Source organism: Aythya ferina, assembly GCF_964211825.1.
Source record: "Aythya ferina genome assembly, contig: HAP1_SCAFFOLD_62, whole genome shotgun sequence".
Taxonomy (NCBI): Eukaryota; Metazoa; Chordata; class Aves; order Anseriformes; family Anatidae; genus Aythya; species Aythya ferina.
This window is the reverse complement of record NW_028181446.1, coordinates 685,784-757,872: the sequence shown is the minus strand read 5'-3', so window position 1 is coordinate 757,872 and position 72,089 is coordinate 685,784. Positions and strand designations below refer to the sequence as shown.

The 72,089-nt window shown below is 45.5% G+C and overlaps 2 long non-coding RNA genes across 2 annotated transcripts; both read right to left on the bottom strand.

Annotated features, from left to right (window-relative positions):
- Window positions 1-7,314: 7,314 nt before the first annotated feature.
- LOC311428369 lies at window positions 7,315-8,135 on the bottom strand. Its single transcript, XR_014687665.1, has 2 exons — window positions 7,889-8,135; window positions 7,315-7,761 (listed from the first exon to the last, which is right to left on the bottom strand). It is a non-coding gene; the product is annotated as an uncharacterized lncRNA (long non-coding RNA).
- Window positions 8,136-32,046: 23,911 nt separating this feature from the next.
- LOC311428372 lies at window positions 32,047-34,471 on the bottom strand. Its single transcript, XR_014687668.1, has 2 exons — window positions 34,353-34,471; window positions 32,047-32,554 (listed from the first exon to the last, which is right to left on the bottom strand). It is a non-coding gene; the product is annotated as an uncharacterized lncRNA (long non-coding RNA).
- Window positions 34,472-72,089: the final 37,618 nt, after the last annotated feature.

Genomic DNA, 72,089 nt, shown 5'->3' with positions numbered 1-72,089 from the left:
AGCATGCCGGGAGATGTAGTTCTCGGGACTCCGGACTTCCGGGAGGCCATGTTGCGTACCCATGGTATGCCGGGAAATGTAGTTTTCGGATTCGGGACTTCCGGGAGGCCATGTTGAATGCCCAGAGCATACCGGGAGATGTAGTTCTCGGGAACTAGGGTTAGGGGCTAGGGCTGGGGCTAGAGTTAGGGTTTCGGGTGAGGGTTGGGGTTGGGGGTTATTGTTAGGCTTAGAGGGTTAGGGTTAGGCTTAGAGGGTTAGGGTTAGGGATAGGTTAGGGGTAGGTTTAGAGGGTTAGGGTGAGGGTTAGGGGTTAGGGGTTGGGGTTGTGGTTAGGGTTAGGGTAAGGGTTAGGGTGAGAGTATTAGGGTTAGGGTTTGGGTTCAGATTAGGGTACGGGTAAGGGTTAGGGCAAGGGTAAGTGTTAGGGTAAGGCTAAGGGTAAGGCTTACGGTGAGGATAAGGTTTAGGGAAAGGGTTAGGTTTAGGGTAAGGATTAGGGTAAGGGTAAGGATTAGGGTTAGGTTTGGGGTAAGAATAAGGGTAAGCTAATGGTTAGGATAAGGGTAAGGGTTAGGGTAAAGGTTTTCATTTGTTAAAGCTGAAACGCAGTATGCAATCTGGGACGTCACAGCCAGAGCTGCCTATGGCAAGGTGAAAGAGGAAAAGATGGAGCAGATGTTCTACTCCTAGTTTTTTCTTTATACGTAAATAAAAGTTTGAGCTAATTCCAGTTGGAAGAGTTCCAATTACTTGCTTGGTCATAATGTCTTTTAATATTGAAAGCTGCAGCAAAAGCATGGGGATTTTTGCTTCTAGAAACACCCTAGTTCTCTTGTCTGCACTATGCATGCTTTTGAGCTAAAACTGATTAAAAAATAAAAAGAAAAATCACACACACACACAAAAAAAAAAAAAATAAACACCACAGCTGCTGCTGCTGCTCTCTTCCTACTTCCTTGTGCTTTGCCCCTTCCCTTCCCAGGTGATTGGATTTGGGTGCTAGTCGGGGCCAAATGGTATGTGAGTCCCAGGCATCCCCTCAGAGAGCTCATTCTGCTTGGGCTGCTCTTTGGGGTGTTTGTTTTTCCTTCGGTCAGTTGCAGGCTTCTTCAGGTGGATGAGAGTTTATGGACTGATGCGTTTCCAAGTAGCGAGGGGTACGCACATCTTTTTGAGGTAACAGCTAGTAGGATCTGTTAGAATAATGTAGTACTTGGTGCCTTTATTGCATGCAGTTCTTTATCAGGTGAGTAACTGTTGCGAGTAACTGAAGTCAATGTTACTTGGTGTGTTTGCTATGCAGTGCCTGTGCGGACTATTGCACGAGACACAGCCTTCTGACATCTGGCCCAGCAACTACTAAAGAAGGGGAGGGGAGAAGCTGAAGAACGACCAAAGGACAAAGCCTGGGAGGAAGACTACGAGCCTTCAGTACGAGCGGCCCCCAGAGGGACCACCGGAGACTGATAACGCCTGCACCAGTGGGAGGGTTTGGATTCTGGGAACTAATTAGAATAACCCTGCCTTTTGTAGAAGTAGTAATGAATATGTATTAGCCTAGCAGCATAAAAACCAGCCGCCTGATGTAACTTGTGTGCGTCTTGGTGGAGCAGAGACTCCTGGCGCACCCAGCGCTGCTTGCTTACCTCTATTCCTTTAATAAATCATAAACATTAATTGTAAGCCTATTTGGGACTCGGTCATTTATTACAAGTGGGACCTCCCGATGGGTGGAAGCTGTCGGGATAGCTCGGGATGCTGAGGCGTGGTGCTGCAAGGAGGTTGGTGGTCGGTGGCGCCCTGGGGCAGGCCGAATTGGGAGGGGGCGAGGCGGCGGGTGGTCGGTGGCTTCTGTGGAAAAGGCGCTTGTATGGGGGGGCTGCGCATTCAGAGGAACCTTGACAGGCTGCAGATAGGGGCAGGCAGGAACCTTTTGAAGTTCAGGAGAGGGAAATGCCAAGCCCTACCCCTAGGGAGAAACACCTCTGTTTACCAGCACTGGCTAGCTCGATACTGAATAAGCATTTCTTCATGGAAGGGGTGCTTTGCTATTAGAACAGGCTGCCCGGGGAAGTGGTAAGAGACCCGATCCTTAAAAGTATTGAAGAGACATGTGGACATAGCCCGGGAGTCCGGCCTCCGGCAGGGCGGGAGCTGGCTCTTCCGAGCCCCTGTGCTCCGGTCTTGTGCGACGCGTTTGCAAGCAGCACCGGGTGCCGGGTCCGACATCGGACGGTTCGGGGACGGCGATTCCGGGGCCGTCGGCTAGCGGGGGCCGGCTATGTCGTGTCCCGGGGATCCGACTTCAGGGGGCGTGGGGGCCGGCCGTGCAGTGAAGCGGGGGGCTGGCGTCCGCCGGCTTCCCAGAGAGCGGGCTTTCGGTCCCGTGCGGTTCGGTGGCCGGCCGTCCCGAAACCCTGGGCACCGGTCTTGTGCTAGACTCCGCGGGCTCCGGGGCCGAACTCGGCTTCTCGGGGCCGGCGGTCGCGGTGTCCAGGTGTCCCGCCTCGGGCGGCGCGGGGCCGGCTGTCCCTAGCAGCTGGGTTCCCAAGAGCTTCTGGGCTCCCAAGCGTCGCCCAAGACCGGATCCCAGAGAATCGGGACGGCCGGCCGCACCGCTGCGACTAGCACAAGCGTCTCCCGACAACGGAGCCCAGGAGCTTGCGAGGGTCAGATTCCGCGCCCCGGGATAGAGAAACGGGGAGCGCGGGTCGGCCGGCCGCAGCTTCGCACGGGACCGAACCCCCTGTCTCCGGCACGGCCAGACCCCGAGCCGGCAGACAGCAGCCTCCCGCTTCACGGCACAGTCGGCCCCCAACCCGCCCGAGTTCTGATCGCCGGGACACGGGACAGCCGGCCGCGCCGCCCGAGGCCGGACACCTGGAGCCCGGGACCGCCGTCCCTGACAAAGCCAAAGTCGGACCCGGCCCCCGCTGCGGCTAGCACACGCGTCGCCCAGGACCGCAGCCTACGACCTCGGGACGGTCGCATCCCGCGCCTCCGGCAGGAGCTACCCGGGAGGGCAGGACGGCCTGCCGCAGCTCCGCAAGAGACCGAACCTGCTGGATTCCGGGACGGCCAGAGCCCGAGCCAGTGGGCAGCAGCCTCCCGCTTCACGGCTCGGCAGGCAGCCACGTCGCCCGACTTCGGACCCACGGGACAGCCGGCACCCGCGCCGCCGGAGGCCGGACACACGGGCCTCGGCATCGCCGTCCCCGAACCGCACGAAGTCACACACGGTCTCCGGTGCGTCCAGCACACGCATCGCAAAGACCGGAGCCCAGATTATAGGATCAGCCAGCCCCGCGCCGCCCGAGGTCGGACCGGGAACCCGGTGCGCTTGGCACATGCGTCGCCCAAGAACGGCGCCCAGAGCCGCGGGATGGTCGTGCGTCACTCAGCCCGAGTTCGGACCCCCGGAACACGGGACAGCCGGCACTCGTGCCTGGCTCTTAGGGACTTGGAAAGAGTCCTGATGCTGTGCCAGCACTATGCAGCAATAGGCACAACACTGGAGTGATTTCAGTGTTGTTCCAGCTACGAGTGCAGAGTACAGCACTGTGCGGGCTGCTGCAGGGAAACGGTGACTCCAGCTCAGACAGACGCAACACAAATTCCACCCCTTATTCCATAACATTTGTGTCACAGTCAGGTACAGTTTAGTATATAGATGGTCTCATCACCATAGTTTTCTGTCCATTGAAGCATTTTTATGTCTGTACTTCTCTTTATTCTATAGGTATTTTCCCAAAATGCTCATAAAAAACTGTTGATGGTTTCACCATCATCTGTCAAAGTGGTCACTCAGGGCAGGCGAAGTTGGTTTTCTTGACACCAGCACCAGCTTAGCTCACATCACTGTTGCACTTGCCTGGTTCCTTGCAAATTTGACCTTTCATTGGTTCTGTAGTGTCCTCCTACAACACATAACTTGGATGATAGATTAATTTTCTCCCAGTGTTAAATCTCCTTGAGGCACACACTTGATATCCCCATCTTTCTGCATCACCCACCAGGTATACCCTGGACCTTGGGCAAAGACAATCCCACGAGTGGGTTTGCCTTTTCCCATGGCAGGGGCAACCCACGCCGCCTTCCCCATCCACTTCCCCAAATGCACTACAGTGACTTTAGCTTCTCCCACAGTGTGTAGTGGTTTTGTTTCAGCAGGACCAGCACGGCTTTCAGACCCCCTGTTGTTAACTAAGCAAGTGGCCTCTGGTAGGTTTATATCCTAATGTTTCCATGTCGCAGCACCCAATGCTCGCAGCATAGTTTTTAACAGTCCATTGTACCTCTCAATCTTCCCAGAGGCTTGTGGGATCCCAGCTGCTTGGCTTCGTTGCCTTCTAGCTGTTGGGTATTGGCCCCACTATCCCAGCGTCGAAGCAGCCAAGTGAGGATGTGCTCACCTGGACGGCGACTGAAGGCTTTTCGTATTTCTCGCCGCTCACTCAAGGATAGAGACCGAGTAGTTTCTGATTCATCTATGATTTCAGTCTCCGTGATGTTGCCGTGATAACGCTGCTTTAGAGCCGCTTGCCTTTTCCTCTTCTCCCTCATCCATAGGAGGCGCTCCTTCCCTTACTAAACGACCTGATCTCCGTTTCCACTGTTTTGTCTTTACTACAGGGGCGACTGATACCAAAGGTGGTCGGTCCTCTGGGGTGGTCACAGTGTGTGCTGTCTCATCATCAAATTCAAGAACCTCCCTATCCCCTTGAGGGTGCTGGGCAATGTTAATTGACATCTGATAGGCGTAAGCCAGACCCCAGCAGAGTGCAGCCAGCTGGTGGAGTTCTCTAGTATTGCCAGGGTCAGGGCATACATCTTTCAAACATTCTACCAACTTTCTTGGATTTTGTACTTGTTCAGGGGTGAAATTTAGAACCATTGGAGGAGAAAACCGTGATAGGTACCTGCCCAAATCCCCCCACACACCTTGCCACCCACAACTTTGTCTGGGGACAGGTCCCTGGATAATATTCTTAATAAACTGCTTTGCCTTGGGGAAGAAGACAAACACTACACCTAGTAAGAGGAGGATAATATCTCACCGGGGTATCCAAGATACTGAAAGGCTGCTGTAATTAGCCCACAGGGAGAAAAGTAGAAGACACCACACCCGATATTATTCACTGATTGACTGCTGGGGGCAAAAAAGAAGGCACTGTAATTCTTAATATTGTCAATAATATAATCTCCAGGAGACCAGGAGGATAACAATGCCGGGCTTGAATACCAAACCAAACTGAAGGCCAGTATGTTACAGCACAACATGTTAAAAAAACAAGCACAGACTTCAACATTTTCTCCGATCGGATGTAAAGGAAAAAAGAAAACAGAGTGGGCTACATACAACATATCCACACAGAAAAGTATTACCAGAAAACCGAGCATTATGACAACCAATATGTTAGTTGTAAATACTTCAATCAATACTACTGTTATCTCAACCCTCGAGCCCCACGTTGGGCGCCAAAAAGGACAGTGGTGGTTTTACTCAGGTGGGCAGCCGAGCTCCACCACAAGCGCTCCCTCACTCCCCCTCTCGTCAAAGAGGGAGGGGGAGAAAATACAACACAATCCCGGGGCACGGGATTCTGTCCTCCGGTGGCGCGGGTGCCAGTTGTCCTGTGTTCCGGGGGTCCGAACTCGGGCTGAGTGACGCACGACCATCCCGCGGCTCTGGGCGCCGTTCTTGGGCGACGCATGTTCCAAGCGCACCGAGTTCCCGGTCCGACCTCGGGCGGCGCGGGGCTGGCTGATCCTATAATCTGGGCTCCGGTCTTTGCGATGCGTGTGCTGGACGCACCGGAGACCGTGTGTGACTTCGTGCGGTTCGGGGACGGCGATGCCGAGGCCCGTGTGTCCGGCCTCCGGCGGCGCGGGTGCCGGCTGTCCCGTGGGTCCGAAGTCGGGCGACGTGGCTGCCTGCCGAGCCGTGAAGCGGGAGGCTGCTGCCCACTGGCTCGGGCTCTGGCCGTCCCGGAATCCAGCAGGTTCGGTCTCTTGCGGAGCTGCGGCAGGCCGTCCTGCCCTCCCGGGTAGCTCCTGCCGGAGGCGCGGGATGCGACCGTCCCGAGGTCCTAGGCTGCGGTCCTGGGCGACGCGTGTGCTAGCCGCAGCGGGGGCCGGGTCCGACTTTGGCTTTGTCAGGGACGGCGGTCCCGGGCTCCAGGTGTCCGGCCTCGGGCGGCGCGGCCGGCTGTCCCGTGTCCCGGCGATCAGAACTCGGGCGGGTTGGGGGCCGACTGTGCCGTGAAGCGGGAGGCTGCTGTCTGCCGGCTCGGGGTCTGGCCGTGCCGGAGACAGGGGGTTCGGTCCCGTGCGAAGCTGCGGCCGGCCGACCCGCGCTCCCCGTTTCTCTATCCCGGGGCGCGGAATCTGACCCTCGCAAGCTCCTGGGCTCCGTTGTCGGGAGACGCTTGTGCTAGTCGCAGCGGTGCGGCCGGCCGTCCCGATTCTCTGGGATCCGGTCTTGGGCGACGCTTGGGAGCCCAGAAGCTCTTGGGAACCCAGCTGCTAGGGACAGCCGGCCCCGCGCCGCCCGAGGCGGGACACCTGGACACCGCGACCGCCGGCCCCGAGAAGCCGAGTTCGGCCCCGGAGCCCGCGGAGTCTAGCACAAGACCGGTGCCCAGGGTTTCGGGACGGCCGGCCACCGAACCGCACGGGACCGAAAGCCCGCTCTCTGGGAAGCCGGCGGACGCCAGCCCCCCGCTTCACTGCACGGCCGGCCCCCACGCCCCCTGAAGTCGGATCCCCGGGACACGACATAGCCGGCCCCCGCTAGCCGACGGCCCCGGAATCGCCGTCCCCGAACCGTCCGATGTCGGACCCGGCACCCGGTGCTGCTTGCAAACGCGTCGCACAAGACCGGAGCACAGGGGCTCGGAAGAGCCAGCTCCCGCCCTGCCGGAGGCCGGACTCCCGGGCTATGTCCACATGTCTCTTCAATACTTTTAAGGATCGGGTCTCTTACCACTTCCCCGGGCAGCCTGTTCTAATAGCAAAGCACCCCTTCCATGAAGAAATGCTTATTCAGTATCGAGCTAGCCAGTGCTGGTAAACAGAGGTGTTTCTCCCTAGGGGTAGGGCTTGGCATTTCCCTCTCCTGAACTTCAAAAGGTTCCTGCCTGCCCCTATCTGCAGCCTGTCAAGGTTCCTCTGAATGCGCAGCCCCCCCATACAAGCGCCTTTTCCACAGAAGCCACCGACCACCCGCCGCCTCGCCCCCTCCCAATTCGGCCTGCCCCAGGGCGCCACCGACCACCAACCTCCTTGCAGCACCACGCCTCAGCATCCCGAGCTATCCCGACAGCTTCCACCCATCGGGAGGTCCCACTTGTAATAAATGACCGAGTCCCAAATAGGCTTACAATTAATGTTTATGATTTATTAAAGGAATAGAGGTAAGCAAGCAGCGCTGGGTGCGCCAGGAGTCTCTGCTCCACCAAGACGCACACAAGTTACATCAGGCGGCTGGTTTTTATGCTGCTAGGCTAATACATATTCATTACTACTTCTACAAAAGGCAGGGTTATTCTAATTAGTTCCCAGAATCCAAACCCTCCCACTGGTGCAGGCGTTATCAGTCTCCGGTGGTCCCTCTGGGGGCCGCTCGTACTGAAGGCTCGTAGTCTTCCTCCCAGGCTTTGTCCTTTGGTCGTTCTTCAGCTTCTCCCCTCCCCTTCTTTAGTAGTTGCTGGGCCAGATGTCAGAAAGCTGTGTCTCGTGCAATAGTCCGCACAGGCACTGCATAGCAAACACACCAAGTAACATTGACTTCAGTTACTCGCAACAGTTACTCACCTGATAAAGAACTGCATGCAATAAAGGCACCAAGTACTACATTATTCTAACAGATCCTACTAGCTGTTACCTCAAAAAGATGTGCGTACCCCTCGCTACTTGGAAACGCATCAGTCCATAAACTCTCATCCACCTGAAGAAGCCTGCAACTGACCGAAGGAAAAACAAACACCCCAAAGAGCAGCCCAAGCAGAATGAGCTCTCTGAGGGGATGCCTGGGACTCACATACCATTTGGCCCCGACTAGCACCCAAATCCAATCACCTGGGAAGGGAAGGGGCAAAGCACAAGGAAGTAGGAAGAGAGCAGCAGCAGCAGCTGTGGTGTTTGTTTTTTTTTTTTTTTTTTTGTGTGTGTGTGTGATTTTTCTTTTTATTTTTTAATCAGTTTTAGCTCAAAAGCATGCATAGTGCAGACAAGAGAACTAGGGTGTTTCTAGAAGCAAAAATCCCCATGCTTTTGCTGCAGCTTTCAATATTAAAAGACATTATGACCAAGCAAGTAATTGGAACTCTTCCAACTGGAATTAGCTCAAACTTTTATTTACGTATAAAGAAAAAACTAGGAGTAGAACATCTGCTCCATCTTTTCCTCTTTCACCTTGCCATAGGCAGCTCTGGCTGTGACGTCCCAGATTGCATACTGCGTTTCAGCTTTAACAAATGAAAACCTTTACCCTAACCCTTACCCTTATCCTAACCATTAGCTTACCCTTATTCTTACCCCAAACCTAACCCTAATCCTTACCCTTACCCTAATCCTTACCCTAAACCTAACCCTTTCCCTAAACCTTATCCTCACCCTAAGCCTTACCCTTAGCCTTACCCTAACACTTACCCTTGCCCTAACCCTTACCCGTACCCTAATCTGAACCCAAACCCTAACCCTAATACTCTCACCCTAACCCTTACTCTAACCCTAACCACAACCCCAACCCCTAACCCCTAACCCTCACCCTAACCCTCTAAACCTACCCCTAACCTATCCCTAACCCTAACCCTCTAAGCCTAACCCTAACCCTCTAAGCCTAACAATAACCCCCAACCCCAACCCTCACCCGAAACCCTAACTCTAGCCCCAGCCCTAGCCCCTAACCCTAGTTCCCGAGAACTACATCTCCCGGTATGCTCTGGGCATTCAACATGGCCTTCCGGAAGTCCCGAATCCGAAAACTACATTTCCCGGCATACTCTGGGTACGCAACATGGCCTCCCGGAAGTCCGGAGTCCCGAGAACTACATCTCCCGGCATGCTCTGGGCACACAACATGGCCTCCCACTGCCGGAAAACTACACCTACCAGCATTCCCCGCACAGCCAGCATGGCCAATCACAGGCCGAGTGCTCGAGAACTGCATTTACCAGCACTCACTGGAACCCTCACCGCCCTTACAAAAAAAGCCTCAAGCCCTAACATCCAAAAAAACCTCGAAACCCCTACAGACCTAACCCAAACTATTTACCACACTAAACCCCTGAAGACCTATGCCTAAAACCCCCAACCCAAAATCTTAGGATGCTCAAAACCCAAACCCAACCCAAAACGTTAGGAATGCTCAAAGCCCTAGCCCAAAAACTTAGGGCGCTCCAAACCCTAACCCCAAAACATTAAGACGCAAAAAACCCTAACCCAAAAACTTAGGGTAATACACCATAAATGTTTGTTCATTGTCTTATCTGTAGCAAATAGCATAGGCTGAGTCGAGGATCTCAGTACAGTAGCATTATTATTCGAGATTAAAATGGTGGGTGTCCCACAAGCAGGAGGGTGCCTACTAATTCCATACACAGTTTATACACTTTTTTTTTTCTGCCGAGGACCGGGACCCTCCCCTGTTTCCCCTTTAACTGTGCTATTCAAGGTTCATAATCTAGCTGGTGCTTCACAGAAAATACACAGCTGCTGGCCTGTTACAAGTCACATTTCTTTTGAGGTTTTTACTCTTTGAGGTGGTAATGTTTCTTACGCCATGATTTCCACCTAATTGCTGTAAGGATTCTGGTTGTCTGCGTTTTACAAGGTTGTCTGTTATAATAAATAAAAGTCCCAAATAGGATTACAATCAAAGTTTACAATTCACTGAATGAATAGAGGTAAGCAAACAGTGCTGGGTACGCCAGGAGTCTCTGCTCCACCAAGACGCGCACCAGTTATACACCAGTTACCTCCCTTAAGGGATATAGAGAAGCCCTCTCAGATACATCCGTCCTGCTTCTCCTGCATGCGGCCGGAGGTCGGTCTAATTCTGGTGCTGTTGGTGGTGGAAGCTGGGGCAACGGTGGTACTGGTGGCGATACCACAGCCACCGGAGGGGGAGCCGCCGGGGGTGGATTGTTAGGATATGGAGGTGGTAGCTTATCCAACGGCTCACGTTTATCTTCTTTTTCTTTTTCATGTTCTTCTTGTTCTTCAAATTTCTTACCTGCTTTTAGTGTAAATATTGAGGCTGGAAAAGGACGTGAAGTCCTCCTGATCCATAATCCTGCATAATCACTTTCTTCCTGGCTAAAAGCTTCCTTTGAATTAACATGGATATTTAAGGCCTGGCAAATCCAGTCTTCGAAGGATCCAAAAACAGGCCAAAAGACATGTAGTCTTAAAGGCTCCTTTGGCCATTCTGTCACACAATACTGGACCATTTTTAATTTACTTTTTCCTTTTCTGGGGTCCCTATCATTCCAATTTCGAATCGTTATTCCTAATGGACTTTCTGGTGGTATGACTGGTAATTTGCTCCCTTTCTTCTGGTCTCTGGTCTTTGATTTTGTCTGACCCATCTAGGAATTTTACTCTGGCAATTCCCACAGCCCTTGGTTACCTTAGTAAGAGTGTCTTGCAGGGGGTTGAGGACCTATCACACACCCACAAACCCTATAGGAATCCCTTCGGTCCTTCACCGGCCAAGTCCCTCACGGGAGATTGGAACCGCGGTTAGAAGACCTCCACAATCGCTTCAGAACTAAGTTCCATCTCAGTCACACTCTTACACACACAGGCAACCGAACCCCACCCAACCGAACGGTATACGCTTTAAATGCTTACGACTCCGTCATCTTCGTTCGGATCTTCACACACACAATTATGGGCAAAATATAGTGCTGCAGCTGGCAAGGGAGCTGAAAAAAAGAATCAGAAACTTTGCTTACCTTTATTCAGGTTTAAGATGCCATTAGTTCCGACCTGACTCAAACAGCAGCCACCAAATGGTGGGGGTGCCTCTCCTAGATCAAACCAGAAATCAGGAACCAAAGCCCTCCCGGACGAGAGCCCACTTGTAATAAATGACTGGGTCCCAAATAGGATTGCAATTGAAATTTACAATTTATTAAATGAATAGAGGTAAGCAAGCAGCGCTGGGTGCGCCAGGAGTCTCTGCTCCACCAAGACGCACACAAGTTACATTAGGCGGCTGGTTTTTATGCTGCTAGGCTAATACATATTCATTACTACTTCTACAAAAGGCAGGGTTATTCTAATTAGTTCCCAGAATCCAAACCCTCCCACTGGTGCAGGCGTTATCAGTCTCCGGTGGTCCCTCTGGGGGCCGCTCGTACTGAAGGCTCGTAGTCTTCCTCCCAGGCTTTTCTCTTGTCCATCTCCTTTGTCCATCTTGGCTGGATGGCAGACACTTGCATAGTGTCCCATGCAACAGTTGTAATAGTTAGCAGTTATTCTGAAACCCCTTTGTTCTCTTATCCCCTATTGACCCGAATTGCTGGACCATTCCTTTGCAAGATTCAAGAACTATATATATTAACCACTCTGGTTTTCTCAGACTTTTCATCATATCATGCGGCCCTAGCATTGTTCCATATTGACACGAATCAGATGAACTCATTTCACACTGTTAAGCTGTCTTATCACTGCAAGCATATCTCAATACCACCTTCCTTCCCTCTACAGGATGTAACTGCGCAAAAACAACATTTTTATTCCCACAACCTTGATCCCCTTACCCTGAAATCCTTATTCCCCTTAAACCTAACAACTCTAACCACAACCCTAACCCTTATTATCAACCCCCTAACGCTAATGACACTGACCTTAATCCAAACCCCAACCTGCCCCTAACCCCAGACAACCAACAACGAAACACACACACACAAAGATGGAAACTACAAAAAAGGCAAAACCCACGATACAGGCCCCAAATCACAAATACGCAACCAAAATGCTACAGAAAAGCCCCAGATGCAGGCCCCAAATGCTACTGCTAGGCCTCAAAAGCTCAAGATGCATCCCAAAGCAAAAATGCAGGCCCCAAACGTTACAGAAAAGCCCCCAAACCCAGGCTGCACAAGTCTACAAGCAGGCCCCAAACTGCCAACAGAAGCAGGCACCAACCACACCCAGATGCAGACCCCAACTGCCCACAAGCAGCTCCTACCCCACCACCCCCTCCCAAGAACTGGACTCCACCCAGACACTGGCCCAAGACCCGGACCCGACCCCCGCCAACCCCCCTACCCTCCCCCCGACACAGGTGTACAAGCAGCTCACAACCCGCCCCTTCAGAGACCGGTCCCACTCCCCCCACCCCCCCCAAGACACGGGATGCGGAGGTGTACAACCAACTCCCAACTCCCTCCCCCTCAAAGGGAGGCCCCAAAGACCCCCAAATGGAGGCTCCTAGAGTGAACAAACAGCTCCCAACTTCCCCAGGCACAGGCCCACCCCCCCAAACACAGGCCACAAAGGTGTATAAACAGCCCAGACCCCCCTCCAAGACCATGGCCCCTATAGTGTACAAGCAGCTCCCAACCACCCACAGATGCAGGCCCCAACCCTTCTCAAAAGGGAGGCACCTAGAATGCATGAGCAACTCCCAACCAGCCTAAACATAGGTCCAAAAGTGCACAAGCAGCTCCCAACCCCCCTCAAATACAGACCCCAAAAGTGTACAAGTAGCTCCCCCCCTGAGACAGGACCCAAAGGTGTACAACCAGTTCCCAACACCCCTGAGACACAGGCCCCAACCGCCCCCCCAGACACAGCGACCCAAATTCTACAAGCAGCTCCTAACCCCTGCCAGGCAGGCCCCCTACCCTATACAAGCAGTTCCCAACCCTCCTCCCCCCCCCCCCGAGGGAGGCCCCCAAGGCCCCCACAAACACAGGCCCCTACAGTGTACAGGCAGCTCCCAGCCACCCCCAGATGCTGGCCCCAAAGTTGTACAAACAGCTCCCAGCTACCCTGCAGAAACAGATTCCTACATTGTACAAGCAGTTCCCAGCCCGCTAGACACAGGCCCTGACCCCCCACACATGCAGGCCCCAGAGGTGTACAAGCAGCTCCCACCCCTCCCCCAGACGCAGGTCCCAAGCCCCCCCCCCCAAACACAGGCCCCTACAACCAGCACCCAACCCCCTACCCCCGATGCCAGGCCCAAAGGTGTAGAAGCAGCTCCAAACCTCCTCCCTCAACTCAGGCTCCAACAGTGTACAAGCACCTCCCAACCAACCCTCCCCTTCCCCCCCCCCCCCCCCCCCGCCCCCCGACACAGGCTCCAAAGGAATACAAAGAGCTCCCACCCCTCCCCCAGATGCTGGTCTCAACCCCCCCCCCGCCCCCAGAAGCAGGCCCCAAAGGTGTAGAGTCAGCTCCCAACCCCCTCAATGCCGGCCCCAAGGGTCTACAAGCAGCTCCCCCCTTGCCCCCAGATACCGGCCCCCAGACACAGACCCCAAAAGCCTAATCACAGGCCCTGAACTCTAGAGGCAGGCTCCAAAACCCAGGACAAAGCCCCAGTGGTTCGAGACAGGGCCCAAATCCCAGACACAGGCCCCAAACGCTAAACATATGCCAAAAAAAGTATTAGTGCTGGTGCCAAATGTTACAGACAGGCCCAAAAGCCCGAGATGCTCAAGGCTGAGACGTAACTTGGCTTTCTGAATTACTGGAAAGCAGCTTTCATTCTCAGATAATTGTGTGCAGGCTAGATAGGATGGGGCTTCAGGCACCTCTTCACCTGAGGAAACACACTGCCATCAGGCACCGCTGTGCCAGACAAGCTTGTTCTGCTAGAACACCCTACTCAGATGCACTGTGGCATTCAAGTGAACTGCTTTCATGCAAATATAACGACTGATGTTACAACCCACCTTGCCTGTGGCACCTGATGAACAGAAGAGTAAGCCACCGCAGCGCTTCAAAACCATCCCTGCACGTGCCGCTCCTTGTCGCTCTCTGGCCTTATCTCATATCCTTATCCACTTCTGTGGAGAGCCTGCCACGGCACCTGCAAAGCAAGACGGACACCTTTCATAGTCACCTTGTGCTACTTGGTCGTTCTGCTCCAACCCAGCTCATGACCAGCCCCTCTTCTTACACAGCTCTTCAGAGTGCAGTTTGCTCCTTTGAGCCTGTGCGAGACACCTGTGAAAGAAAAAGAAACGCATAGGCCGATGCAGCATCCAAAGACACAGCACAACTAGGTAAGTTACTCTCATCTGCTCCCTTACCTCTGCCGCTTACCAGCCCCCGAGGCAGATGCTTCAATCTACCCTCTTCAAACAGCTACAACACCTCTAAAAGACAGAGGGGATGCTTAGAGGAACAGTGAGACCTACAACACAACAACTGCTACATCTGTTCCTCACTCACCTTGCCAGAGGCAGCTCTGCGTGTGACGTCCCAGGTTGTACACTGCGTTACCTAACCCTTACCGTAACCCTTACCCTAACCCTTCTCACCCTTACCATTACCCAAATCCTTACCTTTACTTTTTCCTTACCCTTACTCTTTCCTTTAACCATAACCTTACCCTTACCCTATACCTTACTCCAACCCTTCCCCTTACCTTCCCCTTCCCCTTACACTTAACCTAACCCTTACCCTTCTGCTTTCCCTAAAACATATCCTAACACTTTCCCTTACCCTTAAACTTACCCTAACCCTTTCTATTACCCTTACACTTACTCTTGCCCTAATCCTTGCTTGCACCCTTACACTTATCCTAACCCTTACCCTTACCCTTACTCTAACCCTTACCCTGACCCGTACCCTTACCCTTACCCGTACCCTTAACCTAACCCTAAACCTTAAACCTTACCGTAAACCTTACCCTTTCTGCTACACTTACCCTTAGCCTAAATCTAAACCTTACACTTACTCTTAGCATAACCCTCACCCTTACCATTACCCATACCCTTATCCTTACCCTAACCCTTACCTTTACACTTACGGTTACCATTAACCTTACACTTACCCTAACACTTATCCTGAACCTAACCCTTACCCTAAACCTTACCCCAACCCTTACCCTGACCCTTACATTAACCCTAACCCTTACCCTAAACCTTACACTTACTCTTAACATTAACCTTACCCTTAACCTTAAGCTAATACTTAACCTTACGTTTTTCTCACCCTAACCCTATAATTAACCATAACCATTACGCTAACACTTAACCTTACCCTTAAAATAAGCCATACAACAACACTTAAATGTACACTTACGCTTAAACTTACCCTAACAATTACTCGTACAATTAAAATATTAATTAATTAAATTAAAAAAATTTAATTTAAAATTAATTGAATTAAAAAATTAAAATACTCTTATCCTTATACCTTATCCTTAACCCTCACCCTTATCATTACCAATACCCTTACTCTCACACTTATTCTTATACATACAACTTACCCTTTTCCTAACACTTAACCCTAACCTAACTCTAACGTAAACCTTACCTGAACCCTTTCCAGGACGCTTACATTAACCCTTACCCTTAACCTAAACCTTACACTTGCTCTTAACCTTAACCTAATACTTACCTTTTCGTTTTCCTCACACTAACCCTAAAATTAACCCTAACCATTACCCTAACAGTTACCCCTAACATAACCCTTACTCTAACACTTACAGTGACCCGTACACTTACACATACCCTTACACTTACTCTTACCCTAACCCTTACCCTTACCCTTACCATAACCCCTACTCTAACACATACTTCTACCTGTACCCTTACCCTTACTGTTACCCTAACCCTTACCCTTACCTTACCCTATCCCTATCCCTTACCCTATCCCTTACCCTATCCCTTACCCTTAACCTAACCCTAAACCTTACCCTTATCCTAACACTTACCCTTACCGTAAACCTTACCCTTTCTGCTACACTTACCCTTAGCCTAAATCTAAACCTTACACTTACCCTTAGCCTAACCCTCACCCTTACCATTACCCATACCCTTATTCTTACCCTTACCCTAACCCTTACCTTTACACTTACGGTTACCATTAACCTTACTCTTACCCTAACACTTACCCTTAACCTAACCCTTACCCTAAACCTTACCCCAACCCTTACCCTGACCCTTAAATTAACCCTAACCCTTACCCTAAACCTTACACTTACTCTTAACCTTAACCTTAGCTGTAACCTAATACTTACCCTTACGTTTCCCTCACCCTAACCCTAAAATTAACCCTAAACATTACCCTAACACTTGACCTTACCCTAACCCTAAAATTACTCGTACAATTACCCTTACCCTTACCCTTACCCTTAACCTAAGCCGAAACCTTACAGTAAACCTTACCCTTTCTGCTACACTTACCCTTAGCCGAAATCTAAACCTTGCATTTACCCCTACTGTAACCCTCACCCTTATCATTACCAATACTCTTACCCTTACCCTTACCCTAACCCTTCTCCTTACACTTACTGTTACCTTTAACATTACCCTTACCCTAACACTTACACTTATCCTTATCCATGCCCTTACCCTTGCCCTAATCTTTACCCTTAACCTAACCCTAACCCTAAACCTTACCCCAACCCTTACCCTGAACCTTACATTAACCCTAACCCTTACCCTAAAACTTACACTTACTCTTAACCTTACCCTTAACCATTACACTAACACTTACCCTTACGTTTCCCTCACCCTAACCCTAAAATTAACCCTAACCATTACCCCAACACTTACCCTTACCCTAACCCTAACCGTAACTCTAACCCTTACTCTAACCCTTACCCTGACCCGTACCCTTACACTTACCCTTACCCTAACCCTTACCCTTACCATAACCCATACCCTAACACGTACTTGTAGCCTTAACCTTACCGTTCCCCTTACCCTTACCTTTACTGTCTCCGTTACCCTTACACTTACACTTAACATAAACCTTAACCTTAACCTAAACCTTATCATAAGCCATACAACAACACTTACATGTACACTTACGCTTGCACATACCCTAGCAATTACTCGTACAATTACTCTTAACCTTACTATTAAGCTAACCCTAAACCTTACCCTTATCCTAACACTTACCCTTATCCTAAACCTTACCCTTTCTGCTACACTTACCCTTTGCCTAATTCTAAACCTTACCCTAACCCTCACCCTTACCTAAATCTAACCATTACCCTAACCTTCACTCTTACCCTTACCATTATACTTACTTTTACCCTTAAACTAAACCTTACCCCAACCCTTACCCTGACCCTTACATTAACCCTTACCCTAACCCTAACCCTTACTCTAACCCTAACCCTTAACCTAAACCTTACACTTAATCTTAACTTTAACCTTACCCTTAAACTAATACATACCCTTACGTTTCCCTCACCATAACCCTAAAATTAACCGTAACCATTACCCTAACACTTATCCTTACCGAACCCTAACCCTAACCCTTACTCTAACTTTTACCCTGACCCGGACCCTTAGACTTCCCCTTCCCCTTCCCCTTACTCTTCCCCTTACCCTAACCCTTACCCTTACACTTACGGTTACCATTAACCTTACCCTTACCCTAACACTTATTCGTACCCTAACCCTTACCCTAAACCTTACCCCAACCCTTACCCTGACCCTTACATTAACCCTAACCCTTACCCTAAACCTTACACTTACTCTTAACCTTAACCTTACCCTTAACATTCACCTAATACTTACGCATACATTTTCCTGACTTTAACCCTAAAACTAACCCTAACCATTACCCTAACACTTAACCTTACCCTAACCCTAACCCTTACTCTTACCATTACCCTGACCCTTACCCTTACACTTACCCTAATTCTTACCCATACCATAACCCATACCCTAACACATATTTGTACCCTTAACCTTACCGTTACCCTTAACCTTACCCTTACCCTTACTCTATCCCTTACCCTTACGCTTACCCTTAACATAAACCTTACCCTTGACCTTACCCTTACCATAAGCCATACAACAACACTTACATGTACACTTACGCTTACACTTACCCTAGCAATTACTCGTAAAATTACCCTTAACCTTACCCTTACCAAACCATTACCCTTGTTCTTAACCTAACCATAAACATTAAGGATAAGCTAAAGGGTCACCCTTAAGGTTAACGTTATCCTAACTCTTACACTTAAGTGGGTAAGTGGAAGTGTAAGGGTACAGTTCAGGGTAAGCGTTAGAGTAAGGGTAAGTGTTAGGGTAATGGTTAGGCTAATTTTAGGTTTAGGGTGAGGGAAACATAAGGGTAAGTATTAGGTTAAGTTTAAGGATAAGGTTAAGAGTTATGGTAAGGGTTCGGTTTAATGTAAGGGTAAGGGTTTGGGAAATGTTTAGGATAAGGGTAAGAGAAGGGATAATGGTAAGGGTAAGGATGATGTTTAGTGTAAGGGTTAGATTTAGTTAAGGGTAAGGGTTAGTGTAAGTTTAAGAGTAAGGGTAAGTGTAAGGGTATGTGTAAAAGTACGGGTAATTGTAAGGGTTAGGGTAAGGGTAAGAGTAAGGGTATTGGTAATGATAAGGGTGAGGGTTACAGTAAGGGTAAGTGTAAGGTTTAGATTTAGGCTAAGGGTAAGTGTAGCAGAAAGGGTAAGGTTTACTGTAAGGTTTAAAGTTTCAGCTTAGGTTAAGGGTAAGGGTAATTGTACGAGTAAATGCTAGGGTAAGTGTAAGCGTAAGTGTACATTTAAGTGTTGTTGTATGGCTTATGGTAAGGGTAAGGTCAAGGGTAAGGTTTATGTTAAGGGAAAGCATAAGGGTAACGGATAGAATAAGGGTAAGTGTAACGGTTAAGTGTTAGGGTAATGGTTAGGGTTAATTTTAGGATTAGGGTGAGAAAAATGTAAGGTTAAGTACTAGCTTAAGGTTAAGGGTAAGGTTAAGGGTAAGGTTAAGGTTAAGAGTAAGTGTAAGGTTTAGGTTAAGGGTTAGTGTTAATGTAAGGTTCAGGGAAAGGTTTGGGGTAAGGTTTAGGGTTAGGTTCAGCTTAAGGGTAAGGGTTGGGGTAAGGTTAAGGGTATGGATAAGGAAAAGTGTAAGGGATAGGGTAAGGGTAAGGGTTAGCGTAAGGGTAAGATTAATGGTAAAGTGTTGTTGTATGGCTTATTGTAAGGGTAAGGTTAAGTGTTAGCGTAATGGTTATGGTTAATTATAGGGTTAGGGTGAGAAAAACGTAAGGTTAAGTATTAGCTAAAGGTTAAGGGTAAGGTTAATGTTAAGAGTAAGTGTAAGGTTTAGGGTAAGGGTTAGGGTTAATGTAAGGGTTGGCGTAAGGTTTAGGGTAAGGATTAGGTTCAGGATAAGTGTTAGGGTAAGTGTAAGGTTAATGGTAACCGTCAGTGTAAAGGTAAGGGTTAGGGTAAGGATAAGGGTATGGGTAATGGTAAGGGTGAGGGTTAGGCTAAGGGTAAACGTAAGGTTTAGATTTAGGCTAAGGGTAAGTGTAGCAGAAAGGGTAAGCTTTACGGTAAGGTTTGAGGTTTAGGCTTAGGTTAAGGGTAAGGGTAAGAGTAAGGTTTAGGTTTAGGAAAAGGGTAAGTGTAGCAGAAAGGTTAAGGGTGAGGGTAAGTGTTAGGGTAAGGGTAAGGTTAAGGGTAAGGGTAATGGTATGAATAAGGGTAAGGGTAAGGGAAATGGTACAGGTCAGGGTAAGGGTTAGAGTAAGGGTTTGAGTAAGGGTAAGGGTAAGGGTTAGGATAAGTGTAAGGGTGCAAGCAAGGATTAGGGCAAGAGTAAGTGTAAGGGTAATAGAAAGGGTTAGGGTAAGTTTAAGGGTAAGGGAAAGTGTTAGGATATGTTTTAGGGAAAGCAGAAGGGTAAGGGTTAGGTTAAGTGTAAGGGGAAGGGGAAGGTAAGGGGAAGGGTTGGAGTAAGGTATAGGGTAAGGGTAAGGTTATGGTTAAAGGAAAGAGTAAGGGTAAGGAAAAAGTAAAGGTAAGGATTTGGGTAATGGTAAGGGTGAGAAGGGTTAGGGTAAGGGTTACGGTAAGGGTTAGGTAACGCAGTGTACAACCTGGGACGTCACACGCAGAGCTGCCTCTGGCAAGGTGAGTGAGGAACAGATGTAGCAGTTGTGTTGTAGGTCTCACTGTTCCTCTAAGCATCCCCTCTTTGTCTTTTAGAGGTGTTGTAGCTGTTTGAAGAGGGTAGATTGAAGCATCTGCCTCGGGGGCTGGTAAGCGGCAGAGGTAAGGGAGCAGATGAGAGTAACTTACCTAGTTGTGCTGTGTCTTTGGATGCTGCATCGGCCTATGTGTTTCTTTTTCTTTCACAGGTGTCTCGCACAGGCTCAAAGGAGCAAACTGCACTCTGAAGAGCTGTGTAAGAAGAGGGGCTGGTCATGAGCTGGGTTGGAGCAGAACGACCAAGTAGCACAAGGTGACTATGAAAGGTGTCCGTCTTGCTTTGCAGGTGCCGTGGCAGGCTCTCCACAGAAGTGGATAAGGATATGAGATAAGGCCAGAGAGCGACAAGGAGCGGCACGTGCAGGGATGGTTTTGAAGCGCTGCGGTGGCTTACTCTTCTGTTCATCAGGTGCCACAGGCAAGGTGGGTTGTAACATCAGTCGTTATATTTGCATGAAAGCAGTTCACTTGAATGCCACAGTGCATCTGAGTAGGGTGTTCTAGCAGAACAAGCTTGTCTGGCACAGCGGTGCCTGATGGCAGTGTGTTTCCTCAGGTGAAGAGGTGCCTGAAGCCCCATCCTATCTAGCCTTGATTCAAAGATCGAAGCCGAAATTCCTTTAAGTGGTATATTCTTTATTGCAGCGCTGGATGCACGGGGGATCTCTCCACCTATCGTGCATACCCAAAGCAGAAAGCAGTCTTGAATTTATACAATCAATCTATCAATATTCTACAAGCACCTATACATATGCATTACCTATCCCCGCCTTCCCTCGCTTCTCATGCTAATTAGCCTTTTGGCACCTTGCTCCTGCACAGAGCCTTCCAAGAATTGTGGGCAGGGGTCTTTGGGACGTGGGCAGGGGTCTTTGGGAGGAAGACCCCGAGTCTTCCTCACAGTGTACTTTTCACCTTTGGTCAGGAATCTGCTGAATTGGCATGTTTCTTAATTGCAAGAGCTGGTTGTTGCCAATTCTCCCGTTTGTTGTATCTTTATAATGAATTCCAATGTCCAGTTTCGAGAGTTATAGTCCTTACATTCGTTTCTCTGTCCGCCTGCCGCTTCCTTATCATGAGTGCCAGTGTCTTGTTTCGAGATATACAGTCCTTGTCTGGGGATTGTCCTTGCCTCCCCAATACCTCCTTAATCAATCCCCCCTTTTCTTTTCCCATGCAAATTCTTTTGCATCAGATACTTTCTTTATTTACAGTAACACAACAAAGCAGGCATCTAAACAACATGCACACAAATATTCCTAACACTACTAATACGATTAGAGCAATGAATACTTGTTTCAACCATTGGAAATTGGGCAACCAGGAGGTTAACTTCGTCCATAGTTCACTAAAACTCCATGAAAGATCATCTTTACTGATCTCATGTAGGATCCTGGTCTGCTTCCATATTTCTTCCAGGTCGGTAGAGATCCTTCCACTCTGATCTACATACATACAACAACTTGTGTTTATTACTGTACAGACTCCCCCTTGAGTGGCCAGTAACAAGTCTAGGGCCATCCGATTTTGGAATACTACCTGTGATAAACTAGATATCTCTTCTTGTTGAGCCTTTATAGCATCCAGAATTTTGTTTTCTAACTTCTCTATAATTGCAGAAATATTAACTATTGCCTTTTCCAATTCACTCACTCCTAACCATGGGATAAACCATCGCACAAAACTATGAAAAGGGGTGTGTCTCTCTATCAATGGATTGTTAATTTTTCGTCTGATTCTCCGCATATGAGTTCTCAAGTAACCTCGAGGCACTACATCATGTACTGTCATATTGGGGACTACCGCTCCAAGAGTGCAAGTTCCCTTCCAATTCTCAGGCAAGACCTTACGGGCTGTATCATTGCATAGCCAATACCACCCTTTTCCTTCTGGAACCGTCCAGCTGGTTGAATTTGCCCAGCCGCTAGTCGTACTAATATCAATTGTTCAATTACAAGATGTCTGATTTCCCACATAAGTAGTATCCGTATTTATACAATGCTGTTTTCCTATACCCTTAGGCAGGTTACACCTTTGTACACACACATAATAGGATTCTAACGGCAAGAAGCTACTCACTTCTAGTTCCAGAACTGCTTAATATTTTCGACCCCAAGATGTGTTTTCCCACAAATTAGTCCAAGATAAGTTTGCAGGCAAGGGAATCCCAATTAACGATACACCCTTATTCCCATGCTGTGGCAGATGGGTGCATACCCAACAATTCGTCTTATTAGTTACTTGAGAAATTGTCTGTATTAAGGTCAGGTGTAAGTTCTCATCCCAAGTTGCCCACCCCAAATCCGAGAACCGCACCCCTGCAATCATTAGGATCTGGAAAACCGTAATTTTGTTGGTCCAATTGGAGTGGTGGTCCATATCCTCGCCGGGGCCTTCTTCACCCTTGAATTGTGGATCCAAGCTGCTTGCTTCTTAATCTTAATGGCGGTGTGTGTTGTCAGTAATACTTGGTATGCTCCCATCCACTTTCCTTCCATTTTTCCTGCACGGGTTGTCCTGAAAAAGTCTTTATATATATATAATCCCCGGGCTTAAAGGGGTGGATTGGTTGATCCAACCCTCTAGCCCTGGTCCCTAAAACAAATGTATGTACTTTATTTAATTGTTTCTGAAGTTCAGTTATATAAGCATATAAATATTCTGATCCTAACTGCGTTAGGTCCTCTCCACTAAATAGAAATTGCTATGGCCTTCCATATAAGATTTTGAAGGGACTCAAATTTCCTTTTATTCTAGGTTTAACTCTAATTCCAAGTAATGCTAAAGGGAGGGATTGAGGCCATGACAAATTAGCTTCTTATCCAATTTTAGCTATTTATTGTTTAATTAAATGGTTCATTTTTTCTACCTGTCCACTTGCCTGTGGTCTATAAGGAGTATGCAGTTGCCAATCTATCTTTAGAATCTTACTTATCTGTTCTACCACTTGTGCACAAAAATGTGAAACTCTATCAGAAGACATTGCTACTAGAATCCCAAAGCATGGTATTATTTCATTTAACAAGACTTTAACCACTTCTCTTGCTTTGGTTGTTCGACAGGGAAAGGCTTCAGGCCTTCCTGAAAACGTGTCAGTCAGAACCAGTAAATAATGATACCCCCCTTTTCTAGGGAGTTCTGAAAAATCAATTTGCCACTGTTGCCCCGAATAATTTCCTTTACCGATTATTCCAAATTTTATTCTATGCTTGGTATTGGGGTTATTGTGTAAGCAAATGCTACATTGTTGAGTTACTTGTTTTATCATATCGTCCCACTAATGTCTGACTCGGGCTCTTATGCAGTATGCCAGCTCCCCAGTGCGTTTTATTGTGTTCTGTAAGAACTATGGGCCATGTCAAACTAGAGGGTATTACTATGTGGTTATCTTTTAAATATACTCATCCATCTGGTTTCATTTTACCTTTCAAATCTTCAATTAATTTTAAGTCTTCTTTTGTATAATTTGGATATAGTTTGGATTTTACCGTCTGGTATCAAAGACAATGCCTTCACCTCAGTTATTTCAGCTGCCTGCTTAGCCTCTGCCAATCGATTTTCCAATTTCAAAATCGGTGTTCCCCTTTTGGTGTCCCTGACAATGCATGATAGCTACCTTTTCTGGTTGTTTTACAGCCTCTAACAATTTTAAAATTTCTTCAGCATACTTTGTGTTTTCACTGAGCGGTCAGCAATCCATGTTCTTTCCAAATTGCTCCATGAGCATGTACCACGCCAAATGTATATTTAGAATCTGTCCAAATATTTACCCTTTTTCCCGCTGCCAGTTCCAATGCTCTCGTGAGAGCAACTATCTCCGCCTTTTGAGCTGATGTTCCAGGGGGTAAAGGCTTAGACTCGATTACCTGCTGAGTAGTTGTTATAGCATATCCAGCTTTACGTTGTCTTTGCGTAACAAAACTGCTCCCATCCGTGAACCAAGTTTCTTCCGCGTCTTCCATGGGCTCCTCCTTAAGGTCTGGTCGGCTGGAATACACAGTCTCTAGAGTTTCTAAACAATCGTGAATCACAGCTTGTGCCGGAGCATCACTAAGAAAAGAGGCTAGATTCACAATATGAATTATCACAATTTCCACGTCGTCCTGTTCTACCAATATTGCTTGATATTTCAAAATCATCAATTCTTGTTTAAGTTGTTTAAAGACTTTTTGTGCTTCTCCAGTCCAGACTAACTTTGACTGGTTAATCTTTATCAATTCACATAGAGGCTTTACCAATAGTCCATAATTATAAATCCAAAGGCGACACCAACCTGTCATTCCTAAAAAGCTTTGTAGCTCCTTTACCATTTGAGGTTCTGGAGTCCGGCAAATGACTTCCTTATGTTCAGTTCCTAGTTCTCGTTGTCCTTCCGAAATGTCAAATCCCAGATAGGTCACACTTTGTTGAGCCAGCTGGACTTTCTGTCAAGAGACTTGATATCCATTTAAACCCAGAAAATTAAGACGACTTATAGTCCATTGAATCCAACTCCCTTTAGTCTCGGTAGCTATTAAGAGATCATCTACATATTGTAACAAAGCACCTTCAGTGTCCGGAGGTATCCATGTTTCGAGTTCCCTTGCTAATTGGTTTCCAAAAATAGTGGGGCTATTCTTGAATCCTTGAGGTAGTAATGTCCACGTAAGCTGCGTCTTTCTGCCTGAATCGGGATTTTCCCATTCAAAGGCGAATAGGTTTTTGCTTTCTGTGGCTAAGCCTAGGCAGAAGAAGGCATCTTTTAAATCCAGTACGGTAAACCAGACTTGACTATTCTTTAATTTAGTCAGCAAAGTATAAGGGTTTGCCACTACTGGATGTATATCTGTGGAGGAATGGTTAAGCGAAGTAGGCCATGTGAACATTGCACAGCTAGGAGGCCGCAAGTTAACAAAGTATCGAACACAGCTCAAATGAGCCTGAGAAAGTACGTAAATAAGCCTGAGAAAATACGTGAATGCGGCCTGGGAAGGAATGTAAGTTCTGGGAGGTTTTAGGGAGGTTTCAGGGAGGTTTCAGGTACAAGAACATGATATCTGTTGGTATGCTGGGAAAGTACTAACTGTGTTACTTTGGTGGGAAACTAGCTGATAGAATAGAGAAATGCACTAACCAATCATGAGCTTAGCTTTTGCAATATGTATGAGCTAATTATATTGAATTAGATAAAAGACAACTGAGCTATCCAATAAATCGAAGTTCACTGATCACTCATATTGAGCGTCTGTGTCTTCCTTCCGTCGACAACAAATGTCCTCGCAACAAATGGCGCCCGAACAGGGACCTGCAATACAGGAACAGGGACTTCGCTGGAGTTGAACCTGCGCTGGAATTGTACCTGCGAGCCACGGTTGGACGGAATACAAGGACCGGTCCTGCAACGCAGCTCAGGAGGTGAAAAGGATTACAAATTGCTGAATCCCCGTACCCGAGGCCTGAAAGGTGAATGGAAAAGAAACCTGGAATACCCACACCCGCACCCGCAGCTCGGAAAGGGAGTCCTCGCACCCGGGATGAGCCTATAGAGGGTCCCGCCGGAAAGCGTCGCCGAGGTCTTTGCAAAGGCTGCAACGGTACCGACGTATATAAAGGTATGGAGAGACAAGCGGCGTATGATTTGCTCAAATGCTTTTTAGAAAAGCGGGGCACACAGGATATATGTTGTAAAAAGGAATTACCAAAGTTATTAGCTTATGGGGTAGTTAAGGGTTGTTTTTTAGATCCTGATACTGTGTTTGAACAAGCAGAGTGGAGGAAGTTTGGGGATAAATTATTTGATGAAGTAATTAGTGATAATAAAATAGCAAAGAAATTGATGAAGCCATGGAGGGCGGTAACTAATGCATTAGCAACACATCAAGCTGAACAAAAAATAGCTGCTGCTGCAACAGAACGATTAGGATCATCCAGTCAGAAGGGGGGGGCTTCTGCTTCTTCCTCTACTCAGCAAAGAGCTGAGGAACAAGCTTACCCCTCTCCACCATCATATAGAACAATTACAATTCCAAAAGGGACTTCGGTACCCATATCAGGGGAAGAAGAACCCTCACAGTCACAGCCACCGACAGCCCCGCCTGCACCCTCGCCCGTACAATCAGAGAACAGAGAAAGGGTGGGTGAGGAGTCAGGTACAAATTCATTTTCAACAAGTCCATTTAGAATCAATGTACAGGACAGGGAGGAGACATGGAAAAAAATAGCGCATGAAGCAATGAAGGAAGGGAATCTTGAAATAGCAGCACAAATAACAACAGCCTATCCGGTGGTGTATTCACCTCCAGATGCACAGGGAAATGTACAGGTTCAGTTGACTAATTTAGATTGGAAATTATTAACACAATTACGATCTACAGTAAATGAGTCTGGATTAAAGGGAGAACCTACTCGTCAAATGTTAGACTATATTTGGGGGACAAATATTCTGCTCCCAGGAGATATTCGTAGCATAATGAAACTAATCTTGACACAGCATCAACAACTTTTGTTTAATGCATATTGGCACGGTATCTGTCAAGAAGAGGTAGCGATAATACGCGCGCCTGGGGATCCCTTGTATGGTGTTACATTAGACGAATTACTGGGTGTGGGACCATATTTTAGAACAGAGGCGCAGGCACTCTTGGGACCAGACAAAGCTAAGGTATCAATGAATCTAGCCAGAAGAGCATTAGAACAAATTAGAGAGCCGGGGGGAATGCCGTCCTACATGGGAATTAAACAGGGCAGAGAGGAACCATTCGGGTTGTTTATCGATCGGGTAGCAAATGCGATACAAGCAGCGGGAGTTCCTGATTATCTTAAAGGCACTATATTAAAGCAATGTGCACTCCAAAATTGTAACCCTTCAACTCGTAGTATATTAGCTACGTTACCGAGTACTTGGACAATAGAGGAAGGATTGGAAAGAATGTCGCAGGTACCTGTAGGTCCACAGACTATGTTAGTAGAAGCAGTAAAACAATTAGGTGATAACATGAAAGAACAGTCAAAAGTGTTTGCAGCCCTTGCTCCTTTGCAAACCCCCGGTGGACGTCCTATTAGCCGAGTATCGACACCGCAATATCGTTGTTTTCGATGTGGTGTTGCGGGACACATTAGACGGAATTGCAAAATAGAATCTGTGTGGTGCCAAAATTGTCAAACAAATACTCACAGCACTTCAGCATGCCGCCGAAATGCGTCGGGAAACGGCCGGAGCAGCGGGAGGAGCCGCCCCGCGACGACACAAAAAGTGGCTTTTACGACAACGGCAGCGACGGCAACAGCACCAGCACCAACTGCGACGAATCCTTTTTTCTCCGACCAGCCACCAGAGGGAGCCTCGGCCTGGATTTGGCAACCGCAGTCGATGTGACTTTATTGGATTCGAGACCCACCAGGGTAAAAACAAGACTTATTGGACCAGTTGTTGTTAATAAGGAACCTGTGGGAGCTTTGTTAATAGGGAGATCGTCTGCCACCATGAATGGATTACAAATATTAACTGGACTTATTGACAAGGATTACTTTGGGGAAATACAAATTATGGTTTCTGCAATGTTTCCTCCAATTCATGTGCCGAAAGGCACAAAAATGGCACAGTTAATTCCTTTGCCTCATCTTGCTGAATCATTAGCATCGGAATCTGCAAAGGATCGAGGACTGGGAGCATTTGGCTCCACGGGAAAAGTGGCTTTATTGACACTTGGTATGCGACACAGACCACGACAAAATGTCACTGTGTGTTTAAAGGATGAGAAAATACAGATTGAGGCATTGTTGGACATTGGTGCTGATGTATCTATAATCAGCACAAAGGATTGGCCCTCACATTGGCCTACATTTGAGTCTAATGCTACAGTTTCGGGAGTAGGAGGTGTGACTCTTGCTCGTCGGTCACCAGTGCTACAATGGACAATAGGTGATAAGGTGGTACAATGCAGTGTCTCCATCTTATCACTACCTGAAGGAGTACAAGCGCTGGTGGGGCGAGATATCCTTGCCCAAATGGGAGCAGTTCTCACGACAGATCATCAAAATTTTTAGGTGTGGCCATTGCTTGGACTTTCCCGATCCCACTTAAATGGAAAACTGATGAACCTGTATGGGTTGAGCAGTGGCCACTGAAACGGGAAAGTCTTTTACATGCTCATAAATTAGTACAGGAACAGTATCAACAAGGGCATTTGAGACTGTCAACAAGCCCTTGGAATACTCCGATTTTTGTGATTCCCAAAAAATCAGGGAAATACCGTTTGCTACATGACTTACGAGCAGTTAATAACCAGATGTGTGCTATGGGAGCACTGCAACCTGGATTACCTAATCCTGCTATGATACCAGAAGGGTGGAAATTACTAATTGTGGATCTCAAAGACTGCTTTTTTACAATTGCATTACATGACAATGATAAACAGAGGTTTGCTTTTACACTTCCTGCTATAAATCGTGAAGGACCATATCAGAGATTTGAATGGACTGTGTTACCTCAGGGCATGCGTAATTCACCTACCTTATGTCAGCTCTATGTTGATGCAGCACTTCAACCAATTCGCCGCACATGGCCAAAAACGATTATTTACCATTACATGGACGATATTTTGCTAGCTCAGGAGGAGATATTTTCCTTACAACAGAAAAATGCCCTGGCAGTTGCTCTTAAACAAATGGGACTGGTAATTGCACCAGAAAAAATTCAGGAGACAAGCCCTTGGAAGTACTTAGGGTGGAAAATCACAGATTCTACTATTCCGCCTCAGAAACTTACTATCCAATCGAACATCACAACTCTCAATGATGCTCAAAAACTGCTGGGAGATTTACAGTGGATTAGGCCAGTGGTCGGAATTCCAAATGAACTGTTGAATTCCCTTCGACCTTTATTAAAAGGAACTGATCCTGCCGCAAAGGTGACATTATCAGAACAACAATCGGAAATATTACAACAAATTGCATCATTGATCACAACGCGTGTCACACATCGACGCATACCTGACAGGCCACTGGATTTTACTGTTTTGTGTGGTCCACAACACTTGATGGGTGCTATCACACAGCAAAAAATAAAAACGGGGGAAAAGGAAATGGAAACTGTGGTATTGGAGTGGATAGCTCCCCCATTGCAACCCCGAAGAACAATTCAAGAAAAAATTGACACGCTGTCAGAATTAATAAAGAAAGGAAGAAATCGGATACTACAAATAGACGGAGTTCCACCAAGTACAATCTGGGTACCAATAAAGCCAGGTGACTTGGAATGGTACATACAGAATTCTGAAAAACTACAAGCTGCATTATTACAGGATGGCGCCACAATAGTGGCAAAGACATTACAATCAACTATATTGTCATGGATGGAAAACCAAGCATGGATAACCCAGCCCAAGCGGTCGGATTCTCTGTTAGCAGATGCAGTAACTGTTTTCACGGACGCTGGAAAGCGCTCCAAGTCTGCTGCAATAACATGGAAAGACGAACAAGGCTGGCAACACCAAATTTTAAAGGGCCAGGACAACGATTCATTACAGACATTAGAGCTCTATGCGGTTGTATGGGCATTTATAAAATGGAAAGATGCCCCTTTAAATGTAGTATCTGATTCTCTGTATGTAGTAGGTATAGCTAATCGTATAGAGGACTCTGCTTTAAGAGATGTAAAAAATGAACGCCTTGCAGAATTATTAACTAGCTTACAGCTTGCTATAGCGCAGAGAAGCAAATCCTATGCGGTGATACATATACGAAGTCACCAATGGGTGGAGGGACTGGGAGAAGGCAATGCTCGGGCGGATAAATTAGTTGCCGCTCCAGCCACTGAAGCGCCATTATCTCCCTTCTGTAGAGCTAGGGAGGCTCATGCTATTTTTCACCAGAATGCTAAGGGACTTGCGTGGGCTTACAAACTGTCTAGAGCTGATGCACAAGCGATAGTAAAAGCTTGTCCAATATGTAGTAATTATAATTCAGGGGTGGGACTCGGAGTCGGGACAAACCCCAGAGGGCTTAAAGCCAATGAAGTGTGGCAAATGGATGTTACTCATGTTCCAGCATTTGGACGATTGAAATATCTGCATGTAACAATAGACACTTATAGTCACATGATCTGGGCTACACCGCAGCCTGGAGAAAAAGTTCGGGATGTACGACGTCATCTTGCCAGTTGTTTTGCAGTAATGGGAGTACCACAGACTATAAAGACTGATAATGGTCCAGCCTATGTTAGTGGGCCATTCAAGCGATTCATGGAACTATGGGACATTAAACATATTACTGGTATTCCACATTCACCAACTGGTCAGGCTATTGTGGAAAGGGCTAATGGAACAGTTAAACAATATTTAGAAAGGTTTAAAGACATTATTGATGTTAGAGAAAGGGTAGACAAGACTCTATTTGTTCTGAATCATTTGTGTGTTTTTGGGGAACATGACGAACCACCTGTAGCACGTCATTATACCAAATCTGAAAATGATAACAAATGTGCTATGAGAGTATTGTACAGAGATATGAAAACAGGGCAATGGTTAGGGCCTGCTGATGTGATTTATGTGGGACGAGGTTACGTATGTGTCTCTTCCCCTACAGGTCCGACCTGGGTGCCTAGTCGGTGTGTAAAGCCAGCCATCGAAGAAAGAAGAGGATGACAACGATCATGGCTGAAGTAACAGAACAAGGGACTTTGATTATGCTATCAGTTATAATAATGGCTGGACATGGTAATGCTATCTTAGGGAAGATTGACCCTCAGCAGAATATGTGGGTCACCTGGGCTAATGAAACCAGACAGAGTTCATTTTGTCTGTTTCTTGCTTCTGCATCTGATCCTTTTAGAACATGCTTGTTTGGGGTTCCAATAGGGGATCCAAAGGAACTGAGTGAAATGTTAGCACCATACTCTGCCAGTGTTACTTTACTTAGTAGATCCCTTTCTGCTAATGTCTCGGATGGAGTAGTTGCTGCCCTGCAAGCTCTTAATAACTCATTGCCATGGGACCCTCAAGAACTGGATCTCCTGGGGTCTGTGGTAGTAGGGAATAGCAGTAGTAACTGGACACAAACATGCTTTGTACTCCATGAAGGGAAACAAAATAAAACGCACTGGACCAACATAACATCGAGGACCCTTGGATTTGAGGCCAATGGACATTACTGTGGATGGAACAACACCGGGAATATTAGTGTACCATTTGGGGCGTATGGAATAGGTGATACCAATTCAATCTGGTTTCAAAGTCAGGCCAAAGCTTTGCCACCTGGTATGTTTTTAATCTGTGGGGACCGTGCATGGCAAGGGATACCAGCTAGTGCTTTTGGGGGTCCGTGTTACCTAGGACGACTCACACTTTTCGTTCCAGATTTGCACTCGTGGAAGAACTCGACAGGGAGCAGAAGAATTAAACGAGATCTAAATACTTTGGGTTCTGACTGTAATGATGGTGTAGAACTGTGGGGTCCAGCAGAAAGATTCTTTGCTTCTTTAGTGCCTGGTGTGGGAACTGCACATGCTTTGACTAACATTAATAAGCTTGCTTGTTGGGCTGTTAAACAATCAAATGTAACAACACAAGTTCTTTCTGAAATGTCGCAAGATATGGAGAGCATAAGACATGCTGTGTTACAAAATAGGGCCGCTATTGATTTCTTGTTATTAGCTCAAGGACATGGCTGTGAAGATGTAGAAGGAATGTGTTGCTTTAATCTCTCTGATCATGGGCAATCAATTCACAATCAATTGAAATGGTTAATGGATCATACACAAAAAATTACGATACAGAATAATTGGTTTGATGATTGGCTTAAATCTGTCTTTGGAAATGTAGGGGGATGGGTTTTTAACTTAATCAAAGAGGGACTTCGCCTTTTGCTTATAATTGTATTGATTATAATTGCTGCACGGGTAGTCTTTAGCTGCTTATCTAGGAAACTAGAACAACTCACAGAGAAGGTGTTTGTAGCCCAAAATAAAAACGGGGGAATTGTGGAGGAATGGTTAAGCGAAGTAGGCCATGTGAACATTGCACAGCTAGGAGGCCGCAAGTTAACAAAGTATCGAACACAGCTCAAATGAGCCTGAGAAAGTACGTAAATAAGCCTGAGAAAATACGTGAATGCGGCCTGGGAAGGAATGTAAGTTCTGGGAGGTTTTAGGGAGGTTTCAGGGAGGTTTCAGGTACAAGAACATGATATCTGTTGGTATGCTGGGAAAGTACTAACTGTGTTACTTTGGTGGGAAACTAGCTGATAGAATAGAGAAATGCACTAACCAATCATGAGCTTAGCTTTTGCAATATGTATGAGCTAATTATATTGAATTAGATAAAAGACGACTGAGCTATCCAATAAATCGAAGTTCACTGATCACTCATATTGAGCGTCTGTGTCTTCCTTCCGTCGACAACAAATGTCCTCGCAACATATATACTCAGTGATTTTATTTATGGCCCTCAAATCCTGAACTAGCCTATAGCTTTTTCATCTGCCTTTTTAATTGGCAATATGGGTGCATTGGATTCTGATTCGCATTCAATCAATAATCCATACTGTAAAAATTTATCAATTATCTCTTTAATTCCTTTCCTATCTTCTATCCTCAAAGGATATTACTTAACCTTAACGGGTTTCTGTCCTGGCTTTAATTTAATAATCATTAAGGTCACATTTTTAGCTCTTCCAGGGACTTCAGTAGCCCAAACTCCTGGACATACTTGATCTGTGATCTCTAAAGGTATTTCACTTTTAGGGTCAGTTTGTATTAGTGCCAAGCTTAACACATTTATTAGTTGTTCTTCTCCTGTTCTTAATTCCATTTTCCCCTTTTCAAAGACAATTTCTGCTCCTACTTGCTCTAATAAATCTCTACCTAAGAGTGCCCATGAGGAGCTAGGCATAGATAAAAATCTGTGTATGCCCCATTGTTTCCCTAATTTGTACTTCAAAGGTTCACAAAAATAAGCCTTTTCGGTTACACCTTGTCCTGGTTTCAGTTAGAACAGAGTTAATTTTCTTCCTAGTAGCTGGGAGAATGCTATGTTTTGGCTTAGGATGAGAAGAGTGCTGATAACACCCCGATGTTTCAATTGTTGCAGAGCAATGCTTATAGCAAGCCAAGGACATCTCAGCTTCTTGCTCTGTCCTGCCAACAGGCAGGCTGGGGGTGCAGTAAGAGCTGGGAGGGGACAGACCCAGGACAGGTGACCCAAACTAGCCAAAGGGGTATTCCATAGCATCTGACGTCAGGCTAAACAATACATAGGGGTGGCTAGCCAGGGGGAGGGGGCCGGACTGCTCGGGGTTAGGCTGGGCATCGGTCAGCGGGTGGTGAGCAATTGCATTGTGCATCACTTGTTTGTACACATTATTAGTAGTGGTACTATTATCATCATTGTATTATTATTATTGTTATTATTATTATTATTATTATTATTATTATTATTATTATTTTGTCTTATTAAACTGTCTTTATCTCAACTCACGGGCTTCACTTTCCATTTCTCTCCCCCGTCCCAGAGAGGGAGGGGGAGGGTGAGCGAACAGCTGCGTGGTGTTTAGCTGCCGGCCGGGTTAAACCACGACACACCTTTTACCCTAACATAATAATTCTGTGAAAGCATTAATGCTTGATTTAGAACTGAATACGTTGCCCCATAGCAATAAGAAATTTCACTTCCATTCCTCCCCTAGCTTCATTATAACCAGTGGAGGATCCGCTAGGGTAGATTCCCCAGGTCCCCGTTATTCCTGTTGAAATCAGGGGTTGATTACCCTAGGAAAAGGCTAGTCAATTTGTCCTCCAAAGCCAGGTCCAAACCGTTTTGTTTTATTTATTTATTTATTTATTTATTTATTTATTTTCATTACATTTCAGAGTTGGTCCAAAAATTCCATAGGGCTTTCTTTTAGACCTTGTTGGAAGCATATTCTCAATTCCCAATTCATCCAGGTTTTAGTATTTACTTAACCGTTCATGATTTTCAGGATGATTCGGGTCTTAGTGGGGGTCGGTCAGGGGAATGCAATTGTCCACAGTTCCCTGAACGGTCCCATCAGCAATCTGAGCTCGCACATGAACTCAGGTTGTTTTAAGAGTTGACCTCTTTTCTGTTTCTGTGACAACTCTCTCGGACCGATCATGGTCCCTTTGCCCTAAAGGGCTAACACCCATGATTTTAAGATCTCTGCCTCGGGCAGAGGCAGAACTATTAACATTCCTACATCCTCTTTCCCTGCTCATTCAACTTCAAACACCTTTAACACTTTCAACAACCCTTTTAACACTTCCTTTATCTTTCTCCAGCCTGTACTTCTCTAATGCCAACATCAAAGGTTCAGTCAGGGGCCAACTTAATTCCCTACCTTTTCCCACCAAGATGCTGAAACATCAGTATACAACATTTCATCCTGTTCTGCTTCTCAAAAAACAACATTAACTGTAGCAAAATATTATAGTTTAAAGTTCCATTTAGGGGCCACTTTTCTCCACATTCCAGCTTATAAAGCGGCCACCACTGATTACGATATTTTATCAATGTTTTCCTGTTCACACTTCCACCGGCAGATCCTCCAATATCCTTCCAGTGACTTAAAACACATCCTAACACACTTTTCTTTAAAATTTCACTGCTTGTTTGCCCCCCCAGTTTCCAGTTTACACTTTCAGAATACACACGTTACTTACAAAAGCGTATCACAAAACGTATCACTCACAAAACTACGGGCACGCAATATCTTTCAGTAGCGATGCCACAAAACTACTATTACCAGCAATATTGCCAAAATCACAGTAACAATAGTCAGAGTCAAATTCCACATGCGATAAGTCAGAAAACCGAACTGTGTAACACCGTAACGATATCTTTCTTATAACAATGCCACGAACCTACTATTACCACCAGGAAAATAGCCAAAATCGCAGTAACAATAACCAGAGTTAAATACCATACTCCATGAGTCAGAAAACCGAAATAGACAACACAATTCCAGATGGACCTTAAAGCGAGCTCCTTCCTTAAGGTCCTCAAACATGTACTTATGGTGCTAACCACAAAGTATATACCAAACACTGCCTCGCAGAAGATCACCTTCTGACTTACAGACAGTTCCAGATGACCGGTCTACCAGAAAACCAAACCAGAATAGAGAATATACTCACTTACAATGATGGGGTCCTTGTCTGCCTCCGCAGTGATCCGGTGAGTCGAGGAGTCCCTCCGGGAAATCCCGGGGGTACCCTAGGGAGTCCTGTTCCCAGCGGGTCCTGCGGTCCGGCAGAGAGGTTGTCCCATCTGGGTCGCCAAATTGATTCAAAGATCGAAGCCGAAATTCCTTTAAGTGGTATATTCTTTATTGCTGCGCTGGATGCACGGGGGATCTCTCCACCTATCGTGCATACCCAAAGCAGAAAGCAGTCTTGAATTTATACAATCAATCTATCAATATTCTACAAGCACCTATACATATGCATTACCTATCCCCGCCTTCCCTCACTTCTCATGCTAATTAGCCTTTTGGCACCTTGCGCCTGCGCAGAGCCTTCCAAGAATTGTGGGCAGGGGTCTTTGGGACGTGGGCAGGGGTCTTTGGGAGGAAGACCCCGAGTCTTCCTCACAGTGTACTTTTCACCTTTGGTCAGGAATCTGCTGAATTGGCATGTTTCTTAATTGCAAGAGCTGGTTGTTGCTAATTCTCCCGTTTGTTGTATCTTTATAATGAATTCCAATGTCCAGTTTCGAGAGTTATAGTCCTTACATTCGTTTCTCTGTCCGCCTGCCGCTTCCTTATCATGAGTTCCAGTGTCTTGTTTCGAGATATACAGTCCTTGTCTGGGGATTGTCCTTGCCTCCCCAATAGCTCCTTAATCAGCCTTCACACAATTATCTGAGAATGAAAGCTGCTTTCCAGTAATTCAGAAAGCCAAGTTACGTCTCAGCCTTGAGCATCTCGGGCTTTTGGGCCTGTCTGTAACATTTGGCACCAGCACTAATACTTTTTTTGGCATATGTTTAGCGTTTGGGGCCTGTGTCTGGGATTTGGGCCCTGTCTCGAACCACTGGGGCTTTGTCCTGGGTTTTGGAGCCTGCCTCTAGAGTTCAGGGCCTGTGATTAGGCTTTTGGGGTCTGTGTCTGGGGGCCGGTATCTGGGGGCAAGGGGGGAGCTGCTTGTAGACCCTTGGGGCCGGCATTGAGGGGGTTGGGAGCTGACTCTACACCTTTGGGGCCTGCTTCTGGGGGCGGGGGGGGGGGTTGAGACCTGCATCTGGGGGAGGGGTGGGAGCTCTTTGTATTCCTTTGGAGCCTGTGTCAGGGGGCGGGGGGGGGGGGGGGGGGGGGGAAGGGGAGGGTTGGTTGGGAGGTGCTTGTACACTGTTGGAGCCTGGGTTGAGGGAGGCGGTTTGGAGCTGCTTCTACACCTTTGGGCCTGGCATCGGGGGTAGGGGGTTGGGTGCTGGTTGTAGGGGCCTGTGTTTGGGGGGGGGCTTGGGACCTGCGTCTGGGGGAGGGGTGGGAGCTGCTTGTACACCTTTGGGGCCTGCATGTGTGGGGGGTCAGGGCCTGTGTCTAGCGGGCTGGGAACTGCTTGTACAATGTAGGAATCTGTTTCTGCAGGGTGGCTGGGAGCTGTTTGTACAACTTTGGGGCCAGCATCTGGGGGTGGCTGGGAGCTGCCTGTACACTGTAGGGGCCTGTGTTTGTGGGGGCCTTGGGGGCCTCCCTCGGGGGGGGGGGGAGGAGGGTTGGGAACTGCTTGTATAGGGTAGGGGGCCTGCCTGGCAGGGGTTGGGAGCTGCTTGTAGAATTTGGGTCGCTGTGTCTGGGGGGGCGGTTGGGGCCTGTGTCTCAGGGGTGTTGGGAACTGGTTGTACACCTTTGGGTCCTGTCTCAGGGGGGGAGCTACTTGTACCCTTACCATAAGCCGTACTCTAACACATACTTCTACCAGTACCCTTACCCTTACTGTAACCCTTACCTTTACCCTTAATCTTACCCTTACCAAAGCATTACCCTTACCCTTAATGTAAGCCTAAACCTTAACCTTATCCTTACACTTACACTTACCGTAACCCTTACCCTTTCTGCTACACTTACCCTTAGCCTAAATCTAAACCTTACACTTACCCTAACCCTAACACTTACCCTTACCATTACCCATATACTTACTCTTACCCTAACCCTAAATCTTACTCAAACACTTACCCTGACCCTTACATTAACCCTAAACCGTACCCTAAAACTTACACTTACTCTTAACCTTAACCTTACGCTTAACCTTAACCTACTACTTACCCTTTCTTATCCATCACCATACACCTAAAATTAACGCTAACCATTACCCTAACACTTACCCTTACCCTAACCCAAACCCTAATCCTAACTCTAAACCTTACCCTGACTTGTACACTTATCCTTATCCTTACACTTACCCTAACACTTACCCTTACACTTATCCTTATACATATAACTTACCCTTACCCTAAACCTTAACCTTAACCTAACTCTAACCCTAAACCTTACCTTAACCCTTACCCTGACCCTTACATTAACCCTTACCCTTACCCTAAAACTTACACTTACTCTTAACCTTAACCTTACCCTTAACCTTAACCTAATACTTACCCTTCCGTTTCCCTCACCCTAACCCTAAAATTAACCCTAACCATTACCCTAACACCTACCCTTACCCTAACCCTTACTCTAACCCTTACAATGACCCGTACCCTTACACATACACTTACACTTACTCTTACCCTAAACCTTACCCTTACCATAAGCCATATTCTAACAAATTCTACCCGTACCCTTACCCTTACCGTAATCCTTACCCTTTATGTTACCCTAAACCTTACCCTTACCCTAACACTTACCCTTATCGTAAACCTTACCCTTTCTGCTACATTTACCATTAGCCTAAATCTAAACCTTACACTTACCCTTACCTTAACCCAATACTTACCCTTACGTTTCCCTCACCCTAACCCTAAAATTAACCCTAACCATTATTCTAACACTTACCCTTACCCTAACCCTAACCCTTACTCTAACCCTTACCCTGACCCATACCCTTACACTCACCCTTACCCTTACATTACCCTAACTCTTACCCATACCATAACACATACCCTAACACATATTTTTACCCTTAACCTTACCGTTACCCTTACGCTTACTCTATCCATTACCCTTACGCTTACCCTTAACATAAACCTTACCATTAATCTTACCCTTACGCTAACCCTTACCCTTACCCTATCCCTTACACTTATCCTTATCCATACCCTTAACCTTACCCCAACCCTTACCCTTAAGCTGAACCTAACCCTAAACCTTACCCCAAACCTTTCCCTGAACCTTACATTAACCCTAACCCTTAACCTAAACCTTACACTTACTCTTAACCTTAACCTTACCCTTAACCTTAAGCTAGTACTTAACCTTACATTTTTCTCACCCTAATCCTAAAATTAACCCTAACCATTACCCTAACACTTAACCGTTACACTTACCCTTATTCTATCCGTTACTCTTACACTTTCCCTTAACATAAACCTTACCCTTTACCTTACCCTTACCATAAGCCATACATCAACACTTACATGTACACTTACGCTTACACTTATCCTAGTAATTACTCGTACAATTACCCTTAACCTAACCATAAACATTAAGGATAAGCTTAAGGGTCACCCTTAAGGTTACCGTTATCCTAACACTTACACTTAAGTTCAGGGTAAGGGTTAGAGTAAGGGTAAGTGTTAGGGTAATGGTTAGGCTAATTTTAGGTTTAGGGTGAGGGAAACGGAAGGGTAAGTATTAGGTTAAGTTTAAGGATAAGGTTAAGAGTTATGGTAAGGGTTAGGTTTAATGTAAGGGTAAGGGTTTGGGAAATGTTTAGGATAAGGGTAAGAGAAGGGATAATGGTAAGGGTAAGGATGATGTTTAGTGTAAGGGTTAGATTTAGTTAAGGGTAAGGGTTAGTGTAAGTTTAAGAGTAAGGGTAAGTGTAAGGGTATGTGTAAAAGTACGGGTAATTGTAAGGGTTAGAGTAAGGGTTAGGGTAAGGGTAAGTGTTAGGGTAATGGTTAGGGTTAATTTTAGGGTTAGGGTGAGGGAAACGTAAGAGTAAGTATTAGGTTACAGCTAAGTTTAAGGTTAAGAGTAAGTTTAAGGTTTAGTGTAAGGATTAGGGTTAATGTAAGGGTCAAGGTAAGGGTTGGGGTAAAGGTTTAGGTAAAGGGTAAAAATATGTATATTGTAAGGGTGAGGGGTTAGGGTAATGGTTAGATTTTAGTTAGATTTAGGTAAGGGTGAGGGTTCGGGTAAGGTTTAGAATTAGGCAAAGGGTAAGTGTAGCAGAAAGGGTAAGGTTTAGGATAAGGGTAAGTGTTAGGATAAGGGTAAGGTTTAGGGTTAGCTTAATAGTAAGGTTAAGGGTAATTGTACAAGTAATTGCTAGGGTAAGTGCAAGCGTAAGTGTACATGTAAGTGTTGTTGTATGGCTTATGGTAAGGGTAAGGTCAAGGGTAAGGTTTATGTTAAGGGTAAGCGTAAGGGTAAGGGATAGAGTAAGGGTAAGGGTAAGGTTAAGGGTAACGGTAAGGTTAAGGGTACAAATATGTGTTAGGGTATGGGTAAGAATTAGGGTAAGTATAAGGGCAAGGGTAAGGGTAAGGGTACAGGTCAGGGTAAGGGTTAGAGTAAGGGTTAGGGTTAGGGTAAGGTTAAATGTTAGGGTAATGGTTAGGGTTAGTTTTAGGGTTAAAGTCAGGAAAACGTATGCGTAAGTATTAGGTGAATGTTAAGGGTAAGGTTAAGGTTAAGAGTAAGTGTAAGTTTTAGGGTAAGGGTTAGGGTTAATGTAAGGGTCAGGGTAAGGGTTGGGGTAAGGTTTAGGGTAAGGGTTAGGTTAAGGATAAATGTTAGGGTAAGGGTAAGGTTAATGGTAACCGTAAGTGTAAAGGTAAGGGTTACGGTAAGGGTAAGAATAAGGGTATGGGTAATGGTAAGGGTGAGGGTTATGCTAAGGGTAAGTGTAAGGTTTAGATTTTGGCTAAGGGTAAGTGTAGCAGAAAGGGTAAGCTTTAAAGTAAGGTTTAAGGTTTAGGCTTAGGTTAAGGGTAAGGGTAAGGGTACGGGTCAGGGTAAGGGTTAGAGTAAGGGTTTGAGTATGGGTAAGGGTAAGGGTTAGGATAAGTGTAAGGGTGCAAGCAAGGATTAGGGCAAGAGTAAGTGTAAGGGTAATAGAAAGGGTTAGGGAAAGTGTAAGGGTAAGGGAATGTGTTAGGATATGTTTTAGGGGAAGCAGAAGGGTAAGGGTTAGGTTAAGTGTAAGGGGGAGGGGAAGGTAAGGGGAAGGGTTGGAGTAAGGTATAGGGTAAGGGTAAGGTTATGGTTAAAGGAAAGAGTAAGGGTAAGGAAAAAGTAAAGGTAAGGATTTGGGTAATGGTAAGGGTGAGAAGGGTTAGGGTAAGGGTTACGGTAAGGGTTAGGTAACGCAGTGTACAACCTGGGATGTCACGCGCAGAGCTGCCTCTGGCAAGGTGAGTGAGGAACAGATGTAGCAGTTGTTGTGTTGTAGGTCTCACTGTTCCTCTAGGCATCCCCTCTTTGTCTTTTAGAGTTGTTGTAACTGTTTGAAGAGGGTAGATTGAAGCATCTGCCTCGGGGGCTGGTAAGCGGCAGAGGTAAGGGAGCAGATGAGAGTAACTTACCTAGTTGTGCTGTGTCTTTGGATGCTGCATCGGCCTATGTGTTTCTTTTTCTTTCACAGGTGTCTCGCACAGGCTCAAAGGAGCAAACTGCACTCTGAAGAGCTGTGTAAGAAGAGGGGCTGGTCATGAGCTGGGTTGGAGCAGAACGACCAAGTAGCACAAGGTGACTATGAAAGGTGTCCGTCTTGCTTTGCAGGTGCCGTGGCAGGCTCTCCACAGAAGTGGATAAGGATATGAGATAAGGCCAGAGAGCGACAAGGAGCGGCACGTGCAGGGATGGTTTTGAAGCGCTGCGGTGGCTTACTCTTCTGTTCATCAGGTGCCACAGGCAAGGTGGGTTGTAACATCAGTCGTTATATTTGCATGAAAGCAGTTCACTTGAATGCCACAGTGCATCTGAGTAGGGTGTTCTAGCAGAACAAGCTTGTCTGGCACAGCGGTGCCTGATGGCAATGTGTTTCCTCAGGTGAAGAGGTGCCTGAAGCCCCATCCTATCTAGCCTGCACACAATTATCTGAGAATGAAAGCTGCTTTCCAGTAATTCAGAAAGCCAAGTTACGTCTCAGCCTTGAGCATCTCGGGCTTTTGGGCCTGTCTGTAACATTTGGCACCAGCACTAATACTTTTTTTGGCATATGTTTAGCGTTTGGGGCCTGTGTCTGGGATTTGGGCCCTGTCTCGAACCACTGGGGCTTTGTCCTGGGTTTTGGAGCTTGCCTCTAGAGTTCAGGGCCTGTGATTAGGCTTTTGGGGTCTGTGTCTGGGGGCCGGTATCTGGGGGCAAGGGGGGAGCTGCTTGTAGACCCTAGGGGCCGGCATTGAGGGGGTTGGGAGCTGACTCTACACCTTTGGGGCCTGCTTCTGGGGGCGGGGGGGGGTTGAGACCTGCATCTGGGGGAGGGGTGGGAGCTCTTTGTATTCCTTTGGAGCCTGTGTCAGGGGGCGGGGGGGGGGGGGGGGGGGGGGGAAGGGGAGGGTTGGTTGGGAGGTGCTTGTACACTGTTGGAGCCTGGGTTGAGGGAGGAGGTTTGGAGCTGCTTCTACACCTTTGGGCCTGGCATCGGGGGTAGGGGGTTGGGTGCTGGTTGTAGGGGCCTGTGTTTGGGGGGGGGGCTTGGGACCTGCGTCTGGGGGAGGGGTGGGAGCTGCTTGTACACCTTTGGGGCCTGCATGTGTGGGGGGTCAGGGCCTGTGTCTAGCGGGCTGGGAACTGCTTGTACAATGTAGGAATCTGTTTCTGCAGGGTAGCTGGGAGCTGTTTGTACAACTTTGGGGCCAGCATCTGGGGGTGGCTGGGAGCTGCCTGTACACTGTAGGGGCCTGTGTTTGTGGGGGGCTTGGGGGCCTCCCTCGGGGGGGGGGGGGAGGGTTGGGAGCTGCTTGTATAGGGTAGGGGGCCTGCCTGGCAGGGGTTGGGAGCTGCTTGTAGAATTTGGGTCGCTGTGTCTGGGGGGGGGGGTTGGGGCCTGTGTCTCAGGGGTGTTGGGAACTGGTTGTACACCTTTGGGTCCTGTCTCAGGGGGGGAGCTACTTGTACACTTTTGGGGTCTGTATTTGAGGGGGGTTGGGAGCTGCTTGTGCACTTTTGGACCTATGTTTAGGCTGGTTGGGAGTTGCTCATGCATTCTAGGTGCCTCCCTTTTGAGAAGGGTTGGGGCCTGCATCTGTGGGTGGTTGGGAGCTGCTTGTACACTATAGGGGCCATGGTCTTGGAGGGGGGTCTGGGCTTTTTATACACCTTTGTGGCCTGTGTTTGGGGGGGGGGGGGGTGGGCCTGTGCCTGGGGAAGTTGGGAGCTGTTTGTTCACTCTAGGAGCCTCCATTTGGGGGTCTTTGGGGCCTCCCTTTGAGGGGGAGGGAGTTGGGAGTTGGTTGTACACCTCCGCATCCCGTGTCTTGTGGGGGGTGGGGGGAGTGGGACCGGTCTCTGAAGGGGCGGGTTGTGAGCTGCTTGTACACCTGTGTCGGGGGGAGGGTAGGGGGGTTGGCGGGGGTCGGGTCCGGGTCTTGGGCCAGTGTCTGGGTGGAGTCCAGTTCTTGGGAGGGGGTGGTGGGGTAGGAGCTGCTTGTGGGCAGTTGGGGTCTGCATCTGGGTGTGGTTGGTGCCTGCTTCTGTTGGCAGTTTGGGGCCTGCTTGTAGACTTGTGCAGCCTGGGTTTGGGGGCTTTTCTGTAACGTTTGGGGCCTGCATTTTTGCTTTGGGATGCATCTTGAGCTTTTGAGGCCTAGCAGTAGCATTTGGGGCCTGCATCTGGGGCTTTTCTGTAGCATTTTGGTTGCGTATTTGTGATTTGGGGCCTGTATCGTGGGTTTTGCCTTTTTTGTAGTTTCCATCTTTGTGTGTGTGTGTTTCGTTGTTGGTTGTCTGGGGTTAGGGGCAGGTTGGGGTTTGGATTAAAGTCAGTGTCATTAGCGTTAGGGGGTTGATAATAAGGGTTAGGGTTGTGGTTAGAGTTGTTAGGTTTAAGGGGAATAAGGATTTCAGGGTAAGGGGATCAAGGTTGTGGGAATAAAAATGTTGTTTTTGCGCAGTTACATCCTGTAGAGGGAAGGAAGGTGGTATTGAGATATGCTTGCAGTGATAAGACAGCTTAACAGTGTGAAATGAGTTCATCTGATTCGTGTCAATATGGAACAATGCTAGGGCCGCATGATATGATGAAAAGTCTGAGAAAACCAGAGTGGTTAATATATATAGTTCTTGAATCTTGCAAAGGAATGGTCCAGCAATTCGGGTCAATAGGGGATAAGAGAACAAAGGGGTTTCAGAATAACTGCTAACTATTACAACTGTTGCATGGGACACTATGCAAGTGTCTGCCATCCAGCCAAGATGGACAAAGGAGATGGACAAGAGAAAAGCCTGGGAGGAAGACTACAAGCCTTCAGTACGAGCGGCCCCCAGAGGGACCACCGGAGACTGATAACGCCTGCACCAGTGGGAGGGTTTGGATTCTGGGAACTAATTAGAATAACCCTGCCTTTTGTAGAAGTAGTAATGAATATGTATTAGCCTAGCAGCATAAAAACCAGCCGCCTGATGTAACTTGTGTGCGTCTTGGTGGAGCAGAGACTCCTGGCGCACCCAGCGCTGCTTGCTTACCTCTATTCAATTAATAAATTGTAAATTTCAATTGCAATCCTATTTGGGACCCAGTCATTTATTACAAGAGGGCGCTCGTCCGGGAGGGCTTTGGTTCCTGATTTCTGGTTTGATCTAGGAGAGGCACCCCCACCATTTGGTGGCTGCTGTTTGAGTCAGGTCGGAACTAATGGCATCTTGAACCTGAATAAAGGTAAGCAAAGTTTCTGATTCTTTTTTTCAGCTCCCTTGCCAGCTGCAGCACTATATTTTGCCCATAATTGTGTGTGTGAAGATCCGAACGAAGATGACGGAGTCGTAAGCATTTAAAGCGTATACCGTTCGGTTGGGTGGGGTTCGGTTGCCTGTGTGTGTAAGAGTGTGACTGAGATGGAACTTAGTTCTGAAGCGATTGTGAAGGTCTTCTAACCGCGGTTCCAATCTCCCGTGAGGGACTTGGCCGGTGAAGGACCGAAGGGATTCCTATAGGATTTGTGGGTGTGTGATAGGTCCTCGACCCCCTGCAAGACACTCTTACTAAGGTAACCAAGGGCTGTGGGAATTGCCAGAGTAAAATTCCTAGATGGGTCAGACAAAATCGAAGACCAGAGACCAGAAGAAAGGGAGCAAATTACCAGTCATACCACCAGAAAGTCCATTAGGAATAACGATTCGAAATTGGAATGATAGGGACCCCAGAAAAGGAAAAAGTAAATTAAAAATGGTCCAGTATTGTGTGACAGAATGGCCAAAGGAGCCTTTAAGACTACATGTCTTTTGGCCTGTTTTTGGATCCTTCGAAGACTGGATTTGCCAGGCCTTAAATATCCATGTTAATTCAAAGGAAGCTTTTAGCCAGGAAGAAAGTGATTATGCAGGATTATGGATCAGGAGGACTTCACGTCCTTTTCCAGCCTCAATATTTACACTAAAAGCAGGTAAGAAATTTGAAGAACAAGAAGAACATGAAAAAGAAAAAGAAGATAAACGTGAGCCGTTGGATAAGCTACCACCTCCATATCCTAACAATCCACCCCCGGCAGCTCCCCCTCCGGTGGCTGTGGTATCGCCACCAGTACCACCGTTGCCCCAGCTTCCACCACCAACAGCACCAGAATTAGACCGACCTCCGGCCGCATGCAGGAGAAGTAGGACGGATGTATCTGAGAGGGCTTCTCTATATCCCTTAAGGGAGGTAACTGGTGTATAACTGGTGCGCGTCTTGGTGGAGCAGAGACTCCCGGCGTACCCAGCACTGTTTGCTTACCTCTATTCATTCAGTGAATTGTAAACTTTGATTGTAATCCTATTTGGGACTTTTATTTATTATAACAGACAAGCTTGTAAAACGCAGACAACCAGAATCCTTACAGCAATTAGGTGGAAATCACGGCGTAAGAAACATTACCACCTCAAAGAGTAAAAACCTCAAAAGAAATGTGACTTGTAACAGGCCAGCAGCTGTGTATTTTCTGTGAAGCACCAGCTAGATTATGAACCTTGAATAGCACAGTTAAAGGGGAAACAGGGGAGGGTCGGGAGGGTCCCGGTCCTCAGCAGAAAAAAAAAGTGTATAAACTGTGTATGGAATTAGTAGGCACCCTCCTGCTTGTGGGACACCCGCCATTGTAATCTCGAATAATAATGCTACTGTACTGAGATCCTCGACTCAGCCTATGCTATTTGCTACAGATTGATTCAGGGTTTTAAGGTTTCAGGGATTGGGCACTAGGGTTGGGTTTCAGGGTAAGAGGTTTCAGGGTTTATGTTTAGGATTTTAAGGTTTTTAGGGTTGGAGTTTTAACGGTTAGGGTTTTAAGGATTTGGGGGTTAGGGTTTTAAGGGTTTCAGGGTTAGCGTGTTAGGGTATTAGAGTTTTTTGGGTTGTAGTGTTGATATGTTTTTTAGGGTTAGAGTCTTAAGGTTTTATTTTTGGTCAGTTATTTACGGTTAGGGTTTTAAGATCTTTTTTTTTTTTTTTTTTTTTTTTTCAGGTTAGGTTCTCCAGGGCCAGGGTTTTGAGTATCCTAATTTTGGGGGTTTGGATTTTGAGTATCTTAATTTTTGGGGTTAGGCTTTTGTGTGCCCTAATTTTTTGGGATCGGCTTTCAAGCATCCTAAGTAGTTGGGTTAGGGTTTTGAGCATCTTAATATTTTGGGTCTGGGTAATGAGCATCCTCAGTTTTCAGGATAGGGTTTTGAGCATCTTAATGTTTCCAGGATAGCGTTTGGAGCGTCCTAATGTTTTGGGTTGGGGCTTTGAGCGTCCTAATGTTTTTGGGTTAGGGTTTGGAGCGTCCTAAATTTTGAGGATAGGGTTCTGAGCATCTCAGTGTTTCCAGGATAGGGTTTTGAGCGTCCTAAGTATTTGGGATAGGTCTTTGAGCTTCCTAATGTTTTCCGGATAGGGTTTGGAGCATCTTAATGTTTTGGGTTTGGGTTTTGAGCGTCCGAATGTTTTTGGGTTAGGGCTTGGAGCATCCTAATGATTTTGGGTTAGGGCTTTGAGCGTCCTGTTTTCGGGATAGGGTTTTGAGCGTCCAAAGTTTTTGGGTTTGGGTTTTGAGCGTCCAAAGTGTTATAAGTTGCCCCCTTAATTAATTTTCAGAGAGCATTGTATTAATCATAGAAAGGAATTTATTGAGTAAGCAAACATCAAGCAAAACAGCACTGGGCAGCCGGGGAGTCTCAGCTCCGCCAACGGCACGCACCTCACCCCTGCCAGGGTCCCTTTTTATACCTTGCTAATTCTGGGATTACTCAGCACATCCTGGTATATTCTGCGACTGCGCGCACTGTTGCTATGTTCCCTCAACATAACCCTAAAATTAACCGTAACCATTACCCTAACACTTATCCTTACCTAACCCTAATCCTAACCCTTAGTCTAACTTTTAACCCTGACCCATAACCTTAGACTTCCCCTACCCTTACCCTTACTCTTCCCCTTACCCTAACCCTTACCCTTACACTTACGGTTACCATTAACCTTACCCTTACCCGAACACTTACCCTTACCCTATCCCTTACACTAATCCTTATCCATACAACTTCCGCTTACCCTAACACTTAACCTTAACCTAACCCTAACCCTAAACCTTACCTGAACCCTTACCCTGACCCTTACATTAACCCTAACCCTAAAACTTAACCTTAACCTTACCCTTAACCTTAACCTAATACTTACCCTTACTTTTCCCTCACCCTAACCCTAAAATTAACCCTAACCATTACCCCAACACTTACCCTTACCCTAACCCTCACCCTTACCATAACCCATACTCTAACACATACTTCTACCCGTACCCGTACCCTTACCGTAACCCTTACCCTTACCGTTACCGTAACCCTTACCCTTACCCTATCCCTTACCCTTAACCTAACCCTAAACCTTACCCTTATCCTAACACTTACCCTTACCGTAAACCTTACCCTTTCTGCTACATTTACCCTTAGCCTAAATCTAAATCTTACACTTACCCTTAGCCTAACCCTCGCCCTTACCATTACCCATACCCTTATTCTTACCCTTACCGTAACCCTACGGTTACCATTAACCTTACCCTTACCCTAACACTTATCCTGAACCTAACCCTTACCCTAAACCTTACCCCAACCCTTACCCTGACCCTTACATTAACCCTAACCTCTACCCTAAACCTTACACTTACTTTTAACCTTAACCTTACCCTTAACATTAACCTAATACTTACGCATACATTTTCCTGACTTTAACCCTAAAACTAACCCTTACCCTAACCCTTACACTTACCCTAACCCTAACCCTAACCCTTACTCTAACCCTTACCCTGACCTGTACCCTTACACTTACCCTTACCCTTATACTCACCCTAATTCTTACCCATACCATAACCCATACCCTAACACATATTTGTACCCTTAACCTTACCCTTACCCTTACTCTATCTGTTACCCTTACGCTTACCCTTAACATAAACCTTACCCTTGACGTTACCCTTACCATAAGCCCTACAACAACACTTACATGTACACTTACGCTTACACTTACCCTAGCAATTACTCGTACAATTACCCTTACCCTTACCCTTAACCTAAGCCGAAACCTTAAACCTTACAGTAAACCTTACCCTTTCTGCTACACTTACCCTTAGCCTAAATCTAAACCTTACACTTACCCTTACTGTAACCCTCACCCTTACTGTTGCCAATACCCTTACTCTTACCCTTACCCTAACCCTTCTCCTTACACTTACTGTTACCTTTAACATTACCCTTACCCTAACACTTACACTTATCCTTATCCATACCCTTACCCTTACCCTAATCCTTACCCTTAACCTAACCCTAACCCTAAACCTTACCGCAGCCCTTACCCTGACCCTTACATTAACCCTAACCCTTACCCTAAAACTTACACTTACTCTTAACCTTAACCTTACCCTTAACTATTACCCTAACACTTACCCTTATGTTTCCCTCACCCTAACCCTAAAATTAACCCTAACCATTACCCTAACACTTACCCTTACCATAACCCATACCCTAACACGTACTTGTAGCCTTAACTTTACCATTCCCCTTACCCTTACCTTTACTGTCTCCGTTACCCTTACACTTACACTTAACATAAACCTTAAAGTTAACCTAACCCTTGTTATAAATGGCTCAGGATTCAAATTAGGATTAAATAAAAAAATAGGATTTATTGAAAGAATATAAAGGAATAGAGGTAAGCAAACAGCGCTGGGTGCACCGGGAGTCTCCGCTCCACCAGGACGCACACCAGTTACATCAAGCAGCTGATTTTTATGCTCCTAGACTAATACATATTCATTACTACTTCTAAAAAAAATAGATTATTAGAATTAGCTTCCGGGGTGCAGTCCCTCCTACTGGAGCATGCGCAGTCTCCTCTGGGGTCTCTTCTGGGGGTCTCTAGGGGTCTTTCATGCTGAAGGCTCGTAGTCTTCCTCTCCCCCTTTGTACTTACTTGGCACCATACCAAGTTTATAGAACATTCTCTTCAAGACTTGTCTCCCAGCCGTCCTTCAGCTTCTTTTTCCTTCCTCTTAATCTCTCGGCCCCCCTAACCAGATACCAAAGATCCGCATAGTATCCCATAACAGTCACTAGTTGTTATCAGTTGTTCTGAAACTCCCAGACATCAAACACAAACAGCTTCACGAGTAATTAAAACATTCTTCCCCAGCCATTCACAGACACATCTATAGCAGTGTTAGAAATAGAAGTCCGGAATAACAAAAGCAAACAGGTTCATAAATTTAAGGAGTGATAAATTGACTAGAATGAGGGGGAGACTGGGACACGCTGCAGCTGTGGTTCAAGAATTAAATTGCCAGTGCAGGGCCCAGAGGCAGACAGGATTCAAACAGAATTGTTCTTTATGGACACGAATTGTTAAAACATTCCTCACAATCCCTTATCTTCTTTTTAACATCCCCAATTCGTGTCTCTTCTGTTATTAATAATTGGATTTCATCAGTTTGTTCTTGGAGGGTCCAATTCTTAAGCATCATAATTGACATATTCCCTTCTTTTTTTAATGAAGTTATTACAAATGTACTATTTATCACCCGGTGTATTAATAATGTAAGACAAGGTATCATACAAGGTACAAATAATAACGTAATTACACCACATAACAATAAAAATAACACTCTTTTGACCCATGGTCCACCAGGCAGCCATGAAAATAAATCCCATTCCATATCCTTCCAGGTTTGTGTTTGCTCGCTCACCTCCCCCCTCCTTCTCTGGGATGGGAGAGAGAAATGGGAAAGTGAAGCCTGTGAGTTGAGTTAAAAACAAGAAGATAATAACAATAATGATGATAATAGTACTACTAGTAATAATGTGTACGAAACAAGTGATGCACAATGCAATTGCTCACCACCTGCTGTCCGATGCCCAACCTTACCCCGAGCAGTCCGGCCCTCCTCCCAGCCTGCCTGCTGGCAAGACAGTGAGAAGCTGAATTTGGCTTGGTCCTTGGCTTGGTGTAAGCACTGCTCTGTAACAATTAAAAACAATTAAAACATCAGCATATTATTAACATTCTTCTCATCCTAAACCAGAACATAACATTCTATCAGTTACTAGGAAGAAACACCTTTTCATCAATCTTTAAACAGTAATTACTAAAGTTAAATTTTCCACAGACTTCTCCTTCTTGTGCTAGCAAACAATCCAAAGCTAGGCAATTTTGATACAAAGCAGTTCTCATCTTTATAACTCATTTAGATCAGTTCTCATCATTTATAACTATTTCTATTACAGCTAATAACCTAATTATTCTATTAAGTATATATACTGAGGTCCTATAGCCCCAGGATCTGTCTTCTGCCCATGTAGCTGGATCATAATAGGCAAACGCCTTCAGGGTCGATTCAGACTTGTGTTACCGTTCGGCCTGTCAGGGTGATCCAGCTCCTGTAAAACGAATCACAATTTTATATAGGTTTAAAAAAGAGGTTTTTTATGTTATTTTCTCGGGACAACCTGATCTTAGTGTGGGAGAAGTCCGGTCGAGGCCCTCTCATTCGGCAGTCAATACCGATAGGGGTTGCCTCCCTCGGTAGACCATACACACCACAGTGGAGGGTCCTGCCCCAGTCTTGCCTTCTCCCTTTTCTCCCTTTAGGCTTGTCCTTTTTATTTGGCATCCTTAATTCATGCAGAGCCTCGTTGCCAGAATATTAGTTCTCCCTTAGCTTGAGTTTCAGTTTCCCAGGAGCGGACTCAACCCTCCAAGTTTCAGTAGTTACTGGTCCTTTTATTCTGGATGCGTGGGTCCCTTTCTGCAGTTCTCACAGCTGTTTCAGTAGTCAGTAAAACAAGGTACAGTCCCTCACATCGAGGGTTCAGTGATTCTTCCCTCCCGTGGCTGCTTGTTGAAACACTTTATTTTTTATCTTCTGACAAGTTAAATAGCAGTTATTTAATTTGCTTTGCCGTATGGCCCTTTCCAGGTTCCTGTAGCAGGATTCATCTGATAGCCTTTCAGGTTGATACAGATTTGACTACAGGGTTTTGGCATTCATCACTATCTCCACAGTTTCACAGCTGGACAGTCACATTCATTTATGTTGCATTCCTTCAGGGGCTCATCACCCCAGTCCTTGCAGTCTCTCTGCTGGTTACACACTTTATTGATATCTATGCATTCTCCACTTCTGCACTTGAATTTGCCAGGTCCAGAGCACTGAATAACATTGTTACAGTTTGCTTCATCAGTGCCATCCAGACAGTCTCTCACATCACTGCACTGCCTACTCCCATGGACACAGTTCACATCTGAACTGGTCTGGCCTACAGGTCCAGGAAGGGCAGTTAATTTCATCTCTTCCATCCTTACAGTAAGGATCTCTATCACATCGCCACAATTCTCTTCATCTTCTCCACTGTCACAGTCTTTTTCACCATCACATTTCCATGACACTGTTCTCATATGACACAGCTCAGCACTTTCATCAGACCCATCTTCACAATCCAGATCCCCATCACACTGCCATCTGTTTGGCACACACTGACCACTGTTGCACACAAAGTCAGATTCAGCACACATCTTCTTCACACATCTTCTTCACACAAACACTCTCATCACTGCCATCTGAGCAGTCTTCACATTTTACTCTAGCACCGTCGGCAGCAGTGCACAGTCAGGCGAAGGCGAGCAGCAGGCAGAGCGCCTCGCCTCGCACCGTCACCTGTGTCACTTATACTACTCCTATTACCCATGCTGTTAGTGTCAGTGGCATCCTCCTTTTCTTTTTGCCACTGACCATTCACCACAAATGGATGAGACACATGATTACTAGTTAGGAAAGAGAGTGTAACGTCTGCTATATGGCTGCAGGCAGTGCCAGCTGCAACCTTAGGTTTGTGAAAGAGCCTGCTGGTGGTCATTTGGCAGTGTAATCTGCGTCTCTGCACTCCTGCCCTGCAATAGAGCTTAGTCGTCATTAGTAACAGTTATAACACCAATCTGGGGACTAATAGTCTTTTTTGCATTGCAAGATAAACCTTTTATAAAAAGAATGCTAGAGTGAAGCAGCACAGCCGCTGCTGCCGCTGCCTCCATGGTTACGTCAGACAGGCTGCAGGGTCCTGATGTCCGCCCCTCTGCTCTGTGCCGACTGGCCACACGGTGAGGGTCGGCTACCGGTGTCCACTGACGCCTCTGGTCTCCCGTAGCAACTCGATCTTGGATGTCCCGCAATTACTTCAATTCCCCGCGTTTTCCGGCTTCTGTCCGGTCTATTCTGTGTCTCTCAGAGCCGTCCGTGGCTCTGCAGCGTCTCTCAGGGCTCTCTCCGTCCAGTGGTAGTCCCTCCGTAGTGTCTCGGGTCTCCCAGCGCCACTCCAGTCTCTCGGCACCGCTCCGGTCTCTCAGCCTGTTCAGGTCTCAGCGAGTCCAGGTCTCGGCCTGTGCAGGCCTCATATGTTGCAGAAAGCATGTCATATCATGCTCCTGCCTTTTTCTTGTCACAGTCAAAACATTTAAGAGCAAAAATAGGATACACAAGATACACAAGATACACTGGGCACCACCACTCAAAACTTGGATAAAACAGCACTTCTTTTCAGTCTGTCAAGCACTTCGTTCGTCTCTGCCCACTCCCCTTGTGGAGAGTACGGAACAACGGATCGGAACTCTGCACTCGCTTTGCAGCAACGCTGCGTCTCACTCACACAGCACAATCGCACACGGAGGCCTCCAGCACATCTCATTCATACCACAGGAATATAATTTAGAATGATAACCAACCAAACAAGTATTGTCTCTGACTGTGTTCTTCGTGAAGTGACTTGTAACACTTTGTTTCAAACCCTTACATTTACACAAATACTTTCAACACAAAATACATACAATATGCAAATATTACAATATACAAAATGTCAACACAAAATACATACATAAAAACACATACAATTATTAACACTCCAGTTAGTATCCCTCCAGCAGCTGAAAACATACCGTTTGTCTGCAGTTTCAGGAGATCTTTGCTCCTGCGGTGAGCAGCTGAGAGTGGAGTCCCCTCCGAGCAAAAACGCTCAGGGTGCACCTAGGGGCGTCCGCGCTGCAGCCGATCCCGCAGCCGAGCAGAGTGTCTCCTGCCTGGCTCACCAAAATGACTCACAGAAAGCTGACTCCACAATCAGTAAGATTGTAAAGTAGGTATGTTTACTCAGTTCCATGCAGCACGGGGCGGGTAGTCCCACCAAAGTCGTGCACGCCTAACGTGGCAAATTGCTCTAGTAAAGAGTTACATATACATGAACATTCCTATACATATACATATTCCTAAGCTGTCCCTTTGTGAGCAGTCCTCCTTATCTCAGACCCCTTGATTAAAGTCCGAACCATGAGGTTGTTTTTGATCTGGTTCTCGGGGTCCGAGAGGCTCCTGTTATCTGGTGGTATAAGTGCAGCACAGGCACAAATGTAGCACATATTCATTCTTAATCAATTGCTCTCAAATTTCTAATTCCAATGTTTCAGCTTGCTCTTTTCTGGATCCATGGGTATTCTACTATTAATGTTCAAAGCCTGACAGACCCCGTCCTCCGTGGATCAAAATACATGGGGTCTTAAGAGTTCTTTTGGTCATTCTATCATATAATACAGGATCATTTTTAATTTCCTCTTTAATTTTCTGGGGCCCCTATTGTTCCAATTTCTAATCATTATTCGTAATGGACTTTTTGGTCATATATCTGGTAATTTGCTCCCTTTCTGGTCCTTGGTCTTCGATTTTATCTGACCCATCCGGGAATTTTACTAGTGGCAATTCCCACAGTCCTTGGTTGCCCCTAGTGAGAGTGTCTTGCAGGGGGTTTAGGACCTATCACCCACCCACGTATCCCTCTCTTCACCAGCCCAGCACCCCCGACAGGAGATTAGAACTGGTGAGAAAACAAAAAGACCTCCACACGGACTTTAGAAGTCTCAGTTACACTCTCACACACAAACACTAGCAACCGCACCTTTACCCAACCGGACGGTATCTTACGAATCAGTCGTATTCATCCAGAATCCAACTGGACGGTATCCACAAGCATCTCTGCTGTCTTCTATGAAAGAATATAAAGGAATAGAGGTAAGCAAACAGCGCTGGGTGCACCGGGAGTCTCCGCTCCACCAGGACGCACACCAGTTACATCAAGCAGCTGATTTTTATGCTCCTAGACTAATACATATTCATTACTACTTCTAAAAAAAATAGATTATTAAAATTAGCTTCCGGGGTGCAGTCTCTCCTACTGGAGCATGCGCAGTCTCCTCTGGGGTCTCTTCTGGGGGTCTCTAGGGGTCTTTCATGCTGAAGGCTCTGATTCAAAGATCGAAGCCGAAATTCCTTTAAGTGGTATATTCTTTATTGTAGCGCTGGATGCACGGGGGATCTCTCCACCTATCGTGCATACCCAAAGCGGAAAGCAGTCTTGAATTTATACAATCAATCTATCAATATTCTACAAGTGCCTATACATATTCATTACCTATCCCCGCCTTCCCTCGCTTCTCATGCTAATTAGCCTTTTGGCACCTTGCGCCTGCGTAGAGCCTCCCAAGAATTGTGGGCAGGGGTCTTTGGGACGTGGGCAGGGGTCTTTGGGAGGAAGACCCCGAGTCTTCCTCACAGTGTACTTTTCACCTTTGGTCAGGAATCTGCTGAATTGGCATGTTTCTTAATTGCAAGAGCTGGTTGTTGCTAATTCTTCCGTTTGTTGTATCTTTATAATGAATTCCAATGTCCAGTTTCAAGATTTATAGTCCTTACATTCGTTTCTCTGTCCGCCTGCCGCTTCCTTATCATGAGTTCCAGTGTCTTGTTTCGAGATATACAGTCCATGTCTGGGGATTGCCCTTGCCTCCCCAATACCTCCCCAGTACCTCCTTAATCAATCCCCCCTTTTCTTTTCCCATGCAAATTCTTTTGCATCAGATACTTTCTTTATTTACAGTAACACAACAAAGCAGGCATCTAAACAACATGCACACAAATATTCCTAACACTACTAACACGATTAGAGCAATGAATACTTGTTTCAACCATTGGAAATTGGGCAACCAGGAGGTTAACTTAGTCCATAGTTCACTAAAACTCCATGAAAGATCATCTTTACTGATCTCATGTAGGATCCTGGTCTGCTTCCATATTTCTTCCAGGTCGGTAGAGATCCTTCCACTCTGATCTACATACATACAATAACTTGTGTTTATTACTGTACAGACTCCCCCTTGAGTGGCCAGTAACAAGTCTAGGGTCATCCGATTTTGGAATACTACCTGTGATAAACTAGATATCTCTTCTTGTTGAGCCTTTATAGCATCCAGAATTTTGTTTTCTAACTTCTCTATAATTGCAGAAATATTAACTATTGCCTTTTCCAATTCACTCACTCCTAACCATGGGATAAACCATCGAACGAAACTATGAAAAGCGGTGTGTCTCTCTATCAATGGATTGTTAATTTTTCGTCTGATTCTCCGCATATGAGTTCTCAAGTAACCTCGAGGCACTACATCATGTACTGTCATATTGGGGACTACCGCTCCAAGAGTGCAAGTTCCCTTCCAATTCTCAGGCAAGACCTTACGGGCTGTATCGTTGCATAGCCAATACCACCCTTTTCCTTCTGGAACCGTCCAGCTGGTTGAATTTGCCCAGCCGCTAGTCGTACTAATATCAATTGTTCAATTACAAGATGTCTGATTTCCCACATAGGTAGTATCCGTATTTATACAATGCTGTTTTCCTATACCCTTAGGCAGGTTACACCTTTGTACACATACATAATAGGATTCTAACGGCATGAAGCTACTCACTTCTAGTTCCAAAACTTCTTAATATTTTCGACCCCAAGATGTGTTTTCCCACAAATTAGTCCAAGATAAGTTTGCAGGCAAGGGAATCCCGATTAACGATACACCCTTATTCCCATGCTGTGGCAGATGGGTGCATACCCAACAGTTCGTCTTATTAGTTACTTGAGAAATTGTTTGTATTAAGGTCAGGTGTAAATTCTCATCCCAAGTTGCCCACCCCAAATCCGAGAACCGCACCCCTGCAATCATTAGGATCTGGAAAACCGTAATTTTGTTGGTCCAATTGGAGTGGTGGTCTATATCCTCGCCGGGACCTTCTTCACCCTTGAATTGTGGATCCAAGCTGCTTGCTTCTTAATCTTAATGGCGGTGTGTGTTGTCAGTAATACTTGGTATGCTCCCATCCACTTTCCTTCCATTTTTCCTGTAGGAGTTGTCCTGAAAAAGTCTTTATATATATATAATTCCCGAGCTTAAAGGGGTGGATTGGTTGATCCAACCCTCTAGCCCTGGTCCCTAAAACAAATGTATGTACTTTATTTAATTGTTTCTGAAGTTCAGTTATATAAGCATATAAATATTCTGATCCTAACTGCGTTAGGTCCTCTCCACTAAATAGAAATTGCTACGGCCTTCCATATAAGATTTTGAAGGGACTCAAATTCCCTTTTATTCTATGTTTGACTCTAATTCCAAGTAATGCTAAAGGGAGGGATTGAGGCCATGACAAATTAGCTTCTTATCCAATTTTAGCTATTTATTGTTTAATTAAATGGTTCATTTTTTCTACCTGTCCACTTGCCTGTGGTCTATAAGGAGTATGCAGTTGCCAATCTATCTTTAGAATCTTACTTATCTGTTCTACCACTTGTGCACAAAAATGTGAAACTCTATCAGAAGACATTGCTACTAGAATCCCAAAGCATGGTATTATTTCATTTAACAAGACTTTAACCACTTCTCTTGCTTTGGTTGTTCGACAGGGAAAGGCTTCAGGCCTTCCTGAAAACGTGTCAGTCAGAACCAGTAAATAATGATACCCCCCTTTTCTAGGGAGTTCTGAAAAATCAATTTGCCACTGTTGCCCCGAATAATTTCCTTTACCGATTATTCCAAACTTTATTCTATTCTTGGTATTGGGGTTATTGTATAAACAAATGCTACATTGTTGAGTTACTTGTTTTATCATATCGTCCCACTAATGTCTGACGCAGGCTCTTATGCAGTGTGCCAGCTCCCCAATACGTTTTATTGTGTTCTGTAAGAACTATGGGCCATGTCAAACTAGAGGGTATTACTATGTGGTTATCTTTTAAATATACTCATCCATCTGGTTTCATTTTACCTTTCAAATCTTCAATTAATTTTAAGTCTTCTTTTGTATAATTTGGATATAGTTTGGATTTTACCGTCTGGTATCAAAGACAATGCCTTCACCTCAGTTATTTCAGCTGCCTGCTTAGCCTCTGCCAATCGATTTCCAATTTCAAAATCGGTGTTCCCCTTTTGGTGTCCCTGGCAATGCATGATAGCTACCTTTTCTGGTTGTTTTACAGCCTCTAACAATTTTAAAATTTCTTCAGCATACTTTGTGTTTTCACTGAGCGGTCAGCAATCCATGTTCTTTCCAAATTGCTCCATGAGCATGTACCACGCCGAATGTATATTTAGAATCTGTCCAAATATTTACCCTTTTTCCTGCTGCCAGTTCCAATGCTCTCATGAGAGCAACTATCTCCGCCTTTTGAGCTGATGTTCCAGGGGGTAAAGGCTTAGACTCGATTACCTGCTGAGTAGTTGTTATAGCATATCCAGCTTTATGTTGTCTTTGCATAACAAAACTGCTCCCATCCGTGAACCAAGTTTCTTCCGCGTCTTCCATGGGCTCCTCCTTAAGGTCTGGTCGGCTGGAATACACAGTCTCTAGAGTTTCTAAACAATCGTGAATCACAGGTTGTGCTGGAGCATCACTAAGAAAAGAGGCTAGATTCACAATATTAGTTATCACAATTTCCACGTCGTCCTGTTCTACCAATATTGCTTGATATTTCAAAATCATCAATTCTTGTTTAAGTTGTTTAAAGACTTTTTGTGCTTCTCCAGTCCAGACTAACTTTGACTGGTTAATCTTTATCAATTCACATAGAGGCTTTACCAATAGTCCATAATTATAAATCCAAAGGCGACACCAACCTGTCATTCCTAAAAAGGTTTGTAGCTCCTTTACCATTTGAGGTTCTGGAGTCCGGCAAATGACTTCCTTATGTTCAGTTCCTAGTTCTCGTTGTCCTTCCGAAATTTCAAATCCCAGATAGGTCACACTTTGTTGAGCCAGCTGGACTTTCTGTCAAGAGACTTGATATCCATTTAAACCCAGAAAATTAAGACGACTTATAGTCCATTGAATCCAACTCCCTTTAGTCTCGGTAGCTATTAAGAGATCATCTACATATTGTAACAAAGCACCTTCAGTGTCCGGAGGCATCCATGTTTCGAGTTCCCTTGCTAATTGGTTTCCAAAAATAGTGGGGCTATTCTTGAATCCTTGAGGTAGTAATGTCCACGTAAGCTGCGTCTTTCTGCCTGAATCGGGATTTTCCCATTCAAAGGCAAATAGGTTTTTGCTTTCTGTGGCTAAGCCTAGGCAGAAGAAGGCATCTTTTAAATCCAGTACGGTAAACCAGACTTGACTATTCTTTAATTTAGTCAGCAAAGTATAAGGGTTTGCCACTACTGGATGTATATCCTCAGTGATTTTATTTATGGCCCTCAAATCCTGAACTAGCCTATAGCTTTTTCATCTGCCTTTTTAATTGGCAATATGGGTGCATTGTATTCTGATTCGCATTCAATCAATAATCCATACTGTAAAAATTTATTAATTATCTCTTTAATTCCTTTCCTATCTTCTATCCTCAAATGATATTACTTAACCTTAACGGGTTTCTCTCCTGGCTTTAATTTAATAATTATTAAGGTCACATTTTTAGCTCTTCCAGGGATTTCAGTAGCCCAAACTCCTGGACATACTTGATCTGTGATCTCTAAAGGTATTTCACTTTTAGGGTCAGTTTGTATTAGTGCCAAGCTTAACACATTTATTAGTTGTTCTTCTCCTGTTCTTAATTCCATTTTCCCTTTTTCAAAAACAATTTCTGCTCCTACTTGCTCTAATAAATCTCTACCTAAGAGTGCCCATGAGGAGCTAGGCATATATAAAAATCTGTGTATGCCCCATTGTTTCCGTAACTTGTACTTCAAAGGTTTACAAAAATAAGCCTTTTCGGTTACACCTTGTCCTGGTTTCAGTTAGAACAGAGTTAATTTTCTTCCTAGTAGCTGGTAGAATGCTGTGTTTTGGCTTAGGATGAGAAGAGTGCTGATAACACCCCGATGTTTTAATTGTTAAAGAGCAGTGCCCATACCAAGCCAAGGACACCTCAGCCCCCCCCGCCCCGTCCTGCCAACAGGCAGGCTGGGGGTGCAGTAAGAGCCGGGAGGGGACAGACCCAGGACAGGCGACCCAAACCAGCCAGAGGGGCATTCCATACCATCCGACGCCAGGCCAAACAATACATAGGGGTGGCTAGCCGGGGGGAGGGGGCCGGACCACTCGGGGCCAGGCCGGGCATCGGTCAGCGGGCGGCGAGCAACCGCACCGTGCATCACTTGTTTGTACACATTATTAGTAGTGGTACTATTATCACCATTGTATTATTATTATTATTATTATTATTATTATTATTATTATTTTGTCTTATTAAACTGTCTTTATCTCAACTCACGGGCTTCAGTTTCCATTTCTCTCCCCCGTCCCAGAGAGGGAGGGGGAGGGTGAGCGAACAGCTGCTTGGTGTTTAGCTGCCGGCCGGGTTAAACCACAACACACCTTTTACCCTAACATAATAATTCTGTGAAGGCATTAATGCTTGATTTAGAACTGAATACGTTGCCCCATAGCAATAAGAAATTTCACTTCCATTCCTCCCCTAGCTTCATTATAACCAGTGGAGGATCCGCTAGGGTAGATTCCCCAGGTCCCCGTTATTCCTGTTGAAATCAGGGGTCGATTACCCTAGGAAAAGGCTAGTCAATTTGTCCTCCGAAGCCAGGTCCAAACCGTTTTGTTTTATTTATTTATTTATTTATTTTCATTACATTTCAGAGTTGGTCCAAAAATTCCATAGGGCTTTCTTTTAGACCTTGTTGGAAGCATATTCTCAATTCCCAATTCATCCAGGTTTTAGTATTTACTTAACCGTTCATAATTTTCAGGATGATTCGGGTCTTAGTGGGGGTCGGTCAGGGGAATGCAATTGTCCACAGTTCCCTGAGCGGTCCCATCGGCAATCTGAGCTCGCACATGAACTCAGGTTGTTTTAAGAGTTAACTGGTTTTCTGTTTCTGTGACAACTCTCTCGGACCCATCATGGTCCCTTTGCCCCAAAGGGCTAACACCCATGATTTTAAGATCTCTGCCTCGGACAGAGGCAGAACTATTATCATTCCTACATCCTCTTTCCCTGCTCATTCAACTTCAAACACCTTTAACACTTTCAACAACCCTTTTAACACTTCCTTTATCTTTCTCCAGCCTGTACTTCTCTAATGCCAACATCAAAGGCTCATTCAGGGGCCAACTTTATTCCCTACCTTTTCCCACCAAGATGCTGAAACATCAGTATACAATATTTCATCCTGTTCTGCTTCTCAAAAAACAACATTAACTGTAGCAAAATATTATAGTTTAAAGTTCCATTTAGGGGCCACTTTTCTCCACATTCCAGCTTATAAAGCGGCCACCACTGATTACGATATTTTATCAATGTTTTCCTGTTCACACTTCCACCGGCAGATCCTCCAATATCCTTCCAGTGACTTAAAACACATCCTAACACACTTTTCTTTAAAATTTCACTGCTTGTTTGCCCCCCCAGTTTCCAGTTTACACTTTCAGAATACACATGTTACTTGCAAAAGCGTATCACAAAACGTATCACTCACAAAAATACGGGCACGCAATATCTTTCAGTAGCGATGTCACAAAGCTACTATTACCAGCAATATTGCTAAAATCACAATAACAATAGTCAGAGTCAAATTCCACATGCGATAAGTCAGAAAACCAAACTGTGTAACACCGTAACGATATCTTTCTTACAACAATGCCACGAACCTACTATTACCACCAGGAAAATAGCCAAAAGCGCAGTAACAATAACCAGAGTTAAATACCATACTCCATGAGTCAGAAAACCGAAATAGACAACACAATTCCAGATGGACCTTAAAGCGAGCTCTTTCCTTAAGGTCCCCAAATATACTTATGGTGCTTACCACAAAGTATATACCAAACACTGCCTCGCAGAAGATCACCTTCTGACTTACAGACAGTTCCAGATACAGATGGACCCCAAGGTCCCCAGATATACTTGTGGTACTAACCACAAAGTATATACCAAATACTGTCCTGCAGAAGTCACCTTCCGACTTACTGGACAGTCCCAGATGACCGGTCTACCAGAAAACCAAACCAGAATAAAGAATATACTCACTTACAATGATGGGGTCCTTGTCTGCCTCCGCAGTGATCCGGTGAGTCGAGGAGTCCCTCCGGGAAATCCCGGGGGTACCCTAGGGAGTCCTGTTCCCAGCAGGTCCTGCAGTCCGGCAGAGAGGTTGTCCCATCTGGGTCGCCAAATTGATTCAAAGATCGAAGCCGAAATTCCTTTAAGTGGTATATTCTTTATTGCAGCGCTGGATGCACGGGGGATCTCTCCACCTATCGTGCATACCCAAAGCAGAAAGCAGTCTTGAATTTATACAATCAATCTATCAATATTCTACAAGCACCTATACATATGCATTACCTATCCCCGCCTTCCCTCGCTTCTCATGCTAATTAGTCTTTTGGCACCTTGCGCCTGCGCAGAGCCTTCCAAGAATTGTGGGCAGGGGTCTTTGGGACGTGGGCAGGGGTCTTTGGGAGGAAGACCCCGAGTCTTCCTCACAGTGTACTTTTCACCTTTGGTCAGGAATCTGCTGAATTGGCATGTTTCTTAATTGCAAGAGCTGGTTGTTGCCAATTCTTCCGTTTGTTGTATCTTTATAATGAATTCCAATGTCCAGTTTTGAGATTTATAGTCCTTACGTTTGTTTCTCTGTCCGTCTGCCGCTTCCTTATCATGAGTTCCAGTGTCTTGTTTCGAGATATACAGTCCATGTCTGGGGATTGCCCTTGCCTCCCCAATACCTCCCCAGTACCTCCTTAATCAGCTCGTAGTCTTCCTCTCCCCCTTTGTACTTACTTGGCACCATACCAATGTATGAGATTAGAACTGGTGAGAAAACAAAAAGACCTCCACAGGGACTTTAGAAGTCTCAGTTACACTCTCACACACAAACACTAGCAACCGCACCTTTACCCAACCGGACGGTATCTTACGAATCAGTCGTATTCATCCAGAATCCAACTGGACGGTATCCACAAGCATCTCTGCTGTCTTCGTCTGGGATCGAACCAGACGGTATCCACAAACGACTGTCGTCTTCATCCGGTTCGATTCCGGACACCGGAATCCAACCGAACGGTATCCAAACGACCTTGTCGTCTTCGTCCGGATCTTCGCGCGCAGAATTACAGGCAAAAAACAGCCAGCAAGGGAGCTCAAAAAAAAACGAAAACAAATTCTTTGCTTACCTTTATTCAGGTTCAGGATGGCATTAGTCCCGATCTGACTCAAACAGGAGCCACCAAATGGTGGGGCGCCTCTCCTAGATTAAATCAGAATTCAGGAACTATAGCCATCCCGGACGAGCCCCAAACTTGTTATAAATGGCTCAGGATTCAAATTAGGATTAAATAAAAAAATAGGATTTATTGAAAGAATATAAAGGAATAGAGGTAAGCAAACAGCGCTGGGTGCACCGGGAGTCTCCGCTCCACCAGGACGCACACCAGTTACATCAAGCAGCTGATTTTTATGCTCCTAGACTAATACATATTCATTACTACTTCTAAAAAAAATAGATTATTAAAATTAGCTTCCGGGGTGCAGTCTCTCCTACTGGAGCATGCGCAGTCTCCTCTGGGGTCTCTTCTGGGGGTCTCTAGGGGTCTTTCATGCTGAAGGCTCGTAGTCTTCCTCTCCCCCTTTGTACTTACTTGGCACCATACCAAGTTTATAGAACATTCTCTTCAAGACTTGTCTCCCAGCCGTCCTTCAGCTTCTTTTTCCTTCCTCTTAATCTCTCGGCCCCCCTAACCAGATACCAAAGATCCGCATAGTATCCCATAACAGTCACTAGTTGTTATCAGTTGTTCTGAAACTCCCAGACATCAAACACAAACAGCTTCACGAGTAATTAAAACATTCTTCCCCAGCCATTCACAGACACATCTATAGCAGTGTTAGAAATAGAAGTCCGGAATAACAAAAGCAAACAGGTTCATAAATTTAAGGAGTGATAAATTGACTAGAATGAGGGGGAGACTGGGACACACTGCAGCTGAGGTTCAAGAATTAAATTGCCAGTGCAGGGCCCAGAGGCAGACAGGATTCAAACAGAATTGTTCTTTATGGACACGAATTGTTAAAACATTCCTCACACCCTTATCATAAGCCATACAACAACAGTTACATGTACACTTACGCTTGCACTTACCCTAGCAATTACTCGTACAATTACTCTTAACCTTACTATTAAGCTAACCCTAAACCTTACCCTTATCCTAACACTTACCCTTATCCTAAACCTTACCCTTTTTGCTACACTTACCCTTTGCCTAATTCTAAACCTTAGCCTAACCCTCACCCTTACCCTTACCATTATACTTACTTTTACCCTTGACCTAAACCTTACCCCAATCCTTACCCTGACCCTTACATTAACCCTAACCCTTACCCTAACCCTTACTCTAATCCTAACCCTTAACCTAAACCTTACACTTAATCTTACCTTTAACCTTACCCTTAAACTAATACATACTCTTACCTTTCCCTCACCATAACCCTAAAATTAACCGTAACCATTACCTGAACACTTATCCTTACCTAACCCTAACCCTTACTCTAACTTTTACCCGGACCCGGACCCTTAGACTTCCCCTTCCCCTTCCCCTTACTCTTCCCCTTACCCTAACCCTTACCCTTACACTTACGGTTACCATTTACCTTACCCTTACCCTAACACTTAACCTTAACCTAACCCTAACCCTAAACCTTACCTGAACCCTTACCCTGACCCTTACATTAACCCTAACCCTAAAACTTAACCTTAACCTTACCCTTAACCTTAACCTAATACTTACCCTTACTTTTCCCTCACCCTAACCCTAAAATTAACCCTAACCATTACCCTTACCCTAACCCTTACTCTAACCCTTACCCTTACCATAACCCATACTCTAACACATACTTCTACCCGTAACCGTACCCTTACCGTAACCCTTACCCTTACCGTTACCGTTACCCTTACCCTTACTGTTACCGTTACCCTTACCCTTACCGTTACCCTTACCATTACCCTTGACCTAACCCTAAACCTTACCCTTATCCTAACACTTACCCTTACCGTAAACCTTACCCTTTCTGCTACACTTACCCTTAGCCTAAATCTAAACCTTACACTTACCCTTAGCCTAACCCTCGCCCTTACCGTTACCCATACCCTTATTCTTACCCTTACCGTAACCCTTACCTTTACACTTACGGTTACCATTAACCTTACCCTTACCCTAACACTTATCCTTAACCTAACCCTTACCCTAAACCTTACCCCAACCCTTACCCTGAACCTTACATTAACCCTAACCCTTACCCTAAACCTTACCCTTACTCTTAACCTTAACCTTACCCTTAACATTCACCTAATACTTACGCATACGTTTTCCTGACTTTAACCCTAAAACTAACCCTAACCATTACCCTAACACTTAACCTTACCCTAACCCTAACCCTTACTCTAACCCTTACCCTGACCTGTACCCTTACCCTTACCCTTACCCTTATACTCACCCTAATTCTTACCCATACCATAACCCATACCCTAACACATATTTGTACCCTTAACCTTACCGTTACCCTTAACCTTACCCTTACCCTTGCTCTATCCGTTACCCTTACGCTTACCCTTAACATAAACCTTACCCTTGACCTTACCCTTACCATAAGCCATACAACAACACTTACATGTACACTTACGCTTGCACTTACCCTAGCAATTACTCATACAATTACCCTTAACCTTACTATTAAGCTAACCCTAAACCTTACCCTTATCCTAACACTTACCCTTATCCTAAACCTTACCCTTTCTGCTACACTTACCCTTTCCCTAATTCTAAACCTTACCCTAACCCCTCACCCTTAGAATATACATATATTTACCCTTTACCTAAACCTTTACCCCAACCCTTACCTTGACCCTTACATTAACCCTAATCCTTACACTAAACCTTACACTTACTCTTAACCTTAACCTTAGCTGTAACCTAATACTTACTCTTACGTTTCCCTCACCCTAAACCTAAAATTAGCCTAACCATTACCCTAACACTTACCCTTACTCTAACCCTTACCCTGAACTTAAGTGTAAGTGTTAGGATAACGGTAACCTTAAGGGTGACCCTTAAGCTTATCCTTAATGTTTATGGTTAGGTTAAGGGTAATTGTACGAGTAATTACTAGGATAAGTGTAAGCGTAAGTGTACATGTAAGTGTTGATGTATGGCTTATGGTAAGGGTAAGGTAAAGGGTAAGGTTTATGTTAAGGGAAAGTGTAAGAGTAACGGATAGAATAAGGGTAAGTGTAACGGTTAAGTGTTAGGGTAATGGTTAGGGTTAATTTTAGGATTAGGGTGAGAAAAATGTAAGGTTAAGTACTAGCTTAAGGTTAAGGGTAAGGTTAAGGTTAAGAGTAAGTGTAAGGTTTAGGTTAAGGGTTAGGGTTAATGTAAGGTTCAGGGAAAGGTTTGGGGTAAGGTTTAGGGTTAGGTTCAGCTTAAGGGTAAGGGTTGGTGTAAGGTTAAGGGTATGGATAAGGATAAGTGTAAGGGATAGGGTAAGGGTAAGGGTTAGCGTAAGGGTAAGATTAATGGTAAGGTTTATGTTAAGGGTAAGCGTAAGGGTAACAGATAGAGTAAGGGTAAGGGTAACGGTAAGGTTAAGGGTAAAAATATGTGTTAGGGTATGGGTTATGGTATGGGTAAGAGTTAGGGTAATGTAAGGGTAAGGGTGAGTGTAAGGGTATGGGTCAGGGTAAGGGTTAGAGTAAGGGTTAGGGTTAGGGTAAGGGTAAGTGTTAGAATAATGGTTAGGGTTAATTTTAGGGTTAGGGTGAGGGAAACGTAAGGGTAAGTATTGGGTTAAGGTAAGGGTAAGTGTAAGGTTTAGATTTAGGCTAATGGTAAATGTAGCAGAAAGGGTAAGGTTTACGATAAGGGTAAGTGTTAGGGTAAGGGTAACGTTTAGGGTAACATAAAGGGTAAGGATTACGGTAAGGGTAAGGGTACGGGTAGAATTTGTTAGAATATGGCTTATGGTAAGGGTAAGGTTTAGGGTAAGAGTAAGTGTAAGTGTATGTGTAAGGGTACGGGTCATTGTAAGGGTTAGAGTAAGGGTTAGGGTAAGGGTAGGTGTTAGGGTAATGGTTAGGGTTAATTTTAGGGTTAGGGTGAGGGAAACGGAAGGGTAAGTATTAGGTTAAGGTTAAGGGTAAGGTTAAGGTTAAGAGTAAGTGTAAGTTTTAGGGTAAGGGTAAGGGTTAATGTAAGGGTCAGGGTAAGGGTTAAGGTAAGGTTTAGGGTTAGAGTTAGGTTAAGGTTAAGGTTTAGGGTAAGGGTAAGTTATATGTATAAGGATAAGTGTAAGGGTAAGTGTTAGGGTAAGTGTAAGGATAAGGATAAGTGTACAAGTCAGGGTAAGGTTTAGAGTTAGGATTAGGGTTTGGGTTAGGGTAAGGGTAAGTGTTAGGGTAATGGTTAGGGTTAATTTTAGGTGTATGGTGACGGATAAGAAAGGGTAAGTAGTAGGTTAAGGTTAAGCGTAAGGTTAAGGTTAAGAGTACGTGTAAGTTTTAGGGTACGGTTTAGGGTTAATGTAAGGGTCAGGGTAAGTGTTTGGGTAAGATTTAGGGTTAGGGTAAGAGTAAGTATATGGGTAATGGTAAGGGTAAGTGTTAGGGTTAGGGTAAGTGTAAGGTTTAGATTTAGGCTAAGGGTAAGTGTAGCAGAAAGGGTAAGGGTTACGGTAAGTGTAAGTGTAAGGATAAGGTTAAGGTTTAGGCTTACGTTAAGGGTAAGGGTAATGCTTTGGTAAGGGTAAGAGTAAGGGTAAAGGTAAGGGTTACGGTAAGGGTAAGGGTACTGGTAGAAGTATGTGTTAGAGTACGGCTTATGGTAAGGGTACAAGTAGCTCCCCCCCCAGAGACAGGACCCAAAGGTGTACAACCAGTTCCCAACACCCCTGAGACACAGGCCCCAACCGCCCCCCCAGACACAGCGACCCAAATTCTACAAGCAGCTCCCAACCCCTGCCAGGCAGGCCCCCTACCCTATACAAGCAGCTCCCAACCCTCCCCCCCCCCCCCCCCCGAGGGAGGCCCCAAAGGTGTAGAGTCAGCTCCCAACCCCCTCAATGCTGGCCCCTAGGGTCTACAAGCAGCTCCCCCCTTGCCCCCAGATACCGGCCCCCAGACACAGACCCCAAAAGCCTAATCACAGGCCCTGAACTCTAGAGGCAGGCTCCAAAACCCAGGACAAAGCCCCAGTGGTTCGAGACAGGGCCCAAATCCCAGACACAGGCCCCAAACGCTAAACATATGCCAAAAAAAGTATTAGTGCTGGTGCCAAATGTTACAGACAGGCCCAAAAGCCCGAGGTGCTCAAGGCTGAGACGTAACTTGGCTTTCTGAATTACTGGAAAGCAGCTTTCATTCTCAGATAATTGTGTGAAGGCTGATTAAGGAGCTATTGGGGAGGCAAGGACAATCCCCAGACAAGGACTGTATATCTCGAAACAAGACACTGGAACTCATGATAAGGAAGCGGCAGGCGGACAGAGAAACGAATGTAAGGACTATAACTCTCGAAACTGGACATTGGAATTCATTATAAAGATACAACAAACGGGAGAATTGGCAACAACCAGCTCTTGCAATTAAGAAACATGCCAATTCAGCAGATTCCTGACCAAAGGTGAAAAGTACACTGTGAGGAAGACTCGGGGTCTTCCTCCCAAAGACCCCTGCCCACGTCCCAAAGACCCCTGCCCACAATTCTTGGAAGGCTCTGCGCAGGCGCAAGGTGCCAAAAGGCTAATTAGCATGAGAAGCGAGGGAAGGCGGGGATAGGTAATGCATATGTATAGGTGCTTGTAGAATATTGATAGATTGATTGTATAAATTCAAGACTGCTTTCTGCTTTGGGTATGCACGATAGGTGGAGAGATCCCCCGTGCATCCAGCGCTGCAATAAAGAATATACCACTTAAAGGAATTTCGGCTTCGATCTTTGAATCAATTTGGCGACCCAGATGGGACAACCTCTCTGCCGGACTGCAGGACCTGCTGGGAACAGGACTCCCTAGGGTACCCCCGGGATTTCCCGGAGGGACTCCTCGACTCACCGGATCACTGCGGAGGCAGACAAGGACCCCATCATTGTAAGTGAGTATATTCTTTATTCTGGTTTGGTTTTCTGGTAGACCGGTCATCTGGAACTGTCTGTAAGTCAGAAGGTGATCTTCTGCGAGGCAGTGTTTGGTATATACTTTGTGGTTAGCACCATAAGTACATGTTTGGGGACCTTAAGGAAGGAGCTCGCTTTAAGGTCCATCTGGAATTGTGTTGTCTATTTCGGTTTTCTGACTCATGGAGTATGGTATTTAACTCTGGTTATTGTTACTGCGATTTTGGCTATTTTCCTGGTGGTAATAGTAGGTTCGTGGCATTGTTATAAGAAAGATATTGTTACGGTGTTACACAGTTCGGTTTTCTGACTTATCGCATGTGGAATTTGACTCTGACTATTGTTACTGTGATTTTGGCAATATTGCTGGTAATAGTAGTTTTGTGACATCGCTACTGAAAGATATTGCGTGCCCGTAGTTTTGTGAGTGATACGTTTTGTGATACGCTTTTGTAAGTAACATGTGTATTCTGAAAGTGTAAACTGGAAACTGGGGGGGCAAACAAGCAGTGAAATTTTAAAGAAAAGTGTGTTAGGATGTGTTTTAAGTCACTGGAAGGATATTGGAGGATCTGCCGGTGGAAGTGTGAACAGGAAAACATTGATAAAATATCGTAATCAGTGGTGGCCGCTTTATAAGCTGGAATGTGGAGAAAAGTGGCCCCTAAATGGAACTTTAAACTATAATATTTTGCTACAGTTAATGTTGTTTTTTGAGAAGCAGAACAGGATGAAATGTTGTATACTGATGTTTCAGCATCTTGGTGGGAAAAGGTAGGGAATTAAGTTGGCCCCTGACTGAACCTTTGATGTTGGCATTAGAGAAGTACAGGCTGGAGAAAGATAAAGGAAGTGTTAAAAGGGTTGTTGAAAGTGTTAAAGGTGTTTGAAGTTGAATGAGCAGGGAAAGAGGATGTAGGAATGTTAATAGTTCTGCCTCTGCCCGAGGCAGAGATCTTAAAATCATGGGTGTTAGCCCTTTAGGGCAAAGGGACCATGATCGGTCCGAGAGAGTTGTCACAGAAACAGAAAAGAGGTACACTCTTAAAACAACCTGAGTTCATGTGCGAGCTCAGATTGCTGATGGGACCGTTCAGGGAACTGTGGACAATTGCATTCCCCTGACCGACCCCCACTAAGACCCGAATCATCCTGAAAATCATGAACGGTTAAGTAAATACTAAAACCTGGATGAATTGGGAATTGAGAATATGCTTCCAACAAGGTCTAAAAGAAAGCCCTATGGAATTTTTGGACCAACTCTGAAATGTAATGAAAATAAATAAATAAATAAATAAATAAATAAATAAATAAAACAAAACGGTTTGGACCTGGCTTTGGAGGACAAATTGACTAGCCTTTTCCTAGGGTAATCAACCCCTGATTTCAACAGGAATAACGGGGACCTGGGGAATCTACCCTAGCGGATCCTCCACTGGTTATAATGAAGCTAGGGGAGGAATGGAAGTGAAATTTCTTATTGCTATGGGGCAACGTATTCAGTTCTAAATCAAGCATTAATGCCTTCACAGAATTATTATGTTAGGGTAAAAGGTGTGTCATGGTTTAACCCGGCCGGCAGCTAACCACCACGCAGCTGTTCGCTCCCCCTCCCCCTCCCTCTCTGGGACGGGGGAGAGAAATGGAAAGTGAAGCCTGTGAGTTGAGATAAAGACAGTTTAATAAGACAAAATAATAATAATAATAATAATAATAATAATTAATAATAATAATAATAATAATAATAACAATAATAATAATACAATGATGATAATAGTACCACTACTAATAATGTGTACAAACAAGTGATGCACAATGCAATTGCTCACCACCCGCTGACCGATGCCCAGCCTAACCCCGAGCAGTCCGGCCCCCTCCCCCTGGCTAGCCACCCCTATGTATTGTTTAGCCTGACGTCAGATGCTATGGAATACCCCTTTGGCTAGTTTGGGTCACCTGTCCTGGGTCTGTCCCCTCCCAGCTCTTACTGCACCCCCAGCCTGCCTGTTGGCAGGACAGAGCAAGAAGCTGAGATGTCCTTGGCTTGGTATAAGCATTGCTCTGCAACAATTGAAACATCGGGGTGTTATCAGCACTCTTCTCATCCTAAGCCAAAACATAGCATTCTCCCAGCTACTAGGAAGAAAATTAACTCTGTTCTAACTGAAACCAGGACAAGGTGTAACCGAAAAGGCTTATTTTTGTGAACCTTTGAAGTACAAATTAGGGAAACAATGGGGCATACACAGATTTTTATCTATGCCTAGCTCCTCATGGGCACTCTTAGGTAGAGATTTATTAGAGCAAGTAGGAGCAGAAATTGTCTTTGAAAAAGGGAAAATGGAATTAAGAACAGGAGAAGAACAACTAATAAATGTGTTAAGCTTGGCACTAATACAAACTGACCCTAAAAGTGAAATACCTTTAGAGATCACAGATCAAGTATGTCCAGGAGTTTGGGCTACCGAAGTCCCTGGAAGAGCTAAAAATGTGACCTTAATAATTATTAAATTAAAGCCAGGAGAGAAACCCATTAAGGTTAAGTAATATCCTTTGAGGATAGAAGATAGGAAAGGAATTAAAGAGATAATTGATCAGTTTTTACAGTATGGATTATTGATTGAATGCGAATCAGAATCCAATGCACCCATATTGCCAATTAAAAAGGCAGATGAAAAAGCTATAGGCTAGTTCAGGATTTGAGGGCCATAAATAAAATCACTGAGGATATACATCCAGTAGTGGCAAACCCTTATACTTTGCTGACTAAATTAAAGAATAGTCAAGTCTGGTTTACCGTACTGGATTTAAAAGATGCCTTCTTCTGCCTAGGCTTAGCCACAGAAAGCCAAAACCTATTCGCCTTTGAATGGGAAAATCCCGATTCAGGCAGAAAGACGCAGCTTACGTGGACGTTACTACCTCAAGGATTCAAGAATAGCCCCACTATTTTTGGAAACCAATTAGCAAGGGAACTCGAAACATGGATACCTCCGGACACTGAAGGTGCTTTGTTACAATATGTAGATGATCTCTTAATAGCTACCGAGACTAAAGGGAGTTGGATTCAATGGACTATAAGTCGTCTTAATTTTCTGGGTTTAAATGGATATCAAGTCTCTTGACAGAAAGTCCAGCTGGCTCAACAAAGTGTGACCTATCTGGGATTTGACATTTCGGAAGGACAACGAGAACTAGGAACTGAACATAAGGAAGTCATTTGCCGGACTCCAGAACCTCAAATGGTAAAGGAGCTACAAAGCTTTTTAGGAATGACAGGTTGGTGTCGCCTTTGGATTTATAATTATGGACTATTGGTAAAGCCTCTATGTGAATTGATAAAGATTAACCAGTCAAAGTTAGTCTGGACTGGAGAAGCACAAAAAGTCTTTAAACAACTTAAACAAGAATTGATGATTTTGAAATATCAAGCAATATTGGTAGAACAGGACGACGTGGAAATTGTGATAATTCATACTGTGAATCTAGCCTCTTTTCTTAGTGATGCTCCGGCACAAGCTGTGATTCACGATTGTTTAGAAACTCTAGAGACTGTGTATTCCAGCCGACCAGACCTTAAGGAGGAGCCCATGGAAGACGCGGAAGAAACTTGGTTCACGGATGGGAGCAGTTTT